The sequence below is a fragment of the Ooceraea biroi genome, chromosome 2 (assembly GCF_003672135.1).
Source record: "Ooceraea biroi isolate clonal line C1 chromosome 2, Obir_v5.4, whole genome shotgun sequence".
NCBI lineage: Eukaryota > Metazoa > Arthropoda > Insecta > Hymenoptera > Formicidae > Ooceraea > Ooceraea biroi.
In genome coordinates, this window is record NC_039507.1 from 8,171,075 (window position 1) to 8,224,402 (window position 53,328).

General features: G+C 40.8%; 2 protein-coding genes across 2 annotated transcripts; one reads left to right on the top strand and one right to left on the bottom strand.

Annotated features, from left to right (window-relative positions):
- Positions 1-1,477: 1,477 nt before the first annotated feature.
- On the top strand, positions 1,478-36,722 carry LOC105276821 (homeobox protein orthopedia). The gene is made up of 6 exons (XM_011334748.2): positions 1,478-1,732; positions 6,853-6,987; positions 8,089-8,270; positions 26,952-27,129; positions 28,073-28,237; positions 32,087-36,722. The coding sequence occupies exons 1-6, from the start codon at positions 1,690-1,692 to the stop codon at positions 32,431-32,433; spliced, it is 1,050 nt and encodes a 349-aa protein (XP_011333050.1). The 5' UTR covers positions 1,478-1,689; the 3' UTR covers positions 32,434-36,722.
- A 2,198-nt stretch (positions 36,723-38,920) lies between these two features.
- LOC105276820 (peptidyl-alpha-hydroxyglycine alpha-amidating lyase 1) lies at positions 38,921-46,157 on the bottom strand. The gene is made up of 6 exons (XM_011334747.3): positions 45,670-46,157; positions 45,263-45,440; positions 44,577-45,167; positions 41,574-41,993; positions 41,247-41,450; positions 38,921-39,498 (listed from the first exon to the last, which is right to left on the bottom strand). The coding sequence occupies exons 1-6, from the start codon at positions 45,769-45,771 to the stop codon at positions 39,290-39,292; spliced, it is 1,704 nt and encodes a 567-aa protein (XP_011333049.1). The 5' UTR covers positions 45,772-46,157; the 3' UTR covers positions 38,921-39,289.
- Positions 46,158-53,328: the final 7,171 nt, after the last annotated feature.

The window sequence follows — 53,328 nt, forward strand, 5'->3', positions numbered from 1 at the left end:
TGTATTTCTTATAGGATTGTAATTAATATTTATAATATAGAATGTAAATGTTTTTTTGTTGTATCCATATTAAAAAAGATATGTGACCTTTTTTCGAGCAGTCAGAGATTTCCGTGGCCCATTATGTAACGATCGATTGCGTAACTATTAAACTACCGTTACGCATCTCTTGTGTCCGTTACTAGCAGGATAGAACGACGTTCACGTAAGAATTGCGAAATCGTGCACCGGCAGGTCGGGCCGGCGTTAGAAGCCATCGCGACTTCCGCTCTTGCTGTACGGGCGACCACGTTATAAAAAGGGGTAGCTATTGAATTAAAAGGACGTAGCGAGTAAGGCGGGCCGCAACGAGGAAAGCGAGTCCGCGGCCAAGCGAGATTCCGGCGAACGCAAGTACGCGCGCGTGGGAGGAAGAGAGCGTAGCGAGAAAGAGGAGCGAGAGGAACGAGAACCGTGACGCAAAGAGCGGGAAGAGCGACGGGGGGGGGAACGAAGACCGACGGGGTTTCAGGAGGGGGTGAGAAAGGCGGAGGAAATGAGAAGAAGAGGGCTCTCTCTTCTCCTTCGGCCGGTCGTCTGCTCGCAACCCCGTCTCACCCCCGCTCGCGCTCGTCGCCGAGCGCCCGCGCGCGCTTGCCGGCCATAAAAATAAAATTTCAATAAATCTCCGCCGCGCGAAAACTAGTGGGGCATCCGGAGGGCGGGCTACTCGCTCATTGGAGCTTCCCGCTCGCGGCGGTTACCGCCTACCGCAAACCGGAGACGACGAAAGGGACGGTAACCCGGATAGAGTTTACCTCGGGATATGGGCAGCCCTCGCACAGCTACCAACCATTGCAACCCGGCGACTGAAAATACAACTACGGTACGTCCAGGTCCGAGATTTTTCGTCGCCTTCTTCGTCCACTGACCATCTCTTTCCGTTTCGATTCTCCTCATTTCGTTTACCGATGTCCGAGTATGACATCATTGCTGTCCCCTCTGGCTGTGTTCTCGTTCAATCCTACCGATGAGCGTTTGATTATTTGTTCACTGCTAATGCATGCATCATGATAGCTGCAAACTGTTTTAACTGTTTTGTATAAAAAAACTATCGAATACACTTAAAAAATAAAAAGATATTTAAGTGGTTTTCTCTTAGAGAATGAATTCTCTACTCAAAAGATGATTAATAACCTTCTCCTCTTTCAAAAAAAGCAGAATGTAATTTTGATTGCAAACGTGGGACAATTTTAGAGAAAGGCACTGACACAGCTGACTACCGTCCTGCATCCCGGTGCTGAACCCGTGAGATAGGAGCAATTTGATACCACGCCCATGGGCGGAGATCGCGGGGGAGTGGGGAGTCGCGCGAGGGAGCGAGGCGCGGGTGTGAGCGAGAGGTCGCCGCCGCGCGCCCTTGACGCGAGAGGGACGCTGATGTTCCCTCCGAGCTCGCGCGAGTGGGGGTGTTCGGATATGGCAGTCGGCCAGTTCGCTGTTTGCCTTCCTGGGGCACGGGCCGATCCTCAGGCTCGTCTGTACACCCAAGTACCCATCCACGAAGCTCGTGTGTCGTCGCGCCAGTCGCAGTTCCTCTTTTTTTTCCTGATCCGTAGTTACCCAAGTTGAGGGTGAGGTGCTTGCGGATTTGTCGCGCGGATTTCCGCTTCCGCGTGCTGTATTGGAGCTACGCTCCCAAGGAGCGGCATGCTCAACAACATCACAGCCGGTTCCATACACGGTATTTCCGGTAAGTACCGTATATCCCAAAGTACCTCACAAGAGATCCGCCAGTTTAGATGAGGAAAAACCCGCGCTCGAACATGGCTAGCGACCTCCCTAACGAGTTCGCTAACATCGCGTACTCATCCGCGAAACATGCTGATCATGACACGATTCGCTATGCGTCGGGTGTAAGCTTCTAGCCTGAACCATCAAGATCCCGATCCTGAACCGTCAAAATCCTGAAGCTGGCTGAAACTCGCGGTATCCATTGGTTCCCGTTGCTTTGATATGCATTGGTATTCCCTGGTTGGAATGTACTCATGGGAATGTCGCCGTGACCGAATATATCTGTTCTATTAGCCCCAGAAGAGAAAAATTTGTCAAATTATCGGATTATTCAAGAAGGCTAATCAATGTAATTGATCCACTTCTGATTATGGCTCATTGAGTGCCAAGTATCCTAGTGATTATTTTAATCACATTTCCGTTAGTGCAATATTAATCATGTTTTCATCAGTTAATGTGTCACTGGTGACCATACAGATCAGCACAATCGCCTGCTGCTTTCTAGATTATCATTACGTTACGAATATTGTGAATATCTAATTTCATAACGGTCAGAGTTCTTGAGGAGCTGCCGGTGACTCGCCGACGGCAATGTGCGCATCGCTTCCTGTTTGTATCAATAATCCGTATATTGTATTAAAAGTTTCTAACTACCATACAAAGTATTGTGGAGTATTAAATAATTTAATTGGTTCTTAAATATGAAGTCCTAAAATTAAATACAGTGTCGTAAGTTTTCAAATTCAATCTTGATAATAACAATCAGTCCCTCTTAAGTTTATCAAGCTTAATAGTGAAATTTTATTGCAAATTGTAAATGTTTAGTATCGGATGATAATAATGATATAGGTACATTTCTATATAATAATATTAATATCAAAGTATGCATACTATGTTATTAATAATCACTTAATCTTGTTTGATACACAATACTTAAAAAATACTTAAGACTAAATAAATTTTTTTCTAAAATACTATTTTTAAGGGTGTAATTTAAGCGCGTAAATTTGTCTGTAAAATCAAGTTTTGAAATTTATACATATAAACGTACATAATATTTTATAGCTTCATTATAAGCAAAATATGTACAACAAAAGTAACAATAAATCAAAATTATTATTAAAAGATAATAACCCTAACTACCCTAAATGCAGCTAAAAAATATTACCGTTAGCGGAATCGAACTTCGCGCGACAAGAATCACATCTTACATAGAACAGACGAATTAGTCGTAATAGTAATTAATTAACTAATGCTATATATACTATTAAATTAAAATAAATCGTTTCAGCATGCAGTCTCTTTCTTTTATCAGTTATTTATTATAATATCAATATCTGAACTTTTACATTGTTTGGCTTATAAATTTTTTATTAATCTGGGATTCTATAAAATTATTCTATTTTACTAAGATATGCTTGCATATACTTATTGTTAAACACATCTTTGAGATTTTACGCTTTTTAACTATTTTTACAATTTTACAATAAGTACTAAACAAAATTCATATTCTGTTGAATCAATCCGATTCTGTCACCCGTCGGCTGACAGAAATAGGGGTTGTTTTATTTTTCGTCCGGCTAATCCTTTACGAATCCTATCAAAATATATTAAGCTGTGAATTCCAGTTAGTAGCGTATAGTTAAAATTACAGTATAGTTAAAATTATAGTAAACATTTATGAAAAAACATTACTTGCATTAACTTTTATTTATTTATACACAAGCCGAGAAAGAGAGATTTCAAAAAAATGCATTAATGCACTCTTATAATACATAAAACATTAAAAAGTTATTTAGTAGTAAAAATTATTCTTATTTATTTCATTAGTAAGTCACATAATAAAATCACAATGCAAATAGTAATCACAAATTTTGTATAAAATATGATGTCAGCGTAATTAAAATTATTTGAGGCGGGCATGGATAACTTTTATACACATAATTTTTAATATTACAATATTTTTTTATTCTGAATGTACTAAGATTGCAAATTGTATCGATTTACAGCATTAATCGAATCGTGAAGACTTATTTGAACATTCATAGATAAATTCATCTTTTAGTATTATGAGCAAAAAATACAAAGCATGAGGGTAAAATTGGGGTGGAAAGAATAAGCACGATGTGTCGGTAACACGTGACTAGCACATCTTCGTTCTCCGGCATCTCAAGAAAGCCGCTTCTCGAGTTTGATGATCTTAATTACCTCAACACTGATTACATTACGCGGGGAGTTGAGAAACGATTTAGAGAGTTAGAATGTTGCAGGTGGCGAGAACTGAGTAAAGCATTACACGTTAATCGGATTAAAAGAAAGTTAGTAGTCTTTTTTCTTCGTGCCGGCCGACTGGCATTCTATCACTTGGCCTTTCAATGAGCGATAATCTTTCTACTTATTTATTTCATCGCCACGTAATTTGCGCAGTTGTTCGTTTGTTAATTTTTTTATTGCATTTCGTAAAACGTCATCATGATTGTCAAATATCGACGACAATGTAGACGAACGAAGACGGTGGATTTTTAAAAAAATTATTAATTTTTATCAAGATATCGCGATTTTTTGTCGAAACTCGATTACAATTTTCGTGCATGCATTATTATTATAGTCGAGTTTCGCAAACGCGCGAAACGTATCGATATTGCTCACTTCTCAACTAATAAATTGCACTTATCCGTTTCCCGTCGAACGAGAATAAACATACCTATTTACTAAAAGTTGATGAATTCGCGACTGCCGATCGGTACGCCTTCAAATTACTTCCCTTCAACTTACGCGATATCGAAAATGAGATTTGGCCTCGGCAGCGTGGGCGCGTCTCGCGCTTGCTAACACTTAAAGTATGTCCGTTAAAATTTTTTATGATATACGTTAATTACATTTGGTGCACCGGTCAACCATTGGGACAAGACAGCCCGCGCCGAGTGTGACACGCGAATAAATACGTCTATCACGACAATTCCAAATAGTAATGTGATTTATGACTTTATTATTCAGACGTTTCCGCGCGGGCGACTGTCAATCACGAAGTTTTCAAACGCCGATAAATGCGCGACCGTTATAAAAAAATCTCTTTTTTCTCCTACGGCCACTTGGCGCGTTTTGAATTATTGCGAGTGAAAAAAAAAAGAAAGAAAATGGACACATGGAACGGAATACTTAGCTGCGTCGCGTGCGACCCTTCGGTGATTAGCGTCTTAATTTGATTATGACCTCCGATAATCCGGTCAATTAATGCCGGATTAAATAATCATTCTCAATCATTAACGAGAAGGAGGGTATCTCGAGGTAACGCGGGGAGAGAGGTGTAATAGCAGGGAATAATTCGAAGTGTAAGGGTAACAATTTTTTTTTCGTTTGAGGATATAATGCGATCCTTGCGTTGTTGTGACTGCATAATGTCCAATGCATAATGTACAATAGCAAGATTTTAATGGTTGATACGTGCGGAGAGCCACAATGAAGACATCACAAAGGAATCCACCGAACTTTAGCCGAATAAAAGGGCTCGTAAATGCCGGGACTGCCACTAAAATCCGAACAAAATCATTAAGGCCTATAAAACTAAAACACAAATAAAAACCTGTCGTAAAGTTCATTCATACAGAGTATTCATTCACAACACACGATCAAGCCTTGCTACAAGGAGGTCCGACAGTTTAATATCGATTCTATGCTTCTGTAACTTTGTATTTGTGGCGATAAACGCGTGCACGAAGCACGAAAATATTTCAGTCTTGTTAATTAATTTGCTCATGCATAGTATAACATTAGATATCTATTCTGAATTTTCTTATTATTGAGAATCTAATTAAATAAAATGATTGAACAATAAATTTAAGTGAAGATGGCAGTAAAAAGATTGCTCCTGCTCTTCCGCGCCAATTTAATTGAAAATAATATTATTAATTAATTTGCTTCTTACTAACTAATATATTCGTTCTGGAATAGGAAATCGCTACGTTTTTAAGACTAACGAATTTGTTGGCGCGTAGTTGAAAATAGGTTCCTAGAGCGAGATAATTACTGCATCTTAGTCTAACAAATTTGTTGGCATGCAGTTAATAAAATTTATCCGACCATCAGATATTGCCAGTGTATCGCGATTTAAAATATGGATTTAAATTTGAAAACAATATTGTTCGTAATTTCTTAAAAATCTCGATATTTGACTATCAAAATTTGCGAGAAGTAAAATTGCGCCATCCAGAGATGCGATCAAAGAAGCTTTTTTACAATAACAACGCTTTGCGCAAAATTCTTTCCAGCTTACAAAAGCGCATGATTGATGGCAACATTTCCGGACGAATGCTACCAAATTCTTTCTCCATGATGTAGCTTCACCATTTTATTTATTTCTCATACATCCGTTTGCGATTGTCGTTGCATCGGCGCCGCTCGCGGGCGGAAATTTTTAACGGACGCGCTCTTCTTCTCGCTTGCGACGCAGAAGACGCGCTCTCGCAGAAGTCGCGCGAGCATATCCTCGACTACTAAACTAGTTTACCTCATTACATAAGCGTCTTTGACAATGCACAACGACGCGCACCATACTGCGCGATCGAACGTATACACGCTCCGGAGCGGTGCGGGCGTGATGATCTGAGACGGACACCCTCCGCGACACGTCCTCGCGCATGATCTCGACATTTATGCGTTTAACGTGCACCAAGAGGTGCACGCATACCGGCACCCGCAGACTCGTACGCACATGCGGATATGCGCGTACCTCCTCGCGTACGGCCGCGTGCGAGCGCGAGCGCAACGCGGGTCGGACAAGCGCGTGTTTGCTCGCGCCTAGAAGCCCGGGGCACGGTGACGATTCTCGCACCTCCTCGCTAAGTGATCCGTACGCCCCTCGGCCAGCTTCTGCTCCTATACAAATTTAAACTACAACGTAGAGCGGGCGCGCGCGGGGCGGGAGGGTGGACGAGCGAGCGAGTCGAGAGAAGCATGTGCGGAGCACGAGGAAGCCCGGCGAGACGAGACGAGAACTGAAGCGGCTCGTGTTCTTTTTCTTTTTCCTGCTCCTTTACCTTACGCCGCGCCGTCCTGCTCTGCCACGTACCACCGCCGTAGGGACGAAGGATGCGCAGGATCTGAAGCGGTACGAGAAGGAGCACGGCGTGCTGGGAGTGAACCTGGGCTCCGGTCTGTCCGCGGGCGGTGGTCTCACGCTGCATCAGGAATTGATCATGACCATGCCCGGCACAGGTAAGCCTCGAAAGATAACCGTCTCTCATTCGAGAGAAAACGCGTCCGCCTTCTCCGATTAGTCGGAGAAATCAATCGGCGGAGACTTGGAGAACGATTCGCGTCGCCGACGTTGATCGTTCGCGCGAGTTGCCGTGCTCGTTCGTACTCGCGTTTATTTCCCTACACGTTTATCGTGACCGGTAAAAATGTGCGTTTTGTGAGACTCATGGGAAACGAGGGGATAAACGAGGGTAAATGAGGCGACTCAGAGGTATTGATGACTCGGATTAAATGAATTCGCTTGATCGCGACGTGATCTTTCATTCGCGTTATATGATACGACGCTACGGGAGTAATCGTGAATGATTCGGCGCTAAGTGAATGATTGATTTTATCTATTTGCTAAATGAACCGGGTGACGCTAGTGAACGGGAAGACAGTCGCATCGATTTTCCACGAATGTTTCGTGAGCAACCGTAACAGGCGCATAAGATATTCTCAGAACGGATTGCACGATGTTTGCGCCACGAATTAGGAAAGAAAAACATTTCATTGGACGTCTCTAATGCAGTAGCATTTTTCAGAGATTTTCGAACGATGTGATTTATTTAAATGTACGATTTTCGCATTTTGAAGATTGTTTTTAATCTATTAGGCTATAATATTAAAAAACATTTTTTAACCTGATTGTAGAATTTTGTTCCTTATTTTTATCATTAGAGATCTCTTAATCGATTTAAAATTGTAAATTCAGACGTCTCTTGATAGTATCATTTATTATTTATTTAATTTTATTCCGAGTTACGAATACGCACATATATACAGACACAATCAAGACAATCAAAAATAGTCTTCAGTGATGAGTCTTATTGACTTTGTGTTTTCTTTCATAACGGTGATTTTTCCGACGTCGTTTCTTTAACCGCAGCAGAGAGCCGGATTTAAATATATCGAGTACTTTGAAGCTTCCATTCTTCAGAATGAGAAAGATATGATTCATAATTCGATTACGAACGGTTCGCTAATTAAATTGAATTTAGAATTACGGCTGAAGCTGTCCGATATCGGGAAGATCCTAATATTTACGTTTATTTAATTATTATTCCGTTATATATTTAGGAAGCGCGTCAGTGATTGGGCAAGGCGATGACAAACCCACGAAGCAGAAACGGCATCGGACGCGCTTCACTCCGGCCCAGCTCAACGAGCTGGAAAGGTGTTTCGGCAAAACTCATTACCCAGACATCTTCCTGAGGGAGGAGATAGCACTGAGGATTGGCCTCACGGAAAGTCGTGTTCAGGTAGGTGTGGTCAGCATTTTGCCGTTGGCACGACATGATTAATTCCAATGTATTCTAGAGACCATCGCGTGATCTCGCGTCTACCATCGCGTCAGAATTACACACAAATATGATTAAAATAGCCGTCATTTATTCGACCGTTTAAATAATAAAAAAATTGCATAAGTGTGTTTAGGTATACAATAATAATATTATATATTAAGTAACAATACGTAAGAAGAAATAGATTTTATTAGACTTTCATACATGTATTAGAAGCGTTAATTACGCCACAACGGTCGCGGAATAGGTGAAGCTTCATGTAATCGTATAAGTCGAACATTATGAGAAGAAAGAATTGCATGACTTATTTTATTTTATAAATATTCAACAACATAATTGCGCAAATAGAATTATAGGGACGGACCTTTTTAGGGACGTTTTGAAACTTGTCATGAGTAAAACAATACTCGACATGTAAAAGTTTAGGGACACATCGTTTAATTGAACGGTACCGACGTTAAGGGGGTTACAAAGTAGCATAAATTGCTGTTGTGGTGACCTCGCGGTTATCCTCGGGAACGTATACCTAGACAGTACCGGAACTCCTCGGCCAGAATCAATTGTACCGGCCTACCGTGGCTTTTTGGATTAAAGTGAAACTTGGAGCAGCAGCTAAGCCCTCGCCCTGCGGGGTTCCGAATTTTGGTGGGTTTCACTTGACTGCGTGACGACCGCGAAACTTTCCGAAAGCTCGCAATTCCTGTGTTTGATATCAGGAATTCCAGATTCGAAGATCGAGATCTCAACAGCAGTCTGTCCATTGTTTCCTTGTGAATTAATGATTTTCTTTAAGGAAAGATATCGCGGGATATGCATCGGGTGATATTCGAATGGTGCATTAATTTGGCTGATTATAGCTCAGACTTTGCTACTGTTCAACGTACGCTTAAGAAAAAAGTTGAAAAGTTGAATTCAACGGTTGAATTTTGTGAAGAATGGTTTAAACTGGAGAATTAACACCCGGAGGTGAGAATCAGAAATAGTGCGCATTAACGATAAACATCAAAAATAGATGCGTCAATGATAAACGTCAGATCAAATTAAAAAAGACACGATAAATCGGCGCATCTCCAGTATTATAATTTAATGAGCGTAATGTGGTTTTGACGGCAAGAATACACAGAATACTGATATCTTTAATTTATCTAAATACGGAGCCGACGGAAATCTCTTATGGTATCTTGAAATTTGTAAAATGGAAATTCTCGAACCCCTGTTCTATTTATTTCGGAGTTTATCGACTTTTTGGTTTTCCGCATCTTATCGACATGGTTTAATTAAAAATCAGTGAAGTGAAGTATGAAATATATTTCTTCTTAATTAGGTAAGTAGGATAAATATTAATCATTGAATGTGATGAAGATCGATGGAAAACATTTTATTAATACACCAAGCAATTATTAACAAACCAAGCATTTTAAATAAAGATGCTGATTCCTCGTGCAACATATTTATTATATAGTTGACATTGTCTCGTTCGATAAAAATATATTTGAGTAGATTTTAATGACGTACAGATAATTTTAGTGCAAATATAAGTACCAGTTGAACTTTTTTTGGTAGTAACGATTAATTAAAAATGTTGATAGATAGATAAATAATAATAATTGTGCTAGACATCAAGTAGAAATCCATTTTACTGCGATACAAATTCATTTTTCACACATGCGAAGTAATTCCGTTTGAGAGAAACTTTACGCATTACGAATTAATTCGAAAGGAAGCGGGTCAGTCTACGCGCCAATTAAAAATTTTACAACTCGATCGCGTTTGAGCATCGCGAGAGGGTGGTTCGGCCTCCCCGCGGACCATCAGCTGACAGAACTCTTTTAAGTCTCCGGGGCACGTCTAGAAAAACGGAGTTAATAGAAATTCATGAAAATTTTATTCGCAACTTGGAGGCGTCAGTCAAGCCGAGCGTGTTGCGCCGCATATCAAGCAGCTCCGTCCCTATCGCGAGCGCGCGTACGTATAAATTCGCACATGCGAGTCGCCAGGTACGTTGCGCACCCCCATCACCCCATGTTCGATCACTGTAACCAGCTATCCGCACAATGTGAAAATCGCATAAGAATAAATAGAAAGAATAAATACGTTGGACATAAGGCTACATCCTGCAGGAATAAATAATACTACAATAAAAAATTGTTCATGATTAATCGATGTTAGGAATAATTTACTACATCCATCTATTACAAATAAATTCGGTGTATTGATTATGTATCGTCTTTTATATTGTACAAAAAACATATTGCTATAATATCAGATTATTTGATTGATACCACCGATTATTTTTATGGATGTTGATGTATCTCGAGTTGTACCTCTTATATCGTACGAAACTACCCCCGAAGGGTTTAAAGAGAGAATACTCGATGTAGTTGCAGTACTCCTGACCCGAATCACGATCTCCATCGTGTTGATCATCGGCTGGTCATCAGTACGACACGTTGACGGCGCGGATTTTCCACGTTTAACGAATTAGCAGTTTCAAAGTCACTCGGAGAGGATCCGGGCTTCCTCTTCGGGCATTGAGGTACCTCGCGTAGTCCCAGCGAAACATCGGAGCGAAAGAGAAAGAGGAAAAAAGAAGAAAAGAGGGAAAAAGGAGAGAAAGAGAGAGCCGGACCGGGGATTCGTAGGTCTGTCGGGCGGCATAGGCTGCCTAATTGAAAGAGGTTTTCTGTGGGCGAGGGTAGACATCAGCGTGAACGAAGCGTTTCCAAGGAAACCCGGCGGCGGGTACTCGTGTGGAGAGGGCCTTCGGCACCAATGGGGCTGCGAGGGAAAGGCGCCGGCGCTCAGCATCGCTATACTATCGAGCGTCGCTATCAAAGGTTTCTTGACTTGCCATGGCGGATCCACCACGTATTTTAGGGACGGCGAAATGATCTCTCCCGTTTTTCCCCGTTTCTCTTTTCCTCTTGTATTCTTTTTTTTTTCAATTACGTCTCCGTCAACCACGGCTGCATGCAGTCGATCGCTCGCAGTGACGGACGGGTTTTGAGAGAGGTCCCGGTGTCCATGCAGCGCGCGACTTTCCGCAGTCACGGAGAGTCATCCCCTCGCTCGAAGATGTTGAAAGTTAAAGCAGAAAATTAAAATTTTTTTCTCTGACGATATAATTGCATTATGAAATGTATACATATATAGCAGTATAATAGTTTCTCGAAGTCAAATGTGACAATATAATTACACTATAAAGTCTGGGAATTATTCTCGATTTTATATCGTAATTATAAAAAATAATAATGTATCGTAATTTTTATATTCTAAATCTAGATTATAAATCGAAGATTAGAGAATTATCGACCGCGTTAACGTGCATCTTTTTTGGAAACCTCTAAACCTCTTCATATTGTATTTTTCGTCGTGATAAAAAAAGCTGTCTCGCGTATTGCTCATGAGAAATAGAATTTCAAGTCAAGAGTGAAAGAATTTATTCACGATTCTGTCCGTTTTTGTATCCCGTGCACATCATAAGCGTAAGTTGTGATACACAGTCCGCATCATTGATACGGTAAACGTAATAGCTCTGTTGTATAATCGTTGCATTAATGGGTAGAAAATTGCTCGTTACGAGTGCGTTGCACATAATAGAGCGGCACAGCTCTTTCCCACCCTGACTCTGCGGTAACTACTGTGATAGTTACACGACAATTGTCCTGCCCGCGTCGATAGGTATTGCTTATCCAATCATCCTTTACGCGCGTTCGCAGCTCTTTCAACTTCATCGGGCAATCTTCCGGTCGTACGTACGCGTATGTGCATCGATTGATAGAATCGCTCTTCTAAAGCACCAAAATCCGTTGTTCAGATGCACACAAACGCTCCGATGTTTAATTTTGTTCTCATATGAGAGACTGTCGCTATTGCAGCATTGACCGAGTAGCAAATATAGATTTGCGTTACACGTCTGAGCCATAGAATCACGTTCTTTACTTACTCTACTATTTTATCTCATTTTATAAAGGATATAATTTTCCAAGCTTAAAAACAAAACGAAATTTACAGGAAATGAATATTTATTTAAACTTGTATTTAGTTTCAAAGTCATTCTATAAATGATGATTATAGTCAGTCTTAGGGGCGAAAGGGTTAAAGTGGACTTCACTGCTGTGTGAAAAAAATTAAAGCGCGGTAGCGTATCGATAGCGATAGCATAAGAGTAACGGATATAAAAAAAGAATTTATTTACCGCGTGTAATTTACAGTTGAATTCTGGTGTTAATTCGAACCACCCCTGTGCGAGGACTACCCACTAAATTTCACGACTTGTGCACGAACTTGTGAGATTAATTCTCAAACGAAGGAGAACTCGCCGTCGTCGCTCCTCGACGCGCTCAGAATTCATGGATACCACGTGCGATAGAGGTATTTTGAATGCAATCGGAACGGAGGGCGAGAGAAAGAGGGGTAAACGCGAACACGGCGCTGACAGAGCGAACGCTCGTACGGAGAGATTAATCAGTCACCATTTTTCCGATCCGGACACAATGCCGCGCACGGCGGAACAATGGGAAGCATCCCTGATTAGCAACAAAATACTTGAAATAGTATAATGAAATATTACGGTTCATCGATTTGTAGTAATTTATTATCGCTCGAAGAGAGGCGTAATTGCTGCTCCATCTCTAATTCCCGTTAATGAACAACTATTAAATTGCACGATAACGCATCGTGTGAGAACTGCTGTACAAACAACAATTACTTCGAAGTGGCATTATGCAGCTATTTGAAATTATGTGTAACATTTAATTAACATCTTAATGCGATTATTGTTGCGTTGCGAACTCGTTAGCGCGATGATACGTATTGTCTGAGATACGTGCGCGGCGCGGCGGAGGTACGTGCGTCCTGTCTCTCGCATGGCATTACCAGAGAGAAAGAGAAAGAGAGAGAGGGGGGGGAAGGGAGAAAGAAAAATTAAGAGAGATAGAGAGAGAGAGTGAGATTCAGCGTATACATATAAAATATACCAAATTATACGGCCCGCGTTCGTTCGAAATAAAATAATTAAGAGCCGCCGACTTTATCGCTGAAAAATGCACGAGCTTTTGGTGAGTGTCCGCTCCGCTTAATTAGCCGTAATGGACATAATGAATTTTACATTAGACCGAGTTTTATCATTTTCGAATAAAAAAAGGGGGTAACTCGTACTCTCTCGCGTAAAGTTGACGCGCGCGCTACCGACGCGACCGATGTCGCTTGTGCGCGACCAACCCTCAATTGTGCTTCGTCGAAGTAGTCGAAGCGCTTCGTCGCTGCATAGTTTCGCGTGAATGCATTACACGAGCACTTTCGATAAGCGCAAAATGCAATCCGGTAGATCTGCTCTTTAGCGTTCTGAGATTGATAATTTCTGGAAATCGAACGGCTGGTGCAACCGGCGATCACATAATCGAGCGAGGGAGTGTCAAATTTCTTCTTGTAACACGTAACAGAAACTACCGCAAAGTTGTTAATATCTTTTTCCAGGGTATTTAATATTCTTGTGAGTTTGTATATTTTTTATCAATAGCTAGTTTTTCTTTTTGGACGAGAAATTTGAAATGTATACTTCGTTAGTTTTCATGTACGCGGATTTTTATTTCTGACGCGGATGGGAGAAAGAGACGCCTACAACGAAATATCTGCGCGAAAATCGCGCGTGCATTGCGTTTACCCGTTTGTCCGAGAGTGGACATAATATTTCGAAAACTATATCTCAATGGAAGCGCATTGCTCGACGGTCATGCATTATTTTGTGTATCGGTGGTAGCACGAAAATGCGAGACACCCGCATGCCACATCGCTCGCCGCGGCGAGGATTCACGATTGACACGCGGGGTCAACGGCTTTTTTTCATGCGATGTGCACGCTTTTAGAACGCGCGCGCGGCGTTATTTCTTACCGTCAATCATATCGCGAATATTAATTCGCCGCGCGCTCGATGCTTCAAATAAAGTTCAATCATCCGAGACCGGTGCGAGAGTTTGAGACAAAAGCTTTTTTCAGCCGGGCATTTATTACACAGCCGACAGTTTATTTCGGGCGGCGTATCGGCACTTTACGGTTTTAATTACGCGTATTTTAATCCGCTCAGGAGACATTTTCTGTTTCGGGGGAAGAAAGAGAGAGAGAGAGAGAGAGTGTGTGTATGAGAAAGAGAGAAAGGCAGTGGGAGAGAGCGGCGCCAGATAGAACGAGCTTTATTAGACTGCATACGGTCGATTTAAATTTAATCATAATGAAGAGGCGATTAAAATTGCAATCGTCCACGGAATAGAACCCATAGCGCCGGGTGGTTAACGTCTGCTAACAGGCATTTAACTTAACTGCCTCAGGTAACTGCTCGTTTCTAGGCTGAAGGGTCCTTTCGATTGCTACCGGAAATTTTATGGGACACGATCTCCTCGTCGATGAGCGCGAACTTTCGGGAGGCGAAAAAAAAATAGAAAGAAACGAGCGAACTGTTTGCGAGCACGATCGTTTCGCGGATTATCGTTACAGTTCATCGCATTGCGTTTCCCTCTACTCTCGCCTGATCGGACGAGCTTCGATCGATCGTGCGAATCCCGAGTCAGTGTAAAATCATTAATTGCGATGGTAATATTCGTGAAAACATTTCCTCGATAATGCCACTTCATCTACAAACACTGAAGCTGTATTCCGGAGCGCAGTAGATATAGCGAAATATTTCCGCGACTCTTTGACGAGAATTCATGCGAATCTTATAGCAAGGGAGGGTCGATTAATCGAAAATAACGTAAGAGCAACGTGAACTTCCTTATACATGGCTAATGAATTACATTACGAGACGAATCGGGAGGAGGGAGCGGGCGAGAGCCATGTCATTGTTAGGCGTAATCTTAATCTGTCGGAAGTGTCAATGGCTAGAGGCGCGACTTTTCTCGCCTGGAGGCCAGAGAGAGTTCCAGAAGTCACATATGCCATCGAGAGAGAGAGATGGTGGCTCGTCCATGGTAGCGCGGGAGTATTGCTTTCAAAGTATCCCCCGGGAGCCGGATGAATGGCGATGTCATTCGGCCGTCCTTTGGGATAAGCAAGTGACTGCAGTGAGGATAAATGTAGTTCGTTATTGTCTTGCCCCGAGAAATGGGAAATGGTTTCATTGTGTTCGTGGCACTCTCGCCGCCAGAAGAACTCGCTCGCGGTTTTTCGCACTGTGATACTCGGAAGCTACGAGACGTCACATCACGCATTTATTTGTATTTAATGCATACATTGCGCAGAGTTGTTGGATCGTAGCCTTCAGAGGTTTTTTATCCGGTAGAATAGCTTGCTGACGTCTCGTCTTTTGCTATATGTCTGTTCGATATTATTCTTCATTTTCCTTGTATCTCTTATTGCAATTAATATAGTTATTATTATATTATTACTCGTACATCTTATCATTATAATTGATACTATAATAACAGATATTACATTTGTCCTTACCAATATATAATTATATATTGTAATTGTCACGTATACGTTAATTTGTAATTAATGCATGCATAATTATTTCTTGTGTTTAATTTAAATGCTTCATTTGGAAAGAAACGGTTTCAATAAACCGATGTCTTTGAAGCCACGATGAGTCACAATTCTCCGGGAAGCTATTCCAGAAATGTTAATTATTTATCAGGACGGGCTCTTCTCCCTTGTGATATCGCTCGTCACTATCAACGAGCTTTTACGGGAAATTACGCGCGAGGAAATGTCCGATTCGGGCAATATCGCCCCGCGAAGAGTCGATAATTTCGCTCGGTCGACTGTGCGCAAAGGAAGCGCGAGGCCGTGGACGTTTATTGCAAAATCAATACCTTTAACGCGGAGTTACGGTATCGCGCGCGCCGTATCGAAAGTCGAATATGATCGAGATGCGATATTGAGTTGTAAAATTTCCGCGCGATAAACTATCACCGGTCATTCGCGTATATAGGTGTACATTCAGCGTATAGCGAGACATGTGTACGCGGCAATCGAGTGTTTTATGGCGGTGCATCAAACACGCGCACGTCAAGTTACTATGCCGCCGCGAATCACTCTCGATCATGAATATACATCACGTTAAATCATCGTCATTGCCGACACGCAGCTCGTCATCTCCTTGGCGATCTAAGTCTTTCCTTCGTTTCAAAAAGAATGCAGCAAACAACGAAACGCGCTCGAAATTCTCGTAATGGATAAATTGAGATCATCGTACGTACTAAATAAATAAATAATTTTCTATACATAGCTTTACCGTTAAATTATAATAAGTTATCTGTTTTTTATTTCATGCATAAATTGAAATACTTACTGGTACGATTTTGTTTCGCAAGGAAATTTTTAATTCTATTGTTTAATTGTGTTGAACATATCATTGTATTTTTAAGATCTATCTATGTATATCGCACAGACGTGAAACGGAATGAAATGTACGAAATTTGCGTTAAGTTTGCTCATCCGTTGGCGTTTGCTGAATTTACGGTTGAAACAATTTATGGGCGCGACAGACGTTGGCGTGAAATTCGCATCGATAAGCCGAGCTCCGTTCTTTCTTGCGCAAAATGGGACTTCGGCGAGCGAAAACGCGTAAAACGCGTGCGCGGATCCTCGCATCGCCGTTTACGCCTCTGCGTCGCGCTGCGAGAAGATCCAACGCCTCTGCTATGCAGTGGTCTATGCATTTTAAGGGAGGGGTGATTTTTAATGCCGTATAAATATGCATAGGCCGCGATATTAGCTCTTACGTGTCGCCAGCCGAAAAATATCACGTGTAGGGAACAGCGCGGGCGCGTCACACGCATACGCGTGCACGCGTGTGTAACATGCGCGCGAGAGACCAGGGAGAAAAGCATCCCCGTGTAGATGCGCGGGGTAACAGGGCCGCGGAAGGGCATTAGGGTTCTCGATGGATAAATTGTGTCGCCGCGCTGACCCCAGGGAGCATCATCTAACGCCCATTTTGTTATGACGTCTGCGGTGTTGAATAATTTCGAGATACCGAAAATCCATAGACCTATTCGATTAATAAAAGAGACGGTACTTAACCGCGAAGATGGAAAAAGATAGAGTGAGGAAGTTTGACGAAAATATCTGAAAAGCTGTAACTTCAATGAATAGTTTGCAACATTTATCAAATAATGTGACTTATGTAGGAATCAAAAAATATAATGCATAGCAATGATAAAATGTTGTAATAATAATTAAAAGTGGCAATAATAAAATAGTATGATAACAGTTAATGAATAGAACACAAATAGAACTTGGCGCGATAAGACTCCGTTGTTTATGGAATTTTAAGAGTCGGAGTCTTCGGTCAAATAAGCATATCTAAGTGTATCTACGATAAGTATACCGTATACTGCTGTTTTACTGTGGCCTGTTATAGTTACGACTAATTTCCAATATTCAACATACGGTTGAAAAACGTGAATCTAATGTGCCTCAGTAAAAGTCAATATTGGCAGTACGTATTTCTGCAAACACATTATTATAGTCGCGTCGCTTATTACCGCAGTATAAGAACAGTAAATGAAAAGAAATATGCGGTTTGATGTAACTTAATGTATTCGCTGACCGGAGAGATTACACGGAGCTGCTCGCGCGCGCAGAAAGGTACGATTCTGGAAAAGAAAGGTACGATTGATATGTCGCGTAAACGTGTCATGCAGGCGTTTTGCGGGGTGCGAGCTTATATCGGCAAGTAAATCCAGTTCCACGAGCAATTCGAGCTAATTTGACGACAGGTATCGTAAGCCGGCGATATTGCGTTCGTGAAATAATAATAAAGTATAAATGGATCAAGTTTATGGTCGAGGTGCATGTGAGAGCACCGAGTATGCATTTTATCGCCGTGTTTCGCGTCAAACCCTTTACGAGATTATGTGCTCCAGAGGAAACTACCTGCGTTTCTCTCTCCTGTTACAACTTTCGCGAATCTCTCATTAAAATCACGCCTTTCATACGTGTCTTCGATGTGTGACATAAGTGTCTCTTCAATAATTAGACTAATTATTAAAGTTAATAAAAACATTGATTTTTCCAAAAGTGATCTGAATATATAAGAAATATGAGATGCGATTCTAAAATATTCAGAAATGTAAAACAAAATTGTTCGCCGTTTTAATAACCGTTTTAATAAACCCTGCATATCTAAATCACGTTGAAGTACGAAATTTATGTTAAACTAATTCGCTCGATATAAATAACGATAAATGTGTGCTTGTACAGTACACCTACATACATAACGCTCGCACTGTATAATAGATTATGGTTATATAATGCGTCATAATGATGTATCAAAGGGGTCGATTTTTAATTCCACGTGGCATTAGAAGTCAGGCGATTCACTAATGGCACGGTGAAAATCTCTCTCCTGGCGGCGCATCGCAACATGAAACAGCGGGAGGTCTGGGTAATGCGTCTTGCCACCCTCAGACTGTCTCCCGACCACCATCATCAATCAGGGTCGCATCCTGCACAAACTTATGTAGTATTTATTTTCATTAAATTTATCCACCTGGTCCGGCGAGTTGGTTCTTTCACTGGTCCTTTGCGATGCCGAGCAAATCGGTATTTATTTATTAAGCATAAATATGCAAGACGGTATAGAATAGAGTAACATTAATCGATGACCAGCGTCTTCCTCGTCGAGCTTGTGCGGATATAAAATATTTAATTACGATAAAAGTCTAATAGAGCGTACCTGAAGTGTTGGCAATTCGGATGAGAAATATGGGTCGCATATTCATATTATACGCTCAGGTCGTTCAGATTTTAAATAACAAAAGCGAGTCGCTGATCCACGACGACTTCTTTTATTCATTTCTGTCACGAAATTTTCAAACATTTCTCGCGGCTGTTCCTTACGTTTTCATAAAACTTACCAGATTGCATACAACAAACACACACACACATATATATATATATTATTTTTAATTCTAAAACTCATAATTTAACTTATATATAATTTGACGTGTAATGTTTTTACACGCAAGTAATTGATTTGATCGAGCATGATCAGGTTGCAAACATAATCGTATCACGATTACGGATTAACGACTCCTTGTGCAGTCCTGTCGCAAAATTTTAATTCCGCAAACAGACCGTTTGAGGCAGTGAATCAAGATTTCATCGCGGAAAGTCTTTCCCATCCCGTGCGGAATCACGAAAGAGAAACGTTATCTCGTTTCGTGGCGATTCGAGGCGTTTTTCCGCGAAGTGAGTCGGACTATTCTTCAATGGCGTGCTGAAAGCTACTCCTATATATCTTGGTACCTCGGGCAGATCCCGCCGCTTGCCTTGATGGCAAGCTCAATTTATATCAGCGCCCGCTGAAACCCCCTTTACGAGGTCTCGCCACCCCTTCCTCACCCTCTAAACCTCACCCTAACCTCAAGCCACCCCCGCCTGGCCAATGCTCGCTTCTTGCCACCTTCGACCTCCCCTTGAGGGCTCGAGGGCTCCTCCGGAGTTAAACTAAGCCATTCGCGATCGACGAAAAGAAATAGAAAAGGTCTCACTTCTCCGGAAAAAGTCACGAGTCTTATCTTTCTCTATGATCCTTTGTCGTTGCAAAAGTACTTTTGAGAAGTGTCGCAGCTTGGTCTGATAAGATCATAAATGTCAGCAAAAGTGTGCGTATACTTTGCAATATTCTATCTAACAGTTAATTGTCATACTTACACGCGATCAGGTAGGAATTCATCAAAAATCTAATAAAGTTATTGCAAATTGTGTGCCAACGATGTTTCTCAAGGATTAATTATTTGTATAACAATCTGAACAACGTGCCTCGAAAATATTCGAGATAAAAATCAGGCTATTAATTTAAGATATAAATTAATGTATGAAGTTACGATTTTTTTATAATCAAAATTGAAAAGCTCATGGACGAAGAGAGGCGATAAATGGCCAGTGCGTAGCAAATAAAAATCACAGTTTCTTTTCTCACTCCACGTTCTGTAGTGTTATTGGAAATAGATACATGTGATTTAATGATGCGTTATCGTTATTGAAATATCGATTGCGCGCACGTTAACGCGCCGTCGCGTTACAAATACATCCAGCGATGAAAAATAACTCATTTAATGAACGGAATTACTTGAATCCGAAATTAATGAATAGCGAATTATGAATCTGTAAATAATCCGTCATGCAAATCTCGCGTAAGCCTTTCGCGAATAAAAATGCCAGCCGATAAATTTATGGCGATTTTTATGGCAGCAGGAAAAGTGTCGAACGCGCACTAAATATAAATAAACATCTCACGTTCCACAGATATAGCTACGTATATTTCATCGAGGTATTCGTAATAAATAGGTCTTGTAATATTTTATTAGAATAATACATAGTAGAATTTTTATTTAATATCACTATTAACATAATAAATTATATACCTGATTAATTGTACAACCAGTAACTATATTTAAAAAAAATGATTTTTCCTCGTATGTACAATCTTCTCCTTTTGCTGTTTTTATCTTCAAAATCGATAAAAATGGATGAAAAGACAGACTTTGTGTCTAACGAGTAAATATTCGGTAATCAGTTACATGGTCAGTTTTCACTCCACGAACAATTATATTTCAAGGGATTTGAAGAACTCGAAACGAGAGACGTCGTCTGAAATGACGCGTCTCTCGCACACCCGGATCGCCAGAAGAGTCGATGTCGATTATATGAAACCAGCAACGTCCGTATCCACCCTCATCCTGATCCCAGGTGTTTCCTGGGAACAGCTGCCACGGCGCACGCGCCCCCGCGCCGACGAAGCAGTGATTGATCAATTTTTAAAAAGCAATGTTCCTAATTGATCCGCCGCGCCGGTTCGGCCCGCACCCGCTCGCTCGTATCTTACGAAAAGGCGTTTGATCGAGGCATCTTAGTCATCGAAAGGCGTGTTCCACGATTCGCGCCAGTTGTCCCTCACCGCGGCCACCCTTTCGGAGCCTGTTCGCCAACAATAAAACACCGATACTGCAGCTATCATCCATCGAACGTTGTTATTAGCGCATTAACAGCTGCTGCCTAGAATGCGAAATGTTGTGGTATCGACGCTCGCGTCAATATTACCGTGATCGAAGCTTCGATAAATTTGTCGCTGAGAATGACATTGTTTATTACAGCGATACATGTACGGAGGAACACGGTTGGAACTAAAGTATCATTTATTTCGTGTCGTGTATTTATTTTAACATCGCTTGTTCCGCGCGTATGTACATGTAATAAAGTAACAATAGTTACTTACATTTTTAACGGCTTACGTGTTACTTTTATGTATACATAGGCAAATATGTATAGACATGCATACATTACTAATATATTATATATACAGGGTGTCCCGGGTTTTAACCGACAAACTGCGGGAGCATATTCTACTAGTGGAAATAAGAAAAAATTCTTATATCGAGTTTGCTTAGAAATGCTTTATTACAAAGTTATAAACCAATATTGAAAAGAAATATCAGATAAGTAACAACGGAACATAGTGTAGAATTTGGAAGGTCGAAGATGTTTATGTTACGTGTATTCACATGTATTCATGTTCACTATGTTGAAACGATTCAGTATGATTGTTACTTTCGCAACAGTAGCCGTTAGATTTCAATCGTCGTGTCAACTAGCAATTACTATCAGAATGCCAAAAGTGTTTTCAAATGAGGAATACACTGATACTCATTTCGTGTACGGATTCTGCGACGGAAATGCACGAGCTGCCGTACGAGAGTATCAACGTAGATTTCCTAACAGGAGAGTACCAGATAGATTTAAAGCAACGAATTACTAATTCAGTTACTGAGGTGCAACAAAATTTTCAGGAATGTTGTACCGTAACAAATTCTGTACTACGTCGGTGTCTAGCTTGTATCGATGTGCAAGGACAACATTTTGAAATGCGTCACTAAATCATTGCGTAGATAATTTTTATTTTTGTGAAAAAATCCGTTGTTACTTATCTGATATTTCTTTTCAATATTGGTTTATAACTTTGTAATAAAGCATTTCTAAGCAAACTCGATATAAGAATTTTTTCTTATTTCCACTAGTAGAATATGCTCCCGCAGTTTGTCGGTTAAAACCCGGGACACCCTGTATAATACATTATATAACATATTTATGTTATTGTAAAGTAAATAGTATATTTTTTACTTTCGATATACATTCAATTTAAAGTCAAGTAAAAATAGTGCTTGCAGTTCTACTATTGATAATTTAAGTTTAACGATCGATTAATGATATTACTAAATAAATCGAACTCATCGTATGTTTATATTATCTTAATTGGTACGGCATAAGAAGTTCGATGTAACGATTGGAGTGTAATTGCTAACGATACAAAGCTATCGGACATAGACCTATCGATTCCATTCCATGTAAGACAATAATTATTTATTGAATGACCCATGCTAATTTCACCGTTTCATATCGTGTGCTGGATCGACATCCCAATATTTCCGAGCATGTAATCTGCGAAACAAAAATAACGACTGCATTACTCATACTTATACCGATCACGTGAGACAGGATGCATAATCAACATAAGTTTTTCTTGACAATGCTAAAATAATTATTGCTATTTGTAAATTACGCATGGTTGATTGTTAACAGAAATAAGCAAAGCCATTTTTTAAACGAAAATATATTTTTGGACTTTTCCCTGGTAGAAATCTGTGCAGTTTTTCTAGACACCCAAGCAGTTACCGTCTAGTATTACTGTATTCTCATAAATTGTATCAATACTGTGTAGGAAATGGACAAAACCTAAATAGAGCATTATGGTAATTATTTTTTTATTGTTAAAGTTGGCGACTCTTCAGGTTAGAATATCTGTCATACCGACGAAATGTCTAGTTTTTGTTCAGTAAATGAGTTCAGATTTTGTGCATCTTTTGTGGCCAGTAACTGTAGGAAAAACGTTACATCTCGATCGGGATCCCAACAGTTTTACTCGTCAATTACTGGGCAGAATGTAACAAAACTGTTCAATAACTGCTAAAACAATGCACGAAATTTCTACCAGGGTTGTTACATTGTAATAAAACTACTAATAAAATCTGTATATTTTGTTTATTGCTGAAAATTAGTAGTCACTACATTCAACGTTCTCAAAATATTCTCATAAATCTAAAAATTGGTTTTGCATCGTTATCGATTGTTTTCAAAGGGAAACTGTGTGTGTGTCACACATGTACTTTAAAACATAGGTATTAGGTTGATTAGGGTGAGATTATAGAAATTCCATCTATATTTCAGGCTGAAATTGACGCTTCGTCACTACATTAAACATCGTTGGTGTCCTATTATCTAAAATTATGCGAAACAGAGCCGTTTATACCTGCCTCAATATGTTTTCGCACACATGTCATCGAAGTCGCTGTAATCTATCTACGGAATCATTGATTCGCAGCATCATTTCATGCTAATTAAGTGCATGCAGTTTATTTAAGAATATTAGATAAACGTTAATTTTCCATTAATTTTGCCACAAATTCTTCAGCTAAATCAGACAAAGCTTGATATTAGAGTCTCGAGTTCAAATTTTGAACATTGTTTTTCTACAATATACTTCTATATACGATATTCTCCTTTCCAAATGGCTTCTTGATATAAATCTTTGATTCTCACGATTTAAGATTCATCGATCGTTCGATTTATAACTTTCGGTATTGGGTACGTATGTCGAAAGTAGTCGTCCGCGTGTCGTTATTTCGTAACAAAAGTCATTAGCATTCGGCCTCGTTAATTAACGGAAGTTCTGCCGTACGTATATAGGCTCGATGCACTTGTGCGCGGGATGGGCGGGAGGGGAGAATGAGTGTACGTGATAATGCGCGATATATATACCTACGAGCAGGTAGTCTCTCTCTTCCTCTCTCTCTTTCTCTCTTTTTCTGTCATATTTTTTCCGCTTCTCGACTATCGGCATGTAACGGCGAATTATCCACGGGCTTTTAGCCGCGGTACCATCGTAGTTCTACCGTGAAATCGACACGCCCACGACCAAGAGACAATTTGCCGGCAGGGTGAAGACGACGCGAGCTCGAAAGAAAAGGGTGACTTACGGTGGAAATTTGTTCTTATCACGCGTCATGAATGTGCCTTTAAATAAAATTACAGACACCTCGATAAAAGAGAAAACTAGTTCTCTGTGATAAAAATTTGCAAGATATGAAGCTTCAAAGTACGCTCAAAACTGTCTAATTTGTCTATTGTCTCAAACCTGAAAATGTCTTCTTAATATTTTTATAATTTGTGTAACTGTAGACAATCGTTATTCGAAAAAATATCAGTATTTAATACAAGCTGATTAAAAACCTTTTCGCAAGAAGAATGATATAATAATATATGTTAATTTAATTTGAGATAATTATAAATTATATATATATTATTTAAAATAAATAATGTAACGTTTAATCGTTCTAATTTTTCGTATTTACATAAACATTAGCAAAGTTTTCAAAAATGTGTTTATAAATTTAGATATATAAATACTTTACACACATAACTATCAAAAGGAATGTAATAATAGACAAGCTAAGATGCTGATACTGAAGATGATGAAAAAAGATGCTCTAAAACATTCAAAACCTAGAAAGCAGTAATGCTAATATACAGTAGTGATTAGCAAAGGTAAATGCTATTTGAATTCTAGCTATTCTACACACAAAGAGATATTCAGTAATTGACCACCAGCGACAGCGAAATTCGATAATTCTGCGTTTGAGTATGTAATTAAGAATGCATTAATATACATTATCCATACATCTAAAAACTGTCTAAAGCTCTGCAAACACATAAAAGTTATTGGTGTTTTAAACATTTAATAAGATTATCGCAAACTTTTTATTGACAATTATTATATCTGAATTAGCAAATACAAATACGACGTGCGCGAAAAGAAATCTAAATTTACGTGTACTGGATTGTACAAGATATATGTGCTTTTACAAGGATATGGAGAAATTTTATGGAGACAGAGGAGAGCAGTGTCTGATTCTACGCCACTGACTGATATATAGACGCTGATTCGGTCCCAATGCACTTAACACCACCCAGCTCTAATGCCATTCTCTCGTCACGAGCGTCCATCCTTGAGAGTCGAGAGACCCGCCAGCTGTTACGAGCCTCCGACAAATATCACGGGACGATAAACGTTAACTTAGCCAAAAATGACATTGTCGCTCGCGTTCAATGAAGAATTAATAGCATCAAAGATAAGATTATACATGAGAACGGATTAACAATGCAGGAGGATCTTACATCGAGCTATTTTAATATTGCAAGTGCTGTAAATTTCACGCGGTAGCTTAAGCGTAATATCACAAAGTCGTATTATTGTCTCACGTAACTACGGTTGACAAAAATTGGAGAAATAAAATTCACGAGTCGTAAATAATTAATAAACCCTGCTGTACGGTCGATAATATTAAGTCTTGCTCGATGTTCCCAAACTAAAGCAGGTAAGAAAAAAGAAATATCGACTTTCAGTTTGGGAATCGTACTATCAGAAGCTCCCCGAAATCTCGCACGTGACGTTTAACACGGTGTCTTCGGCATAAGAGTGCAACGATTGCCCCGTGGCAATACCTGAGGTGTATACACTGGACCGCGTAAATCCCATATATCCAATTAGATTCGTATAATCCCCGTATGTTAGCGTAGGGTGTTCTCCTACCCCTCGAACCGCCGCCCCTCACGGGGGTTTCGCCGCCGTGGCGGCCTCCTCCGTGCGTGTCCCGTTGCCGCGCGCGTGTGTGCGTGTGTGTTTGGTCGTCTATACGTACGCGTGGATCTGCGCACGTGTGTGCACTGTGTGTACAGTGGCGCAAGCGCGCATCCCGCGCTCTAATACTAAAGTACTAATTTATGGGCACATATGAGATGGCTATAGCGCGCTACCGTGCGAGAAAAGGGACTATAGTCTGTGAAGGGGGACGGGACGTGCAGGGTGGTAGCGGCGGTGCCGGTGGTGATGGTGGTGGTGGCGATGATGGTGGTGGTGGCGGCGGTGGTGATGGTAGTGGTTGCGAGATAGGGCGAGGGTATATCGGAGAACACAGAGGCGGGCTTTGCATGCGATATCAATAAATCAAGTCCCGGGACCCCGGCAGCTTAGGGGGCCACTACGTGGCCAGAATCAACAGCTCATAACGTCGGCTAATAGCTACCCGCGGTGGGGTCGAAGATATTGTCGCAACACCGAGGGACATCTTACCGTCGCAATGGTTGGATTTGGTCGCGTTCTATTGAGGAAAGAACAAAAAACGTTATCGCGGTGGAGGCGAGGGACGGGGAGATTGTTACCGTCGGACGTACGGTATCCCGTCCGAGGCTGAAACAGCATTCCTCTATTCGACGAATAACCTGCTCCATTCGCTGACCGAGTCTTCCTCGTGCTTATTGACCAACGCCAAATATGGGACTCGTTAGTTTTTAACGAGACAAGTTGTTGGGTTTTGAAAGCGTTAAAATCGATCGACCAGTAAAAGTGTCCTGTAAGATGACAAATTTTGAAAAGGTTACATTATTTATAAATGTAAAACAAGAAAACATGTGATACTGATTTATGTAAAAGTTTTAAAAATTCTTGAAGTTTGACTTCTTTTTTTGGACTTGTGCATACACAACGACGATCGCTGATGTCCTTCTCTTCGCACGCTGCAGGTATGGTTTCAAAACCGACGGGCAAAGTGGAAGAAGCGCAAGAAGACAACGAACGTGTTCCGGTCCACGGGAGCGCTGCTACCGTCGCACGGTTTGCCTCCCTTCGGAGCGATGAGCTCGGATTTGTGCGGCGCCGGAATGTTCCATACCCCTGCGGATAGATGGGGAATGGGGACAGGTCAGACATTAATAGCTTTTATTACTAACCGCATGAGAGATGCGCGAGGCCACAGAAAAAAAGAATAGCCGTCCGAGTGTGCTTACGTTAGTCCAGGACAGGAAACGCTCTTTCGATCGCGTGCATTATTACTTATCACGACTCGATATCTGTCACCGTATAAATTTAAATGCGAGATTCACACGAGTGTTTCCTGAAGTCTCCTCAAGAAACCTTCGTCTTTTTCCCGATGGCTATTTCCGAGACAGAGCTATCAATTTTGCGCGTCATGTTGCTCGTGACACGCTCAAAGTTTATCATTTTCTTACATACGTTTGTTCTAAATCTAATCTAAAATATCTTAATTACATTAAATTTTTCAAATATCTGTTTAAATGCACAACCTATTTAATTTGCACCACGTTTCTATTCCACATGCACATCGGTGAAATGATCTTACAAGATCAATTCAAATTTAAAAGACAGTGGGATCACGTCGCTGTCACTTCGAAGCGTAAATGCAACGAGCACGAGAAAAGAGAGACCTACCATCGTAGATGCTCTTGTCCGCGCGGTTCAATCGAAACGTATTAAATCGCGTCCGTATAAGTTCGTCGTGTCGTTTAATATACGATGTCATTAGCATGTTGTACGCGCGCCAGCGGGCAGAAGAAGCAACATGAGAAGGAAACACCAATTCTCGTAGACGAAGTCGCAACGATGCTCGCCTCCTAATTTAATTTCGCCCGTCCACTGGTCGAGACAGCTAAAATTACTTACGCGCATTATCGGTCCCACGGTTGTTCATGCTCGTCGACAATCTCGACGATGACGGCGACGACGATGACACCGATAACTTTGACCGATCTCTCCCATTTCTTCGCAAATCCCCACATCTTGTAACCACACGCGCACATGGACTGATCCTTTATGTATTCACCCGTGCTCACAAATTGTCTCGCAGGTCTCGGACAGTTGCAGGGCGGCATGGCGATGGGCAGTTTCGGACAACTGGGCCAGCAAAGCACGGGAAGCCTGGGCTCCAGCCTGAGCCTCGGCAACTCGGGACTGCCGATCAACACCCCGTCGCAATCCGTTTACCACACCAGTTACGGACTCAATTCTATCGGTGAGTCGTGATAAATTCGTGATGAGCTAACAAGAGCAAGCGTATCGCAGCGAGGAGTTCGAGTACTTGACAGACAAAATGTTATCCGAAACTCCTTGTTGCAACAAAAGAGGTTGATGTTGTCGAAGATCAATGCGATCTAAGATTGAGTAAAAGGCGTCATTAGATTTATTATTATCAATGTTACCCATCTTCGGTATCGTGTACCAAGTCTTTTCAAAAATCCTCGAGTACAGAGAGTGCTCAGATCACGAAGATCTCGCGATTTCGTACGTCTCGTTGCTCCAGCCGGTTCAAGTGAACGTAACGTTTGCATTCTTCTCTCGTTGCTTATCCAAGTAGCACGAGTTGTTGCCGAGCTGGTGAACGTGCGTGTGCATGCCTGGGTACGTACATAGGTGCATGTATGCGTGTGCGAACGCGAATAGGCACACCCAGGAGAGGTCTTAGCGCTCGCGCGTCAATCCGGCCGCTTATATGTTTGCCGATAATCGCCTTGCCAAACTTTTGGACCGTGGTCCTCTAAAAGACGCGACGCGCAAACAGCGCGCCGTGGAAGTCTCTTTGACGAAGTCGTTAAACGTTACGGTGCATTAAGGTCCGAAGGGGTTATGCGCCTGCACGTAAGGAATTTGAGACAGAAACATAAGCTCCGTCCTGCCGTCTGTTTACGCAGGCAAACCCCGAGCCCGATCTCGCACCTAGGTGCGAGATCTTTCGCTGTGTGTTTGCCATAACATCTCGATGCAACCTGTCTTTCGTTGGGTTACGCTTCACTTCTTCACCCGGGGACCTTGTACCCTCCGGAGGTGCTTCAAGGGGATAAATCGCGTGTGAAATTCCATCTTTCACGAAATCGCTATCGAGCACGGCCTCGGCTGCAGTCGCTGTATTCTGCACCGCGAGGACCAGATGAGATCTTCGTTTCATTCAGAGACGTATATACCTACTCGCGAGAAGTAATAAACTGCCTTTCTGTTGCTTTCCGATAATCCAGAATAGCAATATTGAATTCCAATATTAAGGTCTAAAAATGCTGAAGCGATTCAAACCGTAATCATTGTGATTTTGAGTAACGTAGAGCTGTTGAATGTAATGTGCGAGACGTGATAGGATGAAGACGAGACGAGATGTGCGTTTCTAATACGTGGCTATACTCCCTCACATGTATTGAGACTCGGGATATTTTCGTGGCGTAAAATTGCAAGTCGGGACTCTGAACGGTCATTCTCTTTTTAATTAACGAAAAAACTCTTGCTTGTGCAACAAATCGCTGCGTTCATAGACTGTGAGAAATAATAGATTTGCCAGATGCAGATAATATAGAAATCAATAATAAAAAGAAATTCTGTTCCGGCGGAATATTTTTTTATTTATACACTTGACTTGTATTTATAATCCTCAGCAATTAATTGATGAAGTATATTTAAAATGAGATGCTATTTCTATTATATTGTGTAACGTTTTTACGAAATGTCTCATGTGTCGCCTATATATATATATAATATGTAAATACTGACATGAATTATCAACCATAAAAATGGACTTGCGAATTTTATTCACTAACTTGTGCATCGAACTTTTTCGCTAAATTTATATTAGGCAAGCTATATTAAGTATTTAAATATAATCAGCAACCATCGTGAAGAGAATGAAAAACATGAAATAAAACTCTTCTTCGTTGTATCGCATATGTGTTAACATGTTCCTATACAGGATTACAAAAATATCCCCGTCGAAACGAATCTAAGAGACTTGATAGACACTTGATATGTGGATAAATGCGGGATGACAGCTTGCACACGCGAGAAGACCAAACTTTTTGCACAGACACGAATAGCAACTTTACATCGGTAACAATGAATACAAGCTACAATAGAGAACTTGATTGTAGTTAAATTTTTCAAACCTGCTGGACAATGTAAATAAATGTTTTGCGCGCAAATATCGGCATTAATGGTTCATTCGTGCTCACAGAATTTGAAATTCAGCGGAATATTATTTTTATTATAAAATTGTTAAGTCTAAATATATTATACTATAGAAAAAATATAAAATTCTAAAAATAGAAATGCCAACTGAAACGACAGCAGTGGCATATGCATCAGATACCCTTAAATGAAGCTTCCGGCCAAAAGACGACAAGGCATGTAGCAAGATTTCGTAAGCTAGCAACATATAGCTGGATCGTGTACGAGCGTATGCACGTCCACATAACGCTCGTATGGTGCCAATTACCGAGCGTTACCGGCGTGTAACGTCACTCACGGGGGCAGAAAAAAATTGGCATTCTCTCTTCCCGTGAGTGTGCACGGTGCGTGCATGTATGTGCGCGCGCGAGAATGCGGCTTTAAGGTGAACACGTCCAGCCCGAGCTGGAAACTCTGCGGCCAGCCGAGACTACACGGCTTTATTCGCGGGTAATGCGTAGAGCAAATAGCTTTTAGAGCAGAGCGTTATTTTTCGGTTACCAATGATGATTAGCACCGCGATGTAACCCGACACGGCGCGGTTCCTAGTTGATCGGGGACTTCCATTCGGTGTCCCCCTTTCAGCGACCATTCGGCCGACGCAAACAAGCCGCTATAATGTGTGAATTAACGTGTCTCAAAACGCCCGATTTTCAAGCTCGCACTACCGTGAGCGGTTCCGGGACCGTGCATGTTACTCGGGAGTGAAAATCACCATGGTTTTTGCGAAACTTTGCCGTAAAATTCACGAAAGCGACCGTCGTCCTTAAAGATAAAAATACGAGATTTTTAATGGAAATTAGATTACGTATCTTGCTTCATTCGTGTTCTGCTTAATTCTTATAACTTCAAAATAGATATCTGCCCGATATTTGAGTTTTGTTGAATTATACAATATTATTAAGAAATCAGTTTAATACGTCGTGAAAAAGGTTGAATCTCGAGGTCGGACTTCATCGATCTTGCGTAAACGCAGTGAATCGCGGGATGCGCTCCCTCGGCAGACACGAATCATCGAGTCAGCCGACAAAAGTCATAAAATTACTGCGGTACATCGCCGCCATTAGACGTCCATTCTTCCATACGGCTTTTCAAAAGCGGCCGCTGCCGTTTGGTCCTCCGCAAACTTGGTTCCTCGACGCGCAACACCGGTCGTAAAAAGGTTCCTTTTCTCTCTTCGTTGTCTCTCGGGCCCACCAGCGTGGCGCGCGAGGAGGCGGAAACGACTTTACGACAGCCGGTAGCGCAACCCCGAGCGCTTCGTCAGTCTACCTGTATTAATATCCACCGCGAAGAAGCACGAGAGAAGCTCCTGCCGCACCTGCGATATCGCGCCCGTAAATCGGACCCTCTCCTCTACCTGAGTCGTCCACGGTGGTAAATTCGTGGTTAGCTCTCTGCACGATAATAAATATTTAATCTTTATTATTTGCTGCGTTCGCGCGCACGCGAGAAGGTATCCGCTACTTACCCTCGTAACACGTTGGATTGTCTTATCACTTACGCCACGGTGAAATTTCACTATTGCAAGTGTATAGAATAGATATCTTGTTAAACGATTAAAACTTAATTAAAAATATTTAATTACTTCATGAGGGATTTTTCATTTCATATTAGAATTTTCCAATTATTAAATAAGTTTGACATCGCCAGTCATCGTGATCCCCTCTGCGCCATTCAACGCGACACAAGTTCTTATAGGTACAGTTACAAATAATTACTAAATCGCAGACAATCATTTTTAATCGATCGTTTATTTGCCGGAAGTCCCGGACGACTGTCTGTATCGCTTGCCATCGACAAACCTCGCGTTATTGCGAGCAATCGGACCTGCCATCACGAGGAACACTCATCAGCCACCATTTTCTTCCGTTTGCAGGTGGCGTTCACGTGTCGGCGTCTCGGGGTTCGCCGCCCGGCTCGTCGGTGGGTGGCCAGGCCGGGATGGGTTCGGGTCTGAATTGCGGCCAGGGTTCGCCGGGCACGACTTCCGGTACCGGTGGCAGCGGCGGTGGCGGCGGTGCCGGTGGTGGTGCCGGCGGCGGTGTCACCTGTGTGGGTGCCGACGTGAACGCGAACGAGTCGGACTGGAGAGGCGCCCACAGCATCGCGGCGCTCAGACGTCGCGCCTCCGACGCTTCGCAACAGTACAGTCCGCAGCCCCCGCCGCCACCGCCGGGGCCACCCCAATACACCCACGACATGGAGTACAACTCTGTTTATTGAGGCGTCGCTGGGCGAGTCCTCCGAACGAGTCCAGTTTCTACGGGGAAGAGAATCGCCGGCTGGTGGGAGCTTACCTAGTGATCCATGAAACGAGTACTCCTTTCCGTTCTGTTTCCGAGAGCAAGCTTAACAAGCTGCGGCGTGACTTCCGGCGTGACTGTTTTTATCGGAGAAGAGCGCGAGGGAAGAATGCCCGAGAGAAATTTATCCGGCCGGGACCATCGTGAATTCGACGCCAAGTTGGCACAGCGAGGTCAAGATCGACGGAGTGGTCATCGAGCAGCGATGGTCCGAAATTATTCTGCATTTTGCATTTAACATAAAGCCAGCGCGCAGCATACGAAGCAACGACGGAATTAGAACGATTTGGAGGATAATTCTGGATATTTCGACTCACAGGAATGCAGCTGGTCAGCGAGGATTCGTGATAACCCGACTATGTGCGAGAGGTTGATGCAGCGCGCTGGATTTCCACGGTCTCGAGGTAGCACGAAGCTGTCAAAAGAAACATTGATGAGGACATGAGGGAGGACATGAAAGGAGTACTCTTCTATAATTCAGCGCGGAGTTAAAATCAGGGTAGAGGATCGAAATTTTGCTGGCAGCATCGACAGCAATTTGCGCAATACTGATTCTCGTCATCGTAGCCTTTCCAGGACCATCGTACAACACACGTCATCGTACAGCACGCGTACAACGTAGACTACTGTTTCTGCAAATGTGTCTTACTGATGCTGAAACGCTGGGTTAATCATCGATTTAACGTTATAAATATAAGATGAATAGAACTATTGATGTACATGGAGTTGTCGTACTATTTAGGGTCTCATTTGAAACCTCCTAATTCGGAATGTAATAGATAAAGATTTTTGACGAGTAATATCCAGTCAAATATTTTCTAAATTGCGATAATCATGAAATTTGTTTGACATTTCGCGGAAAGAATTGAACCGTTAGCATGAAACTTATTAAACCAATATTATCGAATTTTTTATTTAGGTAATTCATAAAAAGTAATGTTCTTTTTTTTGAAATTCAGGTTTCTTCTATGTTTTTGTGGCGGTTGATGAGAAATAATTTGATGAGATAAGAACAAAATTCGTTGAGTATTGCAAAAGATTTATCCCGATCAACGACAGCTCCAAATATTTAATAATGCCGATGACAAAGCTGTTTTTACGATCAATTTTATTATAATACTCCGATTATAAATTCGCTGCTATCGTCACGAAATGTCGAATCTTCGATAAACTCATATATGTACGATTATAACTTAATTCGCCACGGTATTGAGGACTGGTACTTTTTATGAGTCATTGAGCAGATTGTTCTAGTGATTACGCTGAGCTGTCGATGAAGGAAAGAACGAATTGTGATCTGCGAAAGATTTAGAAGTGTTATGGCACGAAGGATACCACACGATATGTGTCCTGAAGGATATATTCGGAAGATTGCCATTGAACGAACGTGACCAGCTTTGCGAACGGTTGGCGCTGTGCGCTGGTAAAACATCGGGGTGGCTGCTTCATATATACATAAATATTAATATGATCACCGATCGCCCGCGTCGGACGATTTCATTGGTTCTGTGTATTCGTGTGTGTACGCGAGCGCGCGCGCGATTAATTTATTTTCTCCAAATCACTGTGAAATCCAATTATGTCGTACTGAATAACGCGATTCATCGTGGCTACATGCTGCAGTCGTTAAACCCCCGCTCGTTTCGTTCTCGTTAAAGGCGTTTTGACGTCTACGCTTGTGCTAAGGAGCGTCGCGCGACGAGATGCAGCCTCGCTAATTGTAAATTATTTAACTACATTTCCCGAGGAACAAGCTACGTGACAAACTGATTAGGGTTAGCGCCACGTGGTCCTTATTCGCGCACTTGCTTTTTCTCCTGCGAGCACTCGCCATTTCGATGAGGCGAAAATGCGTACTGTATTTCCAAGTCGTGGAGGAGATCAAAGCGGAAAGCGTGGCGAGGTGCAATGAGATGTATACGACAAGTTATTATAGTATTATATATATAAATATATACATATACACACAGACACACGGCATTGTAAATATAGTAAAAATATTGACGTGATAGGGTATAATATTATGAATCATTACGGAAATTTATCATTTATCACTCGATTCGCGAATGCGACGGAGCTCAGTCCGGCTTGCAATTTAGCGTTCCACGAAATTGTACGCGCAGGTTCGTAGTCTTGTTTCGAAAATGGTATTTCTTTTAACAAGGTCGCGGTGTTTCTTATTACGTTCTCGTTTGCATATAAATCAGTCGAATCTTCTTGCTGATGCTGGTTAAAAAAACCGTAAAAATGAAATTGTGGCTTGACAGCTATGCCTGACTAAAAATGTCATCCGGTGGTTTCGTCGTGTTAAAACAGCTGTTCACTGATTTACTTGCTGAACAAACAAGTCGCACGTTGGCGTGCGTAACGAAAAGCTAGTCTTTCTTGTCCCAACTTTGCGTTGCAGGCGAAGATCGTGCGTGATCTCGCATGCATGTAGGTAGACACTTAACTTATCATATAATATTTTCGTGAGGAAATTGCGTTTCGAAGAGGATCCGTTTCTTTGATCAAGTCCAAGACAGCAGTAGGGCGCGTTCGTGTTTGTCGCGTCTCGAGGTGCATCCCGATTCTCTCAAAGATCAATGTTTCGGTGATGAATAAGCGAGAGAGTTAGCATACATTCGTATTACATTCCTGAAGAATTTTATGGCACGTCACACACAAGTATACGTTGTTCCGTTGCTGTCATCGAAACGTAAATTTTGTAAATAACGTATACGTCTAATAACAATAATAACAATAATAATAATAATAATTAATAATAATAACAACAACAATAATGATAGTAATAATTATTATTATACAACGATAACAATAATACTATAATATTAATATTAATAATAACAATAATAATGTAATAAGTATGATGACGTCAGCATTACGATCGGACGCGAGTATACATGGACATTGTGATATATTTCGAGCTGGCCGTTCATTTTTTTCGACGGCGACACTGGTCCGGGGACGAAGGTAGTCCAAGCGGCCGGCAACCAGTGGTAGATTCGCGATCGACTGCGAAGAGTCGACTATTCTAGTTACGAATTTACGGTAGACTACACTAGGTAAACCTAAACGATAAATATGGAGTAACAGATAGGCAATTGTCAGTGTATCACTACGAACGTATACGATTTTTAATGTACAAAAGTTAAAAAAGGGCGCGGAGAAGCGCGGTGGAGGCCTCTCCTCCACGGTCTCGTCCTGTCGTCCTGGGGACGGTGAAGCAGGACCTTACGATGTTCATCGGAGTGTTTGTGGTTCCTTATTTTCGAATGCTTCGTGCAATACCTCGCCCTGCATTCCTTTTAGCTCGTAAACGAAGAGAACTGTCGTATTCTGTGAGCTTCGTCTCTCTGCATGGTTGAATTGACGCGTTGCTAGTCGCGAAGTAATCTGGAAGACGCGGCGCGTAACTGTCTGCTTATTCTTATACGGATGATATCGGAATCGAATGAAGTGGAACTGCGAAACCGCGAACGTCGTGATGTATCTTGACTTTCCCAGAAAAAATATAAAAATTCTCGCTTAGGCGAATGACCCATGCGACGAACATGCATATGCGCTCGCGTGAATGAGACAGAAATAAAATTCGAGGTGAAATTTGATGAACGTAACGTGTAGATAATGAAGTATCCGATTTGACGAGTCAAAACCAGTTTCGCGAAAGAGGACAATTAATATTCTTTGCTTTCTGCGCTAGCAATGCGCCAACGTCCAACATGCAGCCAACTGGACTCGTTCCTCTCTGTTCTTGGATCGGATGACTCGGTCCGATCGGTGTCCTTGGTGATCGTGATACCTTCCCCTTTAAGCGAAGAACCATTTTCTGTATTTATTTAATTTATCATGCGTGTGTAGATAGATATTTCGCGCGGCGAGCGGAAGTTGTTGGCAACCCCCGATTCGCCGCGGGTGCGGGTGTCACTCCTCACAGGTGATTTGTAACATACACGGGCTCTGCTGATCGTACGTTTAAGTGTTTCGCGCAGAAGGCAACTCGAACCGTACAGTCCGCAGACGCCACCCGATTCATCAGGTCCGCGTGGATCGGAAGAGAATCGACTGACTTTTATCGCATCTCTATCACAAATCATTATCGTCGACGACCTTAATTAGCGGTAAATAGGCAGAACTTTAATTTTCATCGTTGTATAGTTTGTGTATAGAGGTCAACTAAATGTGTAAAATAAATCATTATCAAAATATCGACCGGTTTCATCTATCACCCTCCCGTTTATTTTATCCTCGACTGTTCCTAAAAAGAAACGTCGATGATGAAATTTTGATATTCTCTTGTAGTTATGCACGCTTGCGGTAGGATAAAAACATACAGTTTTATTTGAAAATATACATTTTTATATATTCATGTAGATACATGGGTTATACATATGATATCTTACGTTGTACAGAGAATGAATTATTGAATTGTTACAAACAGAGAGATCCATTTGAAATTAAACTTACACTAAAGCCCGTTTCTACCAATGTCGCTTAACTTTAACTGTAGTTTAACTCACTCTTCGTCTCTCTCTTTCCAACTACCTGCCTTAGAAAGACACGAAAAGTGAGTTAAACTACGGTTAAAGTTAAGCGACATTGGTAGAAACAGACCTCAGATACCGAGCTAAGCACTTGCTTTAAAGCGAAAGTAGAACTAGATTGAGCATACGTTTTATTCATCAGCTCACAGATAATGTCTACAATGGACAATGATGTTAACTCAAGGACATCATCGAGAAGAAAATCGAATAAATTTTATTTTAGAAAATAAAATGCTTATCGTACATACACAGTCTTTCATAAATAAATTCAGCAGCTTAAATATATTTTGGAGGAATGTACTGCATGCAGATATACGTGGTTCATAGGTTGCAAACCGAAAAATAATTTTTTGTACTGGGTCGAATAAGCGAGCTCTTCAAAAATTTATTATTATATTAATGTCGCTTCTGTGATTGATATGTAATATGCGTGATTCATGTAGTACAAGTTTAAAGTTATTGAATAATTTGGTCATATTTAGCATATACATGTAGTTCATTAACTATTGTCCGCAAGGCCTTTTTTATAAGGTGTTTATAAGTTACGGAATAAAGTAAATTCAGATGACGATACCCAACTTCGATAACTTCGCCTAAAATAGCGCTAAATTTTCGACTCTAAATTTATAACACTGGTATTATCATTTCAATTCACAAATAGATCTTATGTGCGGAACGTTTCTGGAACTTTAATGAACATATAAAAGAAGACAAGAGTTATAAAGATTCCTTACAAAAGTCTGTTACAATTATTTTAAATTTTAATCTATGCTACCATTGGAACTTATGACTCAACTTACGAGAATTCATCGTTATTGCAAATTCATTAACAGTAAAATTAATAAATATTACAGGATACAAACGCTACGTATGAATTTCCATAAGAACAATCATCAAAAATATAATTAAAGCTGTTAATATAATGCTGATTAATATATATATATATATATATACAGGGTGTCCCGGGTTTTAACCGACAAACTGCGGGAGCATATTCTACTAGTGGAAATAAGAAAAAATTCTTATATCGAGTTTGCTTAGAAATGCTTTATTACAAAGTTATAAACCAAAATTGAAAAGAAATATGAGATAAGTAACAACGGATTTTTTCACAAAAATAAAAATTATCTACGCAATGATTTAGTGACGCATTTCAAAATGTTGTCCTTGCACATCGATACAAGCTAGACATCGACGTAGTACAGAATTTGTTACAGTACGACATTCCTGAAAATTTTCTTGCATCTCAGTAACTGAATTAGTAATTCGTTGCTTTAAATCTATCTGGTACTCTCCTGTTAGGAAATCTACGTTGATACTCTCGTACGGCAGCTCGTGCATTTCCGTCACAGAATCCGTACACGAAATGAGTATCAGTGTATTCCTCATTTGAAAACACTTTTGGCATTCTGATAGTAATTGCTAGTTGACACGACGATTGAAATCTAACGGCTACTGTTGCGAAAGTAACAATCATACTGAATCGTTTCAACATAGTGAACATGAATACATGTGAATACACGTAACATAAACATCTTCGACCTTCCAAATTCTACACTATGTTCCGTTGTTACTTATCTCATATTCCTTTTCAATATTGGTTTATAACTTTGTAATAAAGCATTTCTAAGCAAACTCGATATAAGAATTTTTTCTTATTTCCACTAGTAGAATATGCTCCCGCAGTTTGTCGGTTAAAACCCGGGACACCCTGTATAAATATCTTTGGGACAACGTATGACTTATATGACTCTTTGTCTCAATTAAAAATCACAATATGTATATATATATATATATATATATATACACACACATATATTGACTCTCACATTCCTGTCTTGTTAAAAAATCAACTCGATCAAATCGACTTTATTGTATATTTAAGTTTGGTTTATGCAATTTAGTCTCTACATATTATTCTCTGTCTCTCTCTCTCTCTATTTTTTTATTAATTATTTAAACCCTTTGTCTGTCACTGTCTTGGATGCATTATTACGTAATTATATAGCATTACAATCAATGTAATCAAAATGTAATTAAATCAATTCATCCTTCGTGCGCTCGGTAGTCGGTAAAGCGGCACGCTGTCGTGCTCGCGCCGTGTACCGTCGGTCGCGCTCGGGCCGGCTCGGAAATCGTCGGCGCGAACATCTACGAAGTCAGGTTGCTCCCATCGCGCGAACATCGGTGGACGATCGGCGCGAATAGTGCTTGACGTTACGCAATTTCGTTTTAGATGACCTTGGCGAGGTTGTTTTCGGGCCGCTCGTCCTCCGAGGTCTCCGGCTCCGTGTTTAATTTGCTAAAGTCGCGCGTGTTCGGCCGTTTTTCCAAAAACTTGTAGCTCCTTCCCCGGCGACTCTCCAGCAGGCTGGACAGCTTGAAATTCTCCCGTCTTTCGGCCTCCCAACGCATTCTCTTGCGCATTGTAAGTAAGCAACCTGCATGATCGAAGCATAAAATAACATTTCATAAAATAACATGTATTAATTGAATATTGCATGCCAAGTGTCGGGAAATGAAGCCGCTGCGTAAGCGGTAGAAGCCTATGCAAATGGCCGCTGCGTAGGCGGTAGAAGCCTATGCAAAAAGTTCGTTACGGAGTCACGCGTGCGCAGGGCACAAAATTGAGATATTTCGTTTGAATTGTGTGTAGCTTGCCCCGTGTTACTTTGTACTTAATATTGATGATTTAAAAATTTAACACTGATTATTAATTATAAATATAAAATTCTTTTTTCCTCTCCCTCTTCGAATAATTTTCAATTATCATTCTGAATCGCGTGAAATTGTCCACTTTGCAGACATGATTCTTTCTAGTATTTTAATGTCTAATCAAATTAATACAATGGCGCAAAAATGCACGAGAAAACTAAACATTAACTTAATTTTCTTGCAATTCTGATTCTCCTCGAAGCGGCAATACAGTAATAAGACTATGCATAGACCTAATAAATAAATTTTGTTATCATTAAATAAAATAATCGTTAATGTTGACACTTCTTTTCTTTCCGAATTGTTTTTACTTGAAAAAGAAAAACTTGTTGCATACTGTAGGAATAACTATGCAACAACAACGTTTACTAATAAAAACCAGTAATATATTCGATCTAGTAATTGATTGCAATTTAATCAAAACTTTTAAAATAATTTTATTTATTGGTTTCATTCAATTACTTACTTCAAAAATAATTAATTGTCGCATTACCTGTTGATGCACTTCAAGGAGATCTATATTACATTCAGCTTATAAATAAAGGCACTAATGACACAAAAGTTCGAAAAATACGCATGGAAAAATATAAAGGAAGCAAATAAAAAATAAATTTCACGTTAAAGTAAGATGTATTTGTTTGCAATAAGCAAAACTATAAAACAACAGAAATAATAATTAAAGAAGAGGTAGAAATTTCAGAAGACGCAGTACAATAATATCTATAGCAATAAAGTGTGTAAAAAGATCCGATAGAAAAATTCCAATATAAATCTTTAGCACACATGTACAAATCATTACGTATAATATTTACAGACTGTAAAAGTATATAAAATAGTGCAGTGCAGTGTTCTCTAGCTATGGTGTAAGATTATCAAAAACATAAGAAAATTCAAATAAATTTTGGGCACACAAATGCAATTTGGGAAAAATAGTAGAAACAATATGTATAATCCTGCTGCTACAAGTTTACACTGTTTGATTTTTTTTCAAAATTCTATCATATGTAAAAGTAACAATTGCATGTGACTTGAATTTAGTATTTGGAAATCAAATCTACTTCTATCAACACCGCGAAAGCCACGAATCTCAAACCAACTGAAATTAAATAACACAAAATTCTTAATCGCACAGCTCTGCAATTGCAGCCGCAGATATTGACAGAGGCATATCGTTTCTCTTTTCCCATTGCATTATCACAACAGATCTTGCATTATGCTATAATCTACTTTTTATTAAATATTCTAATAAATAATAAGAAAAGAGAGACATGTCCAATAAACGAATAAGTATGCTATCGTCCAGTGCTACGTACAAATGCGCAAAAACTGAACATAAACACGGAATGCATAACAAGAAAACTAAACGATAAACACAGTCTAGCGAATCTCTCTCTCTCTCTCTCTTTCTATCTCTATTCGACTAATTTCGAGAACTCGACAGCCGGCTCGTCGTAATGACGTCTTAATGTTCTACCTCTTTTCTGGCACCTTGCTACAATGGCAGCGATCACGATGCATATCGTTATAAAGAAAACGGCCGCAGAACCGAGGCCTAGAATCAATTTTGTCACGTTGATCTTCTCGACGTCGACGTCCTTGGTATCAGGATGCACTAGGACCTCGGGTCGATGTCGCTTGGCAGACTGTGCGTCTTGAAGATTCGCAGAATCATTTACAGCTAAAAAATATTAGAAGATCAACACATTTAAATATTACAGCTTACTAGAAATTATATAGATTTTTTTATAGAGTTGCAAATTTCGCCTGATGTAAAATACATGAAGAAGGAAACGGCACGTACCTTGTAGAAATCTGTAGATTTTATGATTATTCAATTCTACTACGTATATCTCGGAACCGTCCTCCGTCACGTAGAGATCGTGCGGGTTGTTCATGGCTTCCTCGGGTCCGAACGTTGACAGCAGTTTCCCGGAGTAGATATCGAGCACAAAGCCTTGCACTGGTATCGGATTAATCGTAAACGGGTCGGGTCCGTTGACTAGATACAACCTTTCGCGGGCGTAAGCGACGCTGTAAATCTTTCTGCCGATGACTGCGGGATGGCTGTATTCCTTGTGGAAGGTCCCATTGCTGGCGAAGAAACACGATATCCTACCGTTCTCCCGGTCGGCGACGTAAATGTAGTCCAGCTCGCTTGCGAGTGCCAAAGCGTGCGGGACGAGGAACGCGTTCGGCGGCGGTACCTGCAAGTAGATGGGCTCTGAAACAAAGGCAGCCTTGATTCAGAACCTTGTTATAAATCATTGTAATAATAAAAGGTAAATCTACCGATTAGCGAACCCACTTCCTATCACCTTGTCCTTGACATATATTATAGAGGTCACCCTTCTGAGTAACATTGTGCAAGTTTTAACCGTCGGTCGTTGTTTACTAAAAAGTTATTAACAAAAGAAGTTTAATGATTTTGCACGAATTTTCAGCTGTCTACGCGAACCAAGAACATAATATTGACATATATTACAAAGGTCACCTTCCCGAATAACCCGCACTAGGCTAAAACCTTTAGTCGTCGATCGTTGTTTATGAATAAGTTATTAACAAAAGAAATTTTGCAAATATAGTAGTTATTTTGAATATTGAAAGATATAAAAGACGAATATGTATATGAACGATGGAAGGAAAGTCATTTAAAGCAGTGAATCGTTAATATATAGAATAGTTTCTTTTAATATAAGTACGAAGTATTCTTCACTTTAACCAAAAGCATAAACAGTTAAATACAAAGTATTCTCTGCTTTAACCTAACCTAACCTAACCTGGTTTGGTTATATTGGGTCATTAAGTATGAAACTTTATAAATGTAAAAGCGCCATCTTTAACATTTGTTATCTCAAATTTGGCGCCAGACGTCAATATCAGGTTAGGTTAGTGTGATAGATGTATGTTCGCTCTTCAAATGTCATATTTGTTTGTTCAAATATCTTCATTAGTTTTATTGGTGGATTCTTTTTTATAGAACTATGGAAAAGTCCAAAATTCGTGTGATTTATGAATATGAGTTCCGCCGTGGAACCACAGTGTCGGAGACAGCTCGTAATATCAACGCTGTATTTGGTGAAGGTTCAACTACTAAAAGCAACGGTGGGCAATTGGTTCAAAAACTTCAGAGATGGAGATTTCAGCCTCGCTAATGAGCCACGTGGAAGACCAAAGACGAAGGTGGATAATGATCACTTGAGAGCCGTAGTAGAGTCCGATCCATCTCAAAGTACACGTGAATTGGCATCGATATTCAATGTTTCTATACCCACCACCATATTGTTCATTTAGCTGCAATTGGTAAGATAAAGAAGTTGGACAAATGGGTCCCGCACGAATTGACCGATGCGCAGCAGGCGCAACGTCTAGAGGCTTCCCTTTCTTTGCTTTCCCGTCACAAAAATGAATCTTTTTTGAATCGAATTGTGACCTGCGATGAAAAGTAGATACTCTACGACAATTGTAAACGCTTACATCAGTGGTTGAACGCTGATGAACCACCGAGACATCACGCGAAACCCAACATTACACAGAAGAAACTTATGGTGACTGTTTGGTGGTCCAGGTCAGGTGTTATCTACTACAACTTTATGAAACCTGGTACATCGATAACGGCCGAAGTATATTGCAAGCAACTGGACGAAATGATGCAACAACTTGCTATTAAACAACCGAAATTGGTCAATCGGTCAATGCCAATGCTGTTGCATGATAATGCTCGACCGCACAGTGCACAACTGACCGTGGCAAAGCTACAGGAGTTGGAATTGGAAACTCTCCGTCATCCACCATGTTCACCAGATCTATCACCTACCGACTATCACTTCTTCCGGAATTTGGACAACTTGTTGGTGGGAAAATTCTTCAATTCTCAACAGGCAGTCGAAACAGCCTTCCGCGACTTCATCGATTCCCGTACTCCTGGCTTCTATAGTAGAGGCATAGACCAACTACCACTAAAATGGCAGAAGTGTGTAGATAACATGGGCGCATACTTCGATTGAAAATAAATCATGTCCATGTGCCAAAAAATGCAAAAGTTTATGTTCTATTTGTAAAGTTTCATACTTAATGACCCAATATTTTCCGAAACTGGAGCCTCGGACAGCTCGTTTTCAGCCCGCTTCGCAGGAGGGCGGGGGGCAGGGGCTTCGCCCCCCCCCCCGCCGGAATCCGTGCCGTGTACCAGGTAATCACAATCTGTACGGTAAAATCTGTTACACTGGTTCTGACGGGTGGGGGAGGGGGAGGGGGCGAAGCCTCTGCCCACCGCCCTCCCGCGAAGCGGGCTGAAACCGAGCGTGTATGTCCAGGGCTCCAGTTTCGGAAAATATAACCTTTTGCTTGTGTGGACGGCTGAAAATTCGTGCAAAATCATTAAACTTCTTTTGTTAATAACTTTTTAGTAAACAACGACCGACGGCTAAAACCTTATGAAGGTCACTCAGGAGGGTGACCTCTATAATATATGTCAAGGACGAGGTGATAGGAGGTGGGTTCGCTAATCGGTAGATTTACCTAATAAAATGTTATATTAATAATAATCATAAAATATTTCAAGCTTCCGCGATATAAATAGTTGCAATTGGATTTGATTTCCGAATTGAAACTGTGCTTCTTATCAGTTGGCTTCAGTTCACTATCAGCCGCTTGATCTCTCTCTGATAAAACTGACTAAGAGATTCACGAAAAAACGTAGAAACCCAAATGACCAGAAACGCTTCTTCAACCTGGAAGCTAAATCCAGTTGCAAGATATTGCACCCATCGTGCATTGTCGACGCTAATTTCGCCCTGATCGTTACCTCTGATACCCCAATGTCGTCCCCAGTGCAGAATCCGCTCGCCGTTCTTGTTGAACTTGATTATTCTGGAATTGCAGTACCCGTCGCTGACAAAAAAGTCACCGTTGCTGTGTACAGCGACGGCTGTCGGCTTACAGAACCGTTTCCCGTCGTTCCCGGGAACAAAAGCCTCCCCGAGAGTTATCGATGGTTTCAACGCGTTGCTTGCGCCAGTCTGCGAGCTCAATCGCGCGTGTTTCGATTCCTCCATGTGCCTCACCACGTCCTGAGCGTCGAATTTGAACACCTGATGCATCGCTACGTCGGTAACCCAGTAATTGCCGGCCTGATCAATAGTTAGACCGTGCGGAAGGTAAAACATGTCCTTTCCCCATTCCGATATCGTTCTGCCACTTTTGTCTAAGAGGATAATGGTGTTTTGCGCTATTGGTCCGTTATTCGGATCAAATCTGTTTCCGTTGTCGAAAGTATCAGGTCCCCAAATACGATCCCCCCGATGAAATATCGCGATATTCCCATTCGGATCCATGGAGACCGCCGACATCTGAGTGAGCTTTAGTTGCGCGGCCCAGTGTGCGTCCCATGCTATATCTGTGATAAAAATACGACAAAGTGAAAACAAATGTGACAAAGATATAAGCAACTATTAGTCGCGGATCTCTCCTAGCATATGGATAGATACGCACTCTTGTCGAAGTCTGCAGTTATCGACTCCTCTCTACTGAACTGATCGTTAGCTCGCAGATATAAATTGTCTTTCGTGTGTTGCTGTTCGTCCGGTTGGGCCAGATATCCCTTATCTCGATCCTCGTTGTCAGGATACTCCGAGTATTCATTCAGATTAAACCTGACATCGGGCAGATGCTGCAACACGAGGGGCATTTCTTCCTTAATCGCAAATCTTATCTTTCGCAAAATTGGTTTTATTCCAAACAAACTGACAATCTGTATTCCATATCTGATGTGAGAACGTGCAAGATCAATATCTCGATATTCATATGCAGATGAGAGATGTGTAAAAAAATTAATTAGTCTTAAGTAACATTAATTTTATCTTCTCTCGTTATTCCTTATATATATTTCGTACAGTTACCTGAACATTCGAAATATCCTGCGGCGCTGCCTTGGCGTGCGTTAAAACGGGAAGCAAAATTAAAACGGAGCAGAGCAGAGTGTCACATCGCAGATTCGTCATCGTTTCGCGAAACCGTCATCAGGTGTCTTCGTCTGTCTTATCGGTTTATCCCGTCAATATCCGAAGCACCGATGACGTCCGCGATACCGGGTGACTTGCGACATCATAATCATAACTTTGCGGGATCACAGAGATGTTTCGGCGAAATACGTCAGATATTTTTGTCGAAAAAGTAGCGTCACGGTATGTTCGATCACACGCGAGCTGCCCGCCACAATATCACTCGACACGTTGCGACGAATGTTGCCTAGAGTTTCGATCTATTGAGAATAACATCTGTTATCGTTGTTAGAAAATTCCGAACACAAATGTGCGTGTCGACGTGTCAAGAGAACGCACATTTCCAACAAGTGGCGTTAGACATGACGCCATAATGTTTTGAAGTACGTTTTACCGACGAGCCTTGTGTGTTCCCTTAACTGCGATCGATAGCACAGGCTTAAAACAGTTTCTCACTGTTCGCGCTTAAAGGCGCCATGTGTGTCATTCCGTGAATGCTCCGTCTACACCGGAGAACGATCCTATTTGTGGCTATCCGATGCCTTGTCTATACTGGAGGATGATCAACCAACTTCAATATATGATTTTCGACTGTCTTCGGATGAGCCACAAATAGGATCATCCTCCAGTGTAGACAGAGCATAATCTCTCTCGAGCAATAACTGTTTCAAATTAATGAAGAAATGTATTTATTGCTTTCTATATATTTTATATATTATGCATCATATTTTCGGAATTTTTATATTGTAATGTAACTGTCTAAAAATATTGCAACCTAGCGTTACGAGAGAATGAATTTAACTTTTATATAAATCTTATATGATAAATAAACTCGTCTATTTTGAAATTTGCGAATCATTATTCACTATTGATACTGACAGATATATTATGAATACGTTCTTATCTTCGAAATTGTGCTGATGGAAATAGTTGCAACTATTTCTACTAATTTAGATTGACTTATAATATCTGTTTTCGTTTGAAAATCTGTTTGAATATCTATTTAAAAATAGATATTATAAGTCAATTTCTCTCCCTTTCTCTCTCTCTCTCTCTCTCTCTCTGCCTTTTTTAGGTATTTCTTGTTTGCTTATTTTTATTTCAAATCTATTCATGTAAATGTATGGATAAAATCACAATTATATTATTTTCTTAATTGATTTACAAGTCAATCCACATAAAAATTTTTAAAGACTTTAAAGACTAGCCAGAATGGTCGACTAATAAATGGTTTTTTTCCTGAGTTAAAAACTTTATATTTAAGTAATTTATACCTGCATGATTTTCCAACCATGTTTCCAATCCGTGAAATATCAGATTTAGATTGAAATCTGCTCCACTTTTACAATCAAATTTAAAAGACGAGATTTTTTATGCAATCATAAATATTTTATACAATATTCGAGAATCCAAGATATTTTTAAATATACTCTTCTGGATTTTCTTGACAATCTTATTTATATAGTTTCAATTTTGTATATTAATTTGCATGTAAATATATGTTTTATTTCTCCACCATCTTGATCAGTGCACAAATGAAAAGCTTCGTCGTTTGAATGTTTCGCAATCCAATGCAGTCTGTATCCGCCAGACGACGTCGCACCGGAATTCGTCACGAGAATTTCCCGTGGCGTGGTTTCATCTGGCAGGGTCGAGTTTATACTGTGGAATCAATGCAGTCTCGTTCGATCATAGTTTGCATTCCTTGTCCAACCTTTGCTCCTGGCATTCCTCGTCATTCATTCAGTCTGCCTATGTCTATCGGGCTCCATTTTCACAATACACAAGACTAGAATTGCAGATAAACTTCTGTCTTTAATCTAATAAATTCAGGCAAAAAATTTCTCTGTTCCTTCAACAAATTTAAGCGAAACTTCCAAATTGCTGAGGAAAACGGGAAAGAAATATACTTTTTAATATTAATAAGACTCTGATAAATGAGACTATAATAATCAGAAAACGTAAATTTTGCATGATTTTTATGCTAATGAAATAATTATGATTTACGAGAGCCGTGTTTATCGATCAGTTTAACCGCAATCAATTTAAGCGCATCGACATCGCTATGCGGTGCGAATTATTCAATCTTATAAACGCGCTTTGTTCGTACAAATGACGCAGCGTCCCAAACAATGTGGATATCAGTGGATGGTGCTGCCCTATTATATTCATTGTACTATCCCTGTCATTTCGCTAAATATACGCAAGATGCGTTGGAGTACTGTCGAGGCCTGACAATGGCGGTGCTCATCCTTTCGCTAGACCGAAAGCATCGATTCCGCATTCATCGCGTTGTCTACGTCGACACCAAGTTTTCACCTTAAATTGCAGACGACAGTCGGTTCTTTATTACGGTGAAAGAGAGCGCGATTGTCAGCTGCAAATAAACATAAAGAGATGTAGGACCTTTGGCTTAAAAAAAAAGAGAGAGAAAGAAGCACATTTGAACACGAGAGCGACATCACGAGCTCTTCTCTTGTCATAGGACAACGAAAGGGTTTGACAATCGTTTTACTCCTCTTTTTTCACCCTTCTCGCCTCTTTCCTACCCGCAATTTATTTATCTCTTTTTTTAGATAATGCAATGCAAACGGGAGAGAAAGAGAGAGAGACTAATTCATGTTAATTCATTTAGGACATTTAGCGCGGTCGTTAGAAAACAAAGAAATAGCAGCTTGCATTTCTATGCTAAGTAGTACAAGTCCATATAAATCCATTTGCAATAAGTTTTTATATCTTCGCATTTGATTTTTGTGTCGTTTTCTTTATCGTCTCTTCTTATATAATCTTTCTGACGTAAAACGAATCTCTCGCTTAAGGGTACACGAAAAGAGATTAATCCTCTTACTAAGTTTTTACTTTAAACTATTTTTTACTGCATCCATAGATATCCCAGATTTGAGTTTATGTGATTAATAGGATTAGTCGGATCTTTAAGTTTTACCGATGAGAAATGTCCAATAAATGTATCCAGCAGAACGAGCGGTTAAAAACAGCACAAGAGATAATTTCTTTCCATTAATTTTCTGCAATTATAATTTCCGGAAACATAAGTAAGTACATTAATGATCTCACTGAAATAACTCTTTCATTTAACATCGATATTCGCATCGAATATTCTGTCATTAATAAAATAGAGTAATAGACTAATCGAACATTTTTCTAGTTCGTGCTGAAATTAAAATATCTGTATTACATAGTATTACATCGCATATTACATACGCGCGTGTGTGTGTGTGTGTAACATAATTATATAATTAAATAGATGCATCTGCGCGATTTATAAAAGTAATAAGAGTTCCGCGTTATCGAATATCGTTGCCGCTTTTAAATATCGCGGTGATCTGCGAATGGACAGATTTTGTCGATTAGCAAGGAAAATCAAGCGGGGCGCAAATACGTACAAACACGAGTGCAACCCCAAGGGAATTCTTTAATCTCGCCCGGCATGCGATTCGATACATGTTTGCAATGCCCATTCGTATACAGGTACCGTTGCTACTGCTGTTGTTGCCGTTGCGTATTGCGGTAGTTCGGTTTCACGCGCTTTAGCTTTTAAATTGCAAAGTCGACGCATTGCCTTTAATAGACATGGAACAAATGGCTCATACGTGCGTATAACCCGTACGCGAATGTGAATTCGAAGAAGTGTGTGCGTGACGAGAAATAAGCATTCATTGAAGTATTGTATTAACCGAAAAGTCCGTGTGCATTTTTTAAGCACAATTTAGCAAAATCTTTGTATTAAGAATCAAGTTCTGCGTCTGAATTTTACTAAAAAAATCCGCAAGGACTTTCCGGCCAACCAATATATATATATATATATATATATATATATATATATATATGCAAAAAGTCGCAAGTATGCATGCGCCACCGCAATAAAATGGAACGACGACTATGCGCGCGCGGACGCAATTTAACTCGTAAGCAGCATGTCCTCTCATTTTTCTTTGCTCTCTTAACGAACGTGCTTGGACGCTCTTAGGTTTCCTCGATTATAAAAAGCTCTTTTCATGAAAAAGAGATTTTTATTTTATTAATTATGCTGAGACGAGATATATTGGGAAATTATATCTATATGCATAAAAAGTGTATATTTCGAAGGCATTCAAATTGTTAAATTGAGACTGAAAGTACCGAAGACGTGCACTCTACGCGAATGAAGTGTTTTTTTTTAAGTGTGAAAGCGTAAAAGTGAGAAGCAGTCTCTGACACCACCTCACGGTTAACATATTATGGCGCATCGCGAAAGTGGCGTAGGTGAAGCGTTTCGCCGATGAGTAGGTAAATGTAAAAGGAGCGGATTTAAGCGAGAGAGGATCCGCTGCTGCATCCGCGTTAGAAGCGAACAGCGGTAAACCTCGCTGAATGTTTTGCGGAAAGCGGAAGATTGTTGGTCGCGAGCTCGCGCAAATACGGATTCCTTCTAATTATTCTGCAATTTTATTATATAATAGTAATGTATTGTTTTTTAATTTTCGGGGCGAAACGCGATGAGGAAACGGGGGAATGGCGGAGGCTACACAACGTCGAGCTGCATAAACTTTATGATAGTCCGGATATAATTAATGTAATTAAATCACGCAGATTAAGGTGGGCGGGTCATGTCGCGCGTATGGGAAAGGATAGAACCGCGTATAAAATTATGACGGGTAGACCAAATGGCAAGAGACCGTTAGGTAGACCAAGACGTAGATGGGTAGACAATATTCAGTCGGATCTCAATGATATAGGCGCCGAGAGTGGGGATTGGGAGGCAGTAGCTCAGGACAGGGATCGATGGCGAACTTTGGTAATTGCAGCTATGAACTTTCGAGTTTTGAATGCCAGCTAATAATAATAATAATAATGTATTGTTTTTTGCGTTTTGTACTGTCGCATGCGGTGAAACAATATTTTCGTCCGAAATTTCGAGCTATAACAGAACACAAAAATATTTGTTATATACGCGCGTCCTTTCGGATTGCAAATAACGTGTATAATGTTGTCAAAATACGCTATGCCACCACTATTTGCCGCGCTTTAAATGGGCTTTAAACTCGTTTAAAATTGCCGCTGTATCGGTCGAATCTGCACAATAATACTAGTGCTGCTTTCAGAAATGTACGCAGTACGCGGACGAGATACGCGCATTTGCACGCTACCCTCGGCGCGAGCTATCGTGGGGAGGCAAGGAAGATTTAAGGCAGAAATTGAAGGAAAATGTAAAAACCATGAAACGATTTTATGTATGTATATCGGCGAGGGAAAGCGCGCTGAAAATCGCGGTCGACAAATTTCACTCTGTCGGTCTCCTGTCAAGAAAATAAGCTCGCCAAGGGAGTTCCGGCCTCTCCGCCCTTTCCTGTACCGTTAAAAGCACTATCGATCGATAACGCATGCAGCGCTCGCAATAATAAATTACCCAGACGTGAGGAGTGAAGTGGCGATCCGACTGGATAACGTCAGCACGTTAAGGTTGCCGGACGATTTCTATTTACACTTTCTTTCCCGTGTGTTTCTATTAATGTTTCAATCAGTTTTATGCGCAAGAATGAAATGTGCACGCGCGTGCCACTTACATTGGGCCAGTTAAAAAGTTCAGGTCGATTGATACGTGTAATACGTCGCATACATGTAATACAGACAACAATATTGGTGATATCTATATGACAGACAATAATGTCTATCAACATAGACAACGATGGCGATTATTGACGGACGAATACTTTGTTTCTATTGAATGCGATAAAGTAAAATTTGACACGCAAATATCACGCGCGCGAACCAAACTTTTTGATGACCCAATACGTATGTGATTTTTCGTCACTTGTCTCTCATGTAAAGCTTTGAATATTTACAGTATAGACTAGTAACCATTTTTACTATTCGACCGCATCACCATTTCTGTGTAGTTTTTAGTCAATAATTTATGTTTATCTAGACGCTGGATCTGGATGTACAGAAATCTGTTTTCACTTGTAACGAACCGAAAGCCACGGATTTATCATATAATATAACGCAAATCAATGTTAAAACTGACGTTATCTCAGTTTTTATAAATTAAAAGTTTGTCATTATCCTGTCCCAGTACTCAGCATCCGCCATATCAAGTCCTATGTGCACAAAGTAGGAAGACAAGTCTGAGAATTACCGAGGATAATCCCTTAAATGTATCGTCGCGCGTAAGCTTTAACGCGCGAGGGGTGTGGGAAGGGGGTAATAAAACGTAAGCAAAGACAAAGAGTAGTGCGCGAATCCATGCTAGCGTGATAACCGTGAAGGTCAGAATTTTCTCCCCCATAGGGAGATTAACAGGGTGTGCTCTCGTGGTAGCGGGAAGGCCGGTTATTATGCCGTACCGTGCCGTGCCGCGAAAATTAATTACAAACTCCGCCGTGCCTTCCGCAAGGGCATGCAAAAGTGGCGAGGCGGAAGGCGCAGGTAAAAAAGAAGAGAAAAAAGAAAAAAAAGAAAAAATATTATTGCGCGCGAGAAACTCTTCGCGTCTTTGCATGTGCGCGCACGCGCGCGCATCGGGCATACCGGCATTGAGGTATATTTACGGAACGGAGGGTAGGTTCAGGGTTCTCAGCGTTGCAACTCTCTTTTACAGCCCTTCTCCTTCCCTCATTCCTAACTACGACTTGTATCATCCTCTCGCGCGGCGCTGAGACTTCGATGAATAATTCGTCGGCATCCCATGGTGGATTTCACGGTGCGCGCGTTGCAGTTTACTCGCAAGGACGCGGCACGAGTAAAAGTTTTGTCTAGTTGCCCATTTCCGCCGCGACTACTTACTGACAGTTACACTATTAATTTAATTACGCTCCTGCAGCGTAATTATGACATCAATTATGTGGATGCAGTCGGAAGTAACGCAAAAGAGAAAGAGAGAGAGAGAGTACATTCGCGCCGCTAATTTCTCGCTTTATTGTTGACAGGTTTCGTGATTTATGAAGCAAGTATCGAGAATCTTATTCGTGTAACAACATTGTCCCAGATATGAGTCAGTTGATAAAAAATCGTTTTTGGAAAACGAGAAATATCTGATACTCGCTGGAAACTTCTTTTCTCGAAGTCTAAAAATCTAGGTTACATTTGTGTCTCTTGTAAAACGACTCTTTCGTTTTTTTTTTGTTTTTTTTTTTTCAAGTCTGGGATTGAAGTAGAATGAGAAACTGAGACTCCGATTTAGTTTTTGTTATTCATTCCGATTTTTCTCGCTCCCTTTTTACGATCCTCATTCTTACTCCATCACCAAAGTACCCTTCTTCTGCACCCCCGTATTATTACACATCAAAAGCTGTTGGCGATGTTTTCCTTTGATACCACCCGCAGCTTTCACGGAGTGTTCGCGAAGTAATAGCTTGAAGGATGTGTTAGCTTTTTCCTTCGCGTGTAACCCTGCGCGTCGCAGTTGCAGCCGCGAAGAGGGTGGCGAATGGCGATGGATAAAAACGGAGATCCGCAGCGAGGGAGGTTGCGCTTGCTAAATAGTCCGGCTGTGTTAGGTTGTACTCCATCCTGGAACGAATCGCGCGCATTTAAAAGATAGATCGCGATTACTTGGCA

Bases quoted from the DNA above. Each gene is read 5' to 3' on its own strand.
- LOC105276821 (XM_011334748.2), top strand. From the start codon at position 1,690: ATGCTCAACAACATCACAGCCGGTTCCATACACGGTATTTCCG. The intron at 8,271-26,951 runs GTAGGTGTGGTC...CGCACGCTGCAG, and splicing joins TCACGGAAAGTCGTGTTCAG to GTATGGTTTCAAAACCGACG. The intron at 27,130-28,072 runs GTCAGACATTAA...ATTGTCTCGCAG, and splicing joins TAGATGGGGAATGGGGACAG to GTCTCGGACAGTTGCAGGGC.
- LOC105276820 (XM_011334747.3), bottom strand. From the start codon at position 45,771: ATGACGAATCTGCGATGTGACACTCTGCTCTGCTCCGTTTTAATTTTG. The intron at 45,168-45,262 runs GTGCGTATCTAT...TTTTTATCACAG, and splicing joins AACTGCAGACTTCGACAAGA to ATATAGCATGGGACGCACAC. The intron at 41,994-44,576 runs GTAACGATCAGG...CCTTTGTTTCAG, and splicing joins ACGACATTGGGGTATCAGAG to AGCCCATCTACTTGCAGGTA.